The sequence below is a fragment of the Lolium perenne genome, chromosome 6 (genome assembly GCF_019359855.2).
Source record: "Lolium perenne isolate Kyuss_39 chromosome 6, Kyuss_2.0, whole genome shotgun sequence".
In the NCBI taxonomy this organism is placed as follows: Eukaryota; Viridiplantae; Streptophyta; class Magnoliopsida; order Poales; family Poaceae; genus Lolium; species Lolium perenne.
Window position 1 is genome coordinate 6,152,330 of NC_067249.2, and position 72,089 is coordinate 6,224,418.

General features: G+C 47.5%; 1 protein-coding gene and 1 long non-coding RNA gene across 2 annotated transcripts; one reads left to right on the top strand and one right to left on the bottom strand.

Moving 5' to 3' along the window:
• Positions 1–27,064: 27,064 nt before the first annotated feature.
• On the bottom strand, positions 27,065–29,655 carry LOC127309009 (uncharacterized). Its single transcript, XM_051339982.2, has 3 exons — positions 29,525–29,655; positions 28,527–29,424; positions 27,065–28,401 (listed from the first exon to the last, which is right to left on the bottom strand). Exons 1-3 carry the CDS (start codon positions 29,574–29,576, stop codon positions 27,225–27,227), a joined length of 2,127 nt encoding a protein of 708 aa, XP_051195942.1. The 5' UTR covers positions 29,577–29,655; the 3' UTR covers positions 27,065–27,224.
• A 13,618-nt stretch (positions 29,656–43,273) lies between these two features.
• On the top strand, positions 43,274–43,872 carry LOC139832853 (uncharacterized). Its single transcript, XR_011747463.1, has 2 exons — positions 43,274–43,325; positions 43,443–43,872. It is a non-coding gene; the product is annotated as an uncharacterized lncRNA (long non-coding RNA).
• Positions 43,873–72,089: the final 28,217 nt, after the last annotated feature.

Sequence of the window (72,089 nt, forward strand, 5' to 3'; positions counted from 1 at the left end):
AAAACATACTTGTAATCTTACGGGATGAGTTAGAAACCTTCCCGGACTCTGTAATGTGTGTACTACGAATCCCTCGACTCCACCTCCTATATAAGGGGGAGTCGAGGGACAAAGAAAGGATCGATTCATTGTCTCACGCAACCCTAGTTTTTACATCGTCGAGTACTTTTCGGCTGAAACCTTCGAGATCTACTTGCCCTCCACTTCCGCTAAAACCCTAGTCTACAATCCGTAGGCATTGATAAGTTAATCCCTTGTCAATTGGCGCCGTCTGTGGGAATTAGAGGTGTCAAGGATCTGATCTCGATGGCACATTCAAGATCGTTGACTTCGTCAACTGCAAGCAACGCGATGGACAGAGGTAAACAGATCGAAACTGGTCTAATTGATTTTGTACCTCACCCGCCCTCCCGTTTGGATGCATATGCGTATCTGGAGGAGCCCATGAAGATGACGTTCGGAAAGTTCCACTTCCGCGTCGAGAAAGGAGCGTATCGTCTCGAAATTCCGATCTCATCGGGATTATCAGCGGTCGATCCCGATTTTTTGAGTTCTGCATCGTCAATCGAGTCAGGCGACGAGGAGACTTCGTCGCCACGCTTCATCAGTACGGCGGCAAGCGAAAAACTCGCCAAGATCTTCAGCGACATGTCTTTTGAGTCATCGGCGGACTCCGATATAAGCGATGACCCGAGCAACATAGACAGCTTCAACTTCATCGATAGATCCAATGTTGTGGGGAAGGTCTTCACCACTCTCTATGATGGTGTCACCAAACCTGACAAAGTTCAGAATCCAAAATATCATCAGATCTATGCCATTGGAGAAACAAGTCGCCCACAGGAGGAGACGTCAGAGAACTTCGACGATGCGGGAAATCCGTATGTCGACCCTGCAGACCTCACTCGAGGTTTAGGAACAAAATATGTTGGGCCTGGAGTGCGGCAGATGATACAATTTCCGCAGGCAGTATGGGATAGAGTTGCGAGAGCCATTGATGGCACAGAACCAATGATCAGAATAAATGACACACGAGGAGTTGCAAGCATATCAATATAGACTTGCACGTATCAGGCGGGAGCTCGAGAAACAAAAAAACGAGTTGGATAGGAGGCAGGAAGCGGCTTCCGCGTCAAGCAGGTGAAGGGCGGAGTTGAGTCGACAATCCGGCACTTCGGGAGATAGTCACAGAGCAGCTCGAAATAGGGCAAGATCGCGGCTGCAAAATATACCTGAGGCAGATAGGGAGAATTTGGTTCAAAACCTCGACATGTCCTTTATGTCGATAGACACGAGGGGGAATATTATCCCTAAGACACTAGAAGCTGGGTACATGGCGACGCAGGCTTTCATCCTCGCATCCAAGCCACCTCCCGGAGATCCAAGAGAGGCATTATACAATATGGCCATGGCAGGAGTTGGAGCCATGGGAACAGCGTTCATAAATTCGCCTCCCGAAGGATCAGCAAGGCAAAATAGTCCACGACCTACTGCAGCAGCGCTAGTTCCCGAGAGAACAAGTGGGCCAAGAGATACAGCAGCCCAAGCACGGGTAGACAGAGCACGACAAAATAGAAGGGAACATTGGCATTCCCCAGAGATAGATGACGAGGATATGTGTGGGCTACCGTGCTTTACAAGGAGGGTCCGGAAAACTCGGGTTCCTTCAGGGTTTAAGTTACCCGATAATTTCAAAAAATTCGATGGCCTGCAAGATCCCGAGGATTGGCTAGTCGATTACCTTGAGACGGTGAAGCTGATAGGTGGAACCAGAGCAACAGCCATGCAGAGTATTCAAGTACACCTGAGTGGAGCCGCAAGATCTTGGATAAAGAAGCTTCCTCCAGGTTCCATCGACAGCTGGGATAGTTTTGAAGATGTATTCGTCAAGAATTTCCGATCCACCTGCAAAAAACCCGCATCATTAGAAGAGTTGAGATCTTGTCAACAGAAACATGATGAATCAATGAGAAAGTACATCCAGAGGTGGAACATCATTAAAAACTCGGCAGAGAACATATCTGACGAGAGAGTAATAGATGCGTTCGTAGCAGGAATTCGACGAGGAGATTTTGTCTAAGACTTGGGGAGAACTAACCCAAGGACAGTGTCAGCATTGATGGAGATAGCAAACAGGTGGGCAGATGGAGAAGACGCTGTCCACAATAAGCGACACAGGTCACCGGAGGAGGACCGTGGTCGAAACTTTCAAAACAGGCGACGATTCCCTCGACAATTCTCGAGTTATGATGCTCCTGATCAAATATCGGCTGGCTTTCGGGGAAGCACTGGAGGAAACAATAGAGATGAATATCAAAGGAGTAACGAGCAGCGAGGCGACAATAGAGATGACTCTCGGAATAACAGACAAAATAGTGGACCAAGGTTTCAGAGACCTTTTGTATCCCCTGAGGATATGATGAACGGGCCATGTCAGATGCACTTCTATGTCGACAATAATGGGAAGAGGCAGTCAGGACATCTACAGAAGGATTGTCGAAATTTTCAAGCAATGTTGAGGTTTGCAGGGCAAGCCAATGCTCAGGCAACAAATAGAAACCCCCAGGGGCCCAGGAGTGAGATCCGCCTACCATCCCCTCCCGCAATTACGGACGAAAATAGACACCAGCTCAAAATAGCGGCAGCACCACACCCACCTCCATATATCGACCCCAATTCCAACGGCGCGGTTTCGATGATTCAGAAAGCTAGGCCGTCCAACAGGGCCCAGAAAGTAATCTCGCGACAAGTGTTCATGGCAGAGAAGATGCCTCCACCAACGACTGAGTACCTAAATTGGTCGGGACAGGACATTGGCTTCACAATAGCGGATCACCCGCAGCAAGTTCCTCAACCAGGGTAGTCAGCACTTATCTTACCAGCAGTAATCGCAGGATTCGACGTATCCCGAATATTCATAGATGGAGGCAGCAGTCTAAACCTTATGTACGCAGACACACTAAGGAAGATGAACATATCCCTAGCAAATCTGAAACCAACTGATACACGTTTTCATGGTATCACGCCAGAGAAGCCAAGTTATCCGTTGGGGAAGATCAGTCTCGACGTTCAGTTTGGGACCCGAGAAAACTACAGGATAGAAAAGCTAGAGTTTGAAGTTGTGGATTTCCCGTCGCAATATCACGCCCTGTTGGGACGACCAGCATATGCCAGGTTTATGGCGGTACCACACTACACGTACCTGTTGTGGAGGCTACCTGGACCCAATGGACCAATTATAGTCAAAGGAAGTTTCGCGTTAGCTGATAAATGCGACAAGGATTTTCATCGACTATCAGAAACTTTCGGGATGCAAGCAGAATATATGGCGTCAAGGCTCACAACTGATTATGATGTGTTGCCAGATGTAGGAAGGCCTCTCAGGGAGCCAACCTTTAATACCATGAAAGACTCCAAGGAGGTGCAGATTCACCCGACAGATCCAAAGAAAACGACGTCCATTGCAACAAACATGGACCTCGCATAGGAAAGCGCGCTCGTCGAGTTCCTCCGTGAGCACTGGAAAATCTTCGCATGGTGTCCAGCCGACATGCCAGGAGTACCCAGGGAACTTGCCGAGCACCACCTAAATTTGGATCCAATAGCGAGACCAATTAAACAACATTTGCGGCATTTTTCGGAACCAAACCGTAAAGCTATGCTGTCAGAAATTAATCGACTCAGAGAAGCTGCTTTTATCAAGGAACTACATACAGAGGCCACGTGGGTAGCTAACCCAGTGCTGGTCCCGAAGAAAAACACGAAAGTCCTTCGCATGTGCGTCGACTTTACGTGTCTCAACAAACATTGTCCAAAGGATCACTTTCCCCTCCCAAGGATTGATCAAATCATCAACTCCACGGTAGGATGTGAACGTCTTTCCTTCTTGGACGCATATTCTGGTTATAACCAGATTAGATTAAAAGAAGAAGATGAGGTCAAGACAGCGTTCATTACACCTTATGGCGTGTTTTGCTACAAAACAATGCCTTTTGGTCTGAAAAACGCGGGAGCAACATATCAGCGAATGATGCAAAAATGCTTAGCAACACAGATTGGAAAAAACGTACAAGTATACATTGATGATGTCGTTATAACATCAAGAAAGGGGTCAACATTGATCGAGGATTTAAAGGAAACCTTCGACAATCTTGATAAGTTTTGCCTCAAGCTAAACCCGACGAAGTGTTCTTTCGGCGTCCCTGCGGGAGAACTTCTCGTGTTCCTAGTCTCAGCAAGAGGGATTGAAGCCAATCCAGAGAAAATTCAAGCTATCGTAACAATGAGGAAGCCAACAAAGTTAAAAGAAGTACAACAATGGATCAAGCGAGTCGCAGCTTTAAGCAGATTCGTCGCCAGACTAGGAGAAAAAGCGTTACCGTTCTATGCTCTAATCAAGCAAGGAGAGAAATTCCAGTGGGACGAAGAGGCCGACCGAGCTTTCGAGGATCTCAAACGCACAATCTCGACACCACCAATCTTGGTGGCGCCCAAGAAGAAGGAACCCCTCTTGCTATACATTGCAGCCACGCCTCAGGTGGTCAGCACAGTACTTGTAGTTGAGCGAGAGGAAGAAGGAAAACTCCATGGAGTACAGAGGCCAGTATACTTCATTAGTGAAGTTTTATCCCCCTCAAAACAGCGGTATCCGCAGTACCAAAAGCTAGCATATGGAGTGTTTACAACCGCAAGAAAATTGCGGCACTATTTTTCGGCACACCCGATAATAGTGGTCAATGAGGCGCCTTTATCCAATATACTAAATAATCCAGAAGCTACGGGTCGTGTCTCCCTTTGGGGAATAGAGCTTTCCCCTCGGGACATCACGTATGGAAAAAGAAAAGCAATAAAGTTGCAAATTCTACCAGACTTCATCGCAGAGTGGATGGAGTTACAAAATACGGGACCCCCGGATTTATCGAGAACCTGGACTATGAATTTCGACGGGTCTAAGAGATTAGAGGGAGCTAGAGCAGGCGTGATACTAATATCACCTGAAGGCGACAAATTGAAGTATGTCTTACGAATGACGTTTCCAAATGCATCTAATAATGAGGCAGAGTACGAAGCCCTCATACACGGGATGAAGATGGCGAAGGCCTGTGGTGCAACTCGATTAAAAATCTTTGGCGACTCACAGTTGGTGGCTCAGCAAGTTATGAATCAATGTGATGCAGTCAACGATAGTATGATAGCATACAAGGAAGTTTACAACGAGCTGGAGAAGCTGTTTGATGGGTGCGAGGTAAAACACATCAGCAGACTAAGCAATGATGAAGCCGACGTTCTGGCAAACATTGGGTCGCAGTGTTTCGCGATCCCACCTGGCGTATTCTGGGAAGAGATAGCCGAGAGATATACAAAGTCGAAGAAACCAAAAAAGAAGGAGAAGGATGAGAAACCCTCGGGGGCTATAAAAGCAACACTGGAAGAAGAGGAGGAACAGGACCTAGTTATGATGGTACAAATTCCATGGATGCAAGTATACATATCATACATCCTAAGGAAACAAATACCCGACGATCCAGTTGAAGCAAGGCGAGTTATTAGGCGGTCCAAAGCCTTTACTGTGGTCAAAGGGGAGTTGTACAAGCGAAGTATCTCGGGAGTGTTACAAAGGTGCGTTACACCCGAAGAAGGAAGAATAATTCTGAAGGACATACACGAAGGAATATGCGGTCATCACGCAAGCAGTCGAGCTATAGCAGCCAAAGTTTTCAGAGCAGGATTTTACTGGTTGACAGCAATAGAGGACGCGAAAGAAATAGTTCGTACTTGCGACGCGTGTCAGAGATTTGCCGCAAAACCTCATTCTCCGGCAGCAGAGTTGATGCCAATACCGTTGTCTTGGCCCTTTGCTCAGTGGGGTCTCGATATGGTGGGAAAGTTACACAAAGCTTCACCAGGAGGATACGAGTATATGCTCGTCGCTGTCGACAAATTCACTAAGTGGATAGAAGCAAAGCCGATAAATTCACCAGACGGAGCGTCGGCAATCAAGTTTGTAAAAAGTATCGTTTTTCGGTTTGGAGTACCTCATAGCATCGTCACAGACAATGGTAGTAACTTCACATCAAAGGAATTCAAGGCATATTGTGCAGAGGTAGGTATCAAACTACACTTTGCATCAGTTGCGCACCCGCAAACCAATGGTCAAGTCGAAAAAGCCAATGGAATTATCTGCAATGGTATAAAGAAGCGTTTACTAGCACCATTGGAAAAAGCTTGACATACCTGGCCTCAAGAGTTGCCCAGTGTGTTATGGAGTATTCGAACAACACCAAATACAGCGACACAGGAAACTCCGTTTTTCCTGGTCCATGGAGCTGAGGCAGTATTGCCGATAGAAATAGAGCACGATTCTCCAAGAGTAACGGAATATGATGAAGAAGCTTCAAGACAAGCACTGGAGGATGATGTCGATGCACTTGATGAAGCTCGAGATGAAGTACTATCACGGGTCACCAAGTATCAGCAAGACCTGAAAAACTACCACAGTCGACGTTTGCGACCAAGATCCTTTCAGGTGGGCGACTTAGTTCTTCGGCTCACACAAAAAAGCCATGAAAAACTCGAGTCGCCATGGCTTGGCCCTTACATCATCACAGAAGTAATCGAAGGAGGAGCATACAGGATAAAGGACAAGAAGACAGGGGTTGCAGAGCCAAATCCCTGGAACGTGGCGCAACTCAGGCGGTTCTACGCGTAGAGTCGAAATATTTTCCTCCTTTGTAAGAATACAATGTACCGAAACGCCTGCGAGCTTTCAGACGCACTCCTTTCCTTTTCAGGGCACCGAGTGGGGCTGGAAAGGTTTTTAATGAGGTGGGCTCGCGGTGCTGCAATATAGAAAAGATATTGGTGATATACATCTTCTTTATCGACACGCTCGGGGGCTTGCACCCAGCAGCTACCATATATAAACTACCGACAAAATAGAACTTGCAAAACAATAAATTTCGCTTTGGTGTAACACACCTCGCAAAACAATATAGAGACACAGGAAGAACCAATAAAAAGCTCGGGTGCTCGTTGAAACAAAAATAGCTCGAGATATTTGACAACATATATGTTATTTACAATATACAGGCGTTCTTCGACAGAGAAAAAACAACAAAGAAATTCTTCAATCAGCGTTCAATATAGCGTCTATATTGATCCCCTCATTATCTGCATCACCAGTCCTATGTTCAGCATATCTACCCTTCACGAAGAATTCTGCGTCCATCCGAAGCAGTTCGTCCATCATCTTTTCTGCTACAGGACGCACAATGTCGTCAATCTTGTCAACGTTCCTTCTCCGCTTCGCTTGCTTGGCCAGACACTTGGCGACAATTTGAGTCATATCAAACTTCGGATAGCAGATTTCTATCATAATCATGGCGAATCTTGCCCCAGCTGCTAGTTGAGCTCGCACAAATTGATGAATACGAGGAGCATCTCGAAATTTCTCCATCAAAGCAGGAAGGGTGTCTGGGATTTCGTTGCGAGGAAACATGGTACTGTAGACTAAAGACAAAGTTTTAGTACAGAAGTCGAGAAAATCGCGGACCTGACTCGCGCGATCTTGAAATCTGACTATTTGGCGAGTTCGCTCAGGAGTGACCCAAAAATTGGCACCGTGCTCACGAGCAAGCCTGACAAGCACGTTGGTTCGGGCTTCAACACGCTGGTCTTCGGCAGCAGTATCCAAGAAAGAACCTGTTTCACCGGAAACTTCAGCAAGGAGTAAAAAATAGTAAGGTTAAGCTAACATATGACCAAGTTTTGCGGAGCATACCCGCCATATCCAGGCTAGCATCATTCATCAGCTCAAGCATATGATTCTCTCGGCGCGTAGCTTCGGCAGCCTCAGCAACTGTAGTTTCCTTCAACGCCATGGCTTCTTGAGCTTGTTGAACAGCTCGTTTCTCATTCTCAGATGATCTTCGAGACTGTTCCATGATCACGAGAATTTGTTTTTTCTTCGACTGTAGTTCTTGACGGAGTTCGTCCAAGTCCTCATTTTGTGCAGCACTCGATAAACCTCCAATATATTCGACAGCGGAGGACCTTTTAGAGCAAGGCGCCGCAGGCAGGGCAGCCGAGGAATGAGGCCCAGTGGTATAGTTGTCAAAAATCAACTGGAGAGAAAATAATTCGACATCAATACCTCGGCAACATAGCTTTTTCATTAATAAGGACAGGTATTTACATGGCTATTACAAAGAAAGGTTCCTACTGAACTAATGGGGTAGTTGTCGCCAGAGCTACTATGGCGACAGCATCAAAAGAAAAGCACAGCGAAAAAAGAAAGACAAGGTGGTCTACTTGACCTCCGGCTTCGACAAACTAGGAGCCGGAGTTGGCTTGAATCCAAGGAAAGAAAGGATTTTCTTCGAGTTTGGCTTGGCGGCCTTGATCAAAGATTGCCATCTCTTCGTCTCCATCTTCTGCACATCGCCAACTTTGGCCCAGTCAACGTCTTGTCGACTGTCAGCAACCAAGGCAATGGTACCTTCAACACCAATCTTCAAACCTTCTTGTCGAAGACCGTGCCCAAGATCCTCTTGAGAATTGAAGAACTTGGCCAGAGTAGCAAAAGTCGTGGGTTCTTCTTTCTTCGAGAAGAAGTATGGAAAAAGCCGCGACAGGCCCGATTCAGCATCAGCAATGCCTTGGCGTGCCTCATCTCCATGAATCTCGAGGAGGGAGAGCGCGTCGAGAAGGCGGTCACCTTCAGGATTGTCGAGCTCATAATCTTGATGCGTCCTCCCTGATACCGCAACATACAGCTTGTCAAAAAGCACGTCAAGAAAAGCATGGGTATTCGAAGAACAAGCAATGGTTAGAGCACTTACTGACAAAACGTCGGCTCTGTGACTCTAAACGAGAGATAATCCCTTCCTCGCGGGTAGTTTGCTGAGTGATGTTTTCACTCAAAGAGTTTTCCACGTTGTGAAGTCTTTTTAGAAGATCTTCAATAACAGTGGCATTTGATTCAGCCTTCTTGCGAGCTTTTTCGCTTTGCTCCAATTTAAGAGCAAGAGCATCAGCGCGTTTATTGGCTTCCGCAAGATTGGCTGGAAAAACAACCGGCAGCAACAACTGTTATGACAAAAAAATATGATAGAAAGTATTCAACCAAAGAAAGCAGCAACAATAGTACCTTCAAGTTTGTTCGCATGATCACGGTACCCGACAAATTGGGTACCGAGACGGATAAATTCCTTCATCAAAGGCTGAAGAAAGAAAAATCAATATAGTGCGTGAAAGTTCGACAGCGACAAGCGAAAAAGATGCAAAACACAAAAGAGTTCCAAAAAATATCGGAAGGAAAAAAGAGAAGGGAAACTTACATCATCCAGTGAAGGAGTTGTGGAACTACCAATTTGCAAGGTAGGTTCTTTGGCCGGTTCGACCCTAGCCCTCTTGGGTGAAGGGGCACGGGGGCTTGCAATTGGAGTTAGATGCTCAATGTCCTGCTGAGGAGGCGAAGTTTCCTCTCCATCAGGCTGAGCTTCGGAGACAACTAAAGTATGCGACGTACTCGTTCGAGCAGTCGCGTCAACGGGTGGATTTTCATCCTCGTCGCCACTACAATAAAAGGCGACAAAGTAAGAAACAACATAGACAAAATATCGCGAGCAAACAACAAAGAGCAACAAAGAACTTACGAGCTGACAAGGGCATCCTCGTAAGGGTTGAAAGTTGTCCTTTCTTCAGTAGGAACAACTTCTTCGGCAGGAGGTGCGCCGGCTTTGGAGGTACCAGAATCGGCAACTTCGTCCCTTTTTCTCTTGTTCCCTGGAGAAACAGCGGAGGGGAGGGAGTGTGTCGATGCGGTAGCCTCAGAATCTTCTCTTTCAGAAGAAGCCGCGGATTTCTGAGAACCCGCGATTTCACTCTCAGGGCGAGAAGTACCCTGGTTGTCGTCAGTGACAACCACCTGTTCTTCGACTTCTCCATCTTCAGGAAGAGGAGGAAGAGAAGCTAGAACTGGATGATTCTACAAACACAAAGAATATCGACAAGAAGTTACGCAGGGGATGTCATCAAAATAGTAGTCGACAAATAGTAAAACATTCGAGAAGAAAATACCTTGGGAAGAGGGTTGGAGACACTATATGGCTCCACACGGCAAGAAGATGGAATAGGATCTTTCTTGCTGAGTGATGAAATTCTTCGGATAAGTTTCTCCAAGTCCTTTACAGAAAGGTCCTTGGAGAGCCTGTTAGCATCTTTTTCGCCAGCATACGTCCAAAGGGGATTTTTGTGAGCCTGCAGGGGCTGCACCCTAATCCTAAGGAAGTAAGCTGTGATTTGGATACCCGACAGTTCTTTGCCGCGGGTATTCTGAAGCTCATGAATACGAGCCATTAGCGCCTCTGTCGCTGTTTTCTCTTCTTCGGTAGCTTCAGCGTCCCAGGAACGGCGGCGAAGAATCTTGGCCCTCCCATTAAAAGGAGCTATGTTGTACTCCACCGAGTTAGCGCTTTCTTCGTGCACATAGAGCCATCTTTTGCGCCACCCTTGGACGGAGTCGGGGAATTTGATGTCAGAGTACTCGACGTCAGGGCGAACGCAAATAACAACACCGCCTATGTTGTGGGCGATATTGTGGGAGCCATTACGGCGGAGATAGAAGATACGCTTCCACAGAGCCCAGTTAGGAGGGACTCCAAGGAAGCATTCACAAAGAGTAATGAAAATTGCGACATGGAGGATGGAGTTGGGAGTCAGCTGATGTAGCTGCACCCCATAAACAAAGAGAAGACCACGGAGGAAATCGTGAATGGGGGTAGAAAGGCCGCGAATGAGGTGGTCGACGAAACTAACCCGATACTCGATTGGCGGCGAGGGATAGCTTTTGTCGCTGGGGAAGCGCAGCGCGTCCTTCGTCTTCATGAGCCCGAGCTTCTTCATCAAATTCAGGTCTTGGTGGGAGATTTTGGATCTCTCCCACTCCAGATCTTCCGCCGCCATCTTCGATTCGGGAGTGGTGTGGCGAGTGAGCCGCGCGCGTGGTGGCATCAACAATGGCGAAAGCGCAGCGTACGAGTGTGGTTGAGCTCTGGGCGCAATGGAGATTTTTTTGCAGAGGAGAAGCAGAGGTGCGGCGCAGGCGAGAGTGTAAAAGGAGGAAGAAGACGACCTTATATAGGGAATTGGCGAATCGACGCACCGTTGGATGGAATAATTTTGAGATGGATACTATACACGTGGCTAAGGGGTAAAAGTGTATTTTGACTGAGAAGGAACGGAACAGGCGTTACAGTGCGTGCGCCAGGAAAAGTGGAGGACGTGGGTCCCCCACTTACACAACGTGTGAACTTGGTGAGGATTCTGGGCCCGCAAGACAGAGAAAGAGCATTACTCGCGTTTTTTTCCGAAACAGTGGTCGTGGCTATCATCAGTAGTGACGTCACCTTGTCAAGAGAAAACCTCGGCTGTGAAGACTAAAAGAAATTGGCGGCAGGGAAAAATTATCGATTATTTCAAGAGCCTTTGATCAAATACAAGTTTTTGCCCAAATGCTCGGGGGCTACTTCGGAAAAAAGAAAAGTTCGAGTATGACAAAATAGAAATGGCGAGAGCCTATGATCAAACGCAAGCATTTGTTCATAGCCTCGGGGGCTACTCCCATCGGGAGCGCTGGTCGCGCACCCGATAGACATAAAAAGCTCGAGAGAGATTGACAATATAGCGGCATAAGATGTTGAGCCTACAACCAAGCACTAGTCCTTGGCTGTAGCCTCGGGGGCTACTCCCATCGGGAATGCTGTTCGCGTGCCCGATGAAATTATAAAAATATAGAGAGAAAGAAGAAGTGAGCATATTTCGAGTTATATAAACAACTCGAAACATACTCCCATCGGGAAAGACAATATAAGTCATCCGTTGACTCAATAAAATGTGCTATTCCAACAGCCAAAAAAGCACTCGACAATATATTCTCAGAGCGCCAAAGTTGCGAATAATCTCTGAATGCCGCAAAACTCTGCGAAGGTAAGACCCCAGATCCGTTCTGAGCGGCGTGGCACCGTCTCTGACGTCGGTTTGCTACTTTTTTCCGTATCAACAGATACGAAGAAAAATCCTAACGGACGCGTTAGGTACCTGATAAAACATGACTGGGACTCGACAGAATGGTAAGACCTTAAGCGGCACATGTCGAAGTTTGCACCAGTATCCCGAGATCATGTCCAGGGACGTGATCTTGAAGTAGGTTTTTGCGGATTGCCACCAGAGCAGTTAACTAGTACCTGATCCGTCAGATGAACTAGCCCAAATTACCATTATCCCTGTACAATATATAATTGCGTATCCAAAAGATATGTGATAAATTTGATAGTTATTGAATGATTAAAGGTGGAGATTTTCCCTGATTCTTCGATTCAAGCAAAATCTCGGGGGCTACTGACATAGGCATCCCCAATGGGCCTGCCGAAGATGGTACCCGGGGTTTACTGAAGGCCCACGACTCGATGAATATGAAGGTTCGGAAGACCAAGTTAGTATTAAGGAAAGCTAGAAAAACATACTTGTAATCTTACGGGATGAGTTAGAAACCTTCCCGGACTCTGTAATGTGTGTACTATGAATCCCTCGACTCCACCTCCTATATAAGGGGGAGTCGAGGGACAAAGAAAGGATCGATTCATTGTCTCACGCAACCCTAGTTTTTACATCGTCGAGTACTTTTCGGCTGAAACCTTCGAGATCTACTTGCCCTCTACTTCCGCTAAAACCCTAGTCTACAATCCGTAGGCATTGATAAGTTAATCCCTTGTCAGGAGGTGGCTATACGTTCAGGAGGAGTACAACAACTCTCAAGAGTATAACATTGCTCCTTTTGATGGTGCCGCAAAAATCCTCAGGCGCCGATCATGGGACGCCGAGGCTACTAATGAAGAGAAAACAGCTACGGATGCTCTAATGAAGCGCATCCACGAGCTGCAGAACACCCGCGGTCAAGAACTGTCGGGTGTCCAAATTACTGCTTACTTCCTTAAGATCAGGGTGCAGCCGCTGCAGGCTCGCAAAAACCCACTTTGGATGTATGCTGGCGAGAAGGATGTTGACCGCCTATCCAAGGATCTTTCTGTGAAGGACTTGGAAAAACTCATTCGATGTTTCTCCTCGTTAAGCAAGAAAAATAATGTTCCAACCTCTTGCCGCGTGGTGCCGTATAGCGGCAACCACGCCCTTCCCGAAGTAAGTAACTTTTTCCTTCGAGTTGTACTTTTATTTGTCGACTACTTTCTCATTTATTTTGTATGCTTTACCTTGACCTTGCTTTATCTTCTTGCAGAACCACCAAATTCTATCTTGTCTTCCTCCCCTTCCCGAAGGTGGAGAGGTGGAGAGGTGGATGAGTGAGCTATTGTCACTGACGACTCGCAAGACCCCTCTCGTCCTGAGAGTGAAGTCGCAGGATCTCACAAATCCGCGGCTTCTTCCGAAAAATCTGAATCGGAGCCTTCTGAATCGGGTCACTCTCCTCCTTCCGCTGTGTCTCCAAGGAGCAAGAGGAAGAGGGATGAAGTCGAAGATTCTAGCACCTCCAAGCCTACGGAGCCTATTGCTGAAGAAGCGTCACCCGAGGAAGAGGGTGCCTTTAACCCTTACGATGACGCAGGCTCCGTTAGCTCGTAAACTTCTAGTGTCATTACTTGTTCCACTTCTTCTTTTTTTGCATACTCATTTGTCTGTGTTGATAGTGGCGACGAAGAAGAAGAAAAAGAAGAAACCGGGGCTCATGGTGCGGCTCTCACGACAAGACATGGAAACCTCGCCTCCTACAGCCAGCACCCGAGCCGACTCGCTGAAGAGAGCAAGGATTGGGGCTGGCGATAGTCATGCGATTGTCGCGGGGGGTTCCTCGACTTCTGCTATGGACGATGTAAGTCTTCTTTTTCTTGATTTACTAGTTTGCTTTGCTAGTCTATCTTTGATCATTTGTCGAGTTTTCTCACGTTCTGAATTTATTTTTTGATGCTCTTTGTAGCCTGTGATGAAGCACCTCATCAAGCTTGGGACCCAATTTATTGGGTACCGTGATGCGGCCGAAGACATGAGAGGTAACACCTTCTTTGTTCTGTATGGCCCACTTTCCTCGGCAAACCTCCTTATGTTTTTGACAACAAATTTTCACCTTTGGACCTTCTTTTTTAGAAAACCTCGACCGAGCCGAGAAACACGCTGAAGAGCTCGCTGCAAAGCTTGAGCGAAGCGAAAAGGCTCGCGAGAAAGCTGAACAGGAAGCCGCTACTGTTGAAGATCTTCGCCAGAGGCTTCACAAAGATGAAAATGCTCTGAGTGACAAGGTCTCTCAACAGATAGCGTGCGAAAACACCATCATAGCTCGTTTGGAAACTCAGAACCGATAGTTTGTTAGTAAGTTTTTACTCTTATCTTCCAAGCTTCTTGTGGGATTGGTTCTCTGCGTATTTTGATGAACTTGAATTTTGTTTCAGGAGGAAAAATGGGTGAAGATTTCACCTTGCATGAAGCTGAGGAGGATCGTCTTCTCGACACCCTCTCAATCCTCGAGCTGCACGGGGATCTGGCGCGCACCAATATTTCTGATGCGCGGGCTGCGTTCACGCGCCTCTTCCCCCATTTCTTCCCCAAGCAGACGCAGCCGCAAATTTTCTCCGAGCTTGTCAGACGCTTCCTTCCTCAGGAAGACCTTGCGTTGGCTTATCGACAGGAGAATTTGAAGGTCGGAGTCGAAGGAACCATTGCTCTGGTTGCCGACAGCCGCCAAGATGTCGACTGGGCAAAGGTTGGCGACCCCAAGGGAATGAACAAGGACAAATGGAAGACTCTAGTGAAGGCTGCAAAGCCTCACTCGAAGAAGATCCTTGCCTTCCTGGGGCATAAACCCTCTACATCTGCTAGCACTGCCAAACCGGAGGTCAAGTAGACCAACCTACCCCTTTGTATTTTCTTTGTCCTTTTGTAGTTGTCGCTATCCTTATGATTTGCGACTATCCTAGAAGCCAGCCTTTGTAATGGACCCAATTTATGTAAATATCTCAACTATCAATGAAAAAAGGGAATTCTTGCTGAATGATTGATGTCGACATTTCCTTCTTCCAGTTCGTATTCGATAACTATTCTGAGGCTGGTGGACCATCCTCTGCTTCTCCTGCCGCATTTCGCCCTCAACGGATTCCTGGCGATGTTTTATTGCACGATTCTTCGTGCGCTGACTCAACTCAACAAGGACTAGCTGAACTTCGACAACAACTTCAAGCCATGAAAAAACAAGCCATCACTGTCATGGACCAATCCCGCAAATCCTCCAAACGTGAAAAAATTGCTCTTTGCCAAGCTCACGAAGCTCTGGAACTGAAAGAAACTGTAGTTGCCGAAGCTTTGCAGGCTGCCGCCCGAGAAAATTACATGCTTGAGCTGTTGACTGACGCAAGTCTAGATATGGCTGGTATGTTGTGCTTCATTACTCCTTTTACTATCCATATGTGCCTTTTTCATACCTCATTGTTCCCTTTAACGTGGTTAGGCTCCTTTTTGGACGCTGCTGCCGAAGATCAGCGTGTTGATGCAAGATCCGAGGTTCTTGTTCAACTTGCTCTGCACAACAATGCTAGCTTTTGGTCTAGCCCAGAGCGCACCCGACGAATTGTACGATTTCAAGACCGCGCGGCTCAGGTTCGGGAGTATCTTGAATTATGCACGAAGACACTGGCCATGGTTTACAATGCCATGATTCCTCGGAATCTTCAGCCTAAAACTCTCCCTGACTTGATGGACAAATTCAAGAGTGTTCGTCGAATCCATGGATTTGTGAAGGCCCAATTAATGGCTGGTGCTAGATTTTCTTTGACCATATTGCAAATCTGCTACCCGAAGTCGGATATGTCCAACGTTGTTGACCTCTGCCACGCCAAACTGAGAAAAAGAAGAAGGAACGTCGACAAGATCAATGACGCGGTGACACCCGTAGCTGAGAAAATGATTGAGGATCTTCTTCGGATAGACGATGCTGTCTTCAAGGAATACCATTATGCTGATACCATGGGTGCTTCTGCGGAGGATGAAAGAATAAATATAGATGACTTGATATGAGCCCTGTCTCCTTTTTTATGCTGTCGAGTTTTATCTGTATATTGCGAGAACCATGTATAGTCAAAGCAAGTTTGTTTTTTCTTTTTCTCTAGTCCCCGAGTGTTTCGGTGGGTGTATGTATGTTTATTATTCGCGAGGTGTTTGAACCAAGGCGAATAGTTTTTTGAGTTATATATTGTAAGGATCAAGTATATATTGTTAAATCTGTGGGTTTTAAGCCCCCGAGTCTTGACGAAGAAGATATATATCACCAGTATTTTTACTATATTGCAGCATCGCGAGCCCGCCTCATTAAAAACCTTTCAGCCCCACTCGGTGCCCTGAAAGGAAAAGAGTGCGTCTGAAAACTCGCGAGCTTTTCAGTACATTGTATGCTTACATATGTAACTCTATTTTGGCTTCTATGCGTAAAAACGCCGAAGCTGTGCCACGTTCCAGGGGTTTGGTTCTGCGACCCCTGTCTTCTTGTCCTTCAATCTGTATGCTCCTCCTGCGATCACCTCGGTGACAATATATGGTCCTACCCAAGGAGACTCGAATTTTTCATGGTTGTCCTGTGTGAGCCGAAGAACCAAGTCGCCAACTTGAAAAGACCTCGGTCGCAAGCGTCGACTATGGTAATTTTTCAGATTCTGTTGGTACGTGGTGACTCTCGACAGTACCTCCTCTCTGGCTTCGTCGAGTGCGTCGACATCATCCTCCAGCGCCTTTCTCGAGGTTTCTTCATCATATTCTGCCACTCTCGGAGAATTATGTTCTATTTCAATCGGAAGTACCGCCTCAGCTCCATGGACTAAGAAAAATGGAGTTTCTTGTGTCGTTGTGTTGTGTTGTTCGTATGCTCCATAGCACGCTAGGCAATTCATCTGGCCAAGTGTGTCGAGCTTTCTCCAATGGTGTTATCAGCCGTTTCTTGATGCCGTTGCAGATAATACCGTTTGCTTTTTCGACTTGACCATTGGTTTGCGGGTGCGCCACCGACGCGAAGTGAAATTTGATTCCTACCTCTGCACAGTATGCCTTGAATTCTTTGGAGGTAAAATTGCTGCCGTTGTCTGTGACTATGCTGTTAGGGACACCGAATCGAAAGACTATACCCTTGATGAAGCTCACCACCGATGCTGCATCTGCCCAAGTTACTGGTACTACTTCGATCCACTTGGTGAACTTATCGACAGCTACGAGCAAATATACGTATCCTCCCGGCCAAGCTTTGTGCAGCTTCCCCACCATGTCGAGACCCCATTGTGCAAAGGGCCAAGCCAATGGTATTGGCATCAGCTCTACTGCCGGAGAATGAGGTTTAACCGCAAATCTTTGACACGCATCGCAGGTACGCACTATGTCTTTTGCATCTTCTACTGTTGTTAACCAGTAAAAACCTGCCCTGAAGACTTTGGCTGCTATTGCTCGACTGCTTGCGTGGTGGCCGCATACTCCTTCATGTACATCCTTCAGTATAACTCTTCCTTCCTCGGGTGTGACGCACCTTTGCAACACTCCTGATATACTTCGCTTGTACAGCTCTCCCTTGACCACGGTAAAGGCTTTAGATCGTCAGACGACTCATCTTGCCTCCACCGGATCTTCGGGTATCTCTTTCCTTGTGATATATGCCACATAAATCTGCATCCAAGGAACTTGTATCATCATAACTTCTTGCGGTTCCTCCTCATCTTCCGATGCGTTTGTTTCTAGAGCCCCCGAGTCTTTCTCAGACTTCTCTTTTTTCTTCGCCTGCTTCGGTGTTTTCTTCGCCTTAGTTGATCTCTCGCTTATCTCTTCCCAAAACACACCAGGTGGTATTGGTAAGCACTGTGACCCGATATTTGCTAGAACGTCGGCTTCGTCGTTGCTGAGTCTGCTGATATGGTTTTCTTCGCATCCATCGAAGAGTTTCTCGAGTTCATTGTATACCTCCTTGTATGCTATCATGATGTCGTTGACTGCATCACACTTGTTCATCACCTGTTGAGGTACCAATTGGGAGTCGCCGAAGATTTTTAACCGAGTCGCGCCGCACGCTTTTGCCATCTTCATCCCATGTATAAGTGCTTCATATTCTCCCTAGTTATTTGATGCATTGGGTAATGTCATCTGCAATATATATTTCATTTTATCGCCTTGGGGTGACACCAGTATCACGCCTGCTCCAGCTCCTTCTACTCTCTTGGACCCGTCGAAGTTCATATGCCAGGTACTCGACAAATCAGGGGGTCCCGTGTTTTGCAACTCCATCCACTCCGCGACGAAATCTGGTAGGATTTGCGACTTTATTGCTTTTCATTTTTCATACGTGATGTCCCGAGGGGAAAGCTCTATTCCCCAAAGGGAGACACGGCCTGTAGCTTCTGGATTGTTTAGGATGTTTGATAGAGGCGCCTCGTTGACCACTATTATCGGATGTGCCGAGAAATAGTGTCGCAACTTTCGTGCTGTCGTAAACACTCCATATGCTAACTTCTGATAATGCGGGTAGCATTGTTTTGAAGGCGATAAAACTTCACTGATGAAGTATACCAGCCTTTGAGCTCCATGAATTTTTCCTTCTTCTTCCCTTTCTACCACAAGGACTATGCTGACCACCTGAGGTGTAGCCGCGATGTACAACAAGAGAGGTTCTTTCTCCTTTGGAGCCACCAGTATTGGGGGTGTCGAGATTGTGCGCTTGAGGTGCTCGAAAGCTCTGTCTGCTTCTTCGTTCCACTCAAACTTTTCTCCTTGCTTGATGAGCGCGTAGAAGGGCAGCGCTTTTTCTCCTAGCCTGGCGACAAACCTGCTCAAAGCTGCGACACGTCCTGTTAACTGATGTATTTCCTTGAGCTTCGTGGGCTTCCTCATTGTCACGATGGCTTGTATTTTCTCAGGGTTTGCCTCAATTCCTCTTGCCGATACTTAATATCCGAGGAGTTCTCCCGCAGGGACACCGAAGGAACATTTCATTGGATTTAGCTTGAGGCGGAACTTGTCACGGTTGTCGAAGGTTTCTCGAAGATCATCAATCAAAGATAATCCCTGTTTTGTTGTTATGATGATGTCATCAATGTACACTTGAATGTTCTTGCCGATCTGTGTGGCTAGACACTTTTGCATCATCCTCTGATAGGTGGCTCCCGCGTTTTTCAACCCGAAGGGCATTATTCAGTAGCAGAACACGCCATAAGGGGTTATAAAAGCTGTTTTGACCTCATCTTCTTCTTTTAGGCGGATCTGGTTGTAACTAGAATACGCGTCCAGGAAGGAAAGACGTTCGCATCCCGCTGTAGAGTCGATAATTTGATCGATCCTTGGGAGGGGAAAGTGATCCTTCGAACAATGTTTATTGAGACACGTGAAGTCGACGCACATGCGAAGGACACCAGTGTTTTTCTTCGGGACCAGAACTGGGTTAGCGACCCATGTGGCCTCTGTGTACAGCTCCTTGATGAAATTTGCTTCTCGAAGTCGATTAATTTTCTGATAGCATAACTTTGCGGTTTGGTTCCGAAAAACGCCGCAAAGGTTGTCGAATTGGCCAAGCCCTAGGATCCAGATTAAGGGGGTGCTCGGCAAGTTCCGCGGGTACTCCTGGCATGTCAGCTGGACACCATGCGAAGATTTCCCAGCGCTCACGGAGGAACTTGACGAGCGCGCTTTCCTATGCGCTATCCATGTTTGTTGCGATAGCTGTCGTCTTCTTAGGATCCGTCGGGTGAATCTGCACTTCCTTTGAGTTCTTGGAGGTGTCGAAAGTTTGCTCCTTAAGCGGCCTTCCTCCATCAGGCAACACATCATAATCAGTTGTTAACCTTGACGCCATGTATTCTGCCTGCATCCCGAAAGTTTCTGACATCCTGTGGAAATCCTTGTCGCACTTATCTGCCAGAGCAAAACTTCCCTTTACCGTAATTGGGCCCTTGGGTCCAGGGAGCCTCAATAACAAGTATATATAGTGTGGTACTGCCATAAATCTGGCATAAGCGGGTCGTCCCAGTAGGGCATGATACTGTGATGGAAAATCCATGACTTCGAACTCTAGCTTCTCTCTTCTGTAGTTCTCTCGAGTTCCAAACTGAACGTCGAGATTGATTTTTCCCAATGGATAACTTGGTTTTTTGGGTGTGATGCCGTGGAAGCGCGTGTCGGTTGGTGTTAAATTTGCCAGAGATATGTTCATCTTCCTCAATGTATCTGCGTACATAAGGTTTAAGCTGCTCCCTCCATCTATGAACATGCGTGATACGTCGAATCCTGCGATCACCCTGGCAAAATCAAAGCCGATTGCCCTGGTCGAGGAACTTGAGGTGGGTGATCCGCTCGGGTGAACCCGATGTCCTGTGCTGACCAATTCAAGTACTCGGTCGTTGGTGGAGGCATCTTCTCCGCCATGTAAACTTGTCACGAAATCACCTTTTGGGCCCTATTCGAAGGTCTACCCTTTTGAATCATCGATACTGCCCCCGTTGTGTCAATATAGGGGCCGTTGTTGGCTGGGGTTGCCGCCAATTGCAACTGATGTCAATTTTCATCGGTAATTGCGGGTGGAGGTGGAAGGTGAATCTCACTCCTTGGCCCCTGGGGGTTCCTGCTTGCTGCCTGTGCATTGGCATGTCCTGCGTATCTATGCAATGCTAGGAAAGTTCGGCAGTCCTTCTGAAGATGACCCGACTATCTTTTCCCAGTGTTATCGAGAAAGAAGTGCATCTGGCATGGTCCATTCAAAAGATCATCGGGTGATACATATGGCCTTTGGAACCTTGGTCCACTATTTTGCCTGTTAGAGCGGGGAGCATCCCTGTAGTCACTACGCTGCTCATTACTCCTCTGATAGTCATCTCGATGATTTTCTCCACTATTTCCTCGAAAACCAGCCGCTACTTGGCCGGGGCCATCGTAGTCTGATAACTGTCAAGAAAAACGTCGTCTATTTTGATTGTTTCTGTTGCGGTCGTCGTCGGGTGACCTGTGTCGTTTATTTTGAACAGCATCTTCTCCATCTGCCCAGCGATTCGCTATTTCCATGAGCGCCGCTATTGTTTTCGGGTTAGACCTTCCCAAGTCCTCGATTAGGTCCTTTCTTTGGATCCCCGCAACAAACGTATCTATTGCTCTTTCGTCAGATATGTTCTCTGCCAAATTTTTGATAATATTCCACCTCTGGATGTACGTCCTCATTGGCTCATCAAACTTCTGCCTGCAGGCCCTCAGCTGCTCTATTGATGCGGGTTTCTTGCATGTGGATAGAAAAAATTTCATAAACATATCCTCGAAAGTTTCCCAGCTGTCGATGGATCCTGCTGGTAACTTTTTTATCCATGATCTTGCGGCTCCGCTTAGGTGGACATGGATGCTCTGCATGGCAGTTGCTTTGGTTCCACCTGTCAACTTTACTGTCTCCAGGTAGTCGACTAACCAGTCCTCAGGATCTTGCAAACCATCGAATTTTTTGTAGTTGTCGGGTAATTTAAACCTAGACGGAACCCGAGTTTTGCGAACTCGTCGAGTAAAACAGGGGAGCCCACACATATCTTCCTCGTCTACTTCTGGTGAATGCCGACGTTCTCTCCTTTCTTGTCGTGCTCTATCGACTCGTGCTTGCGTCGTTGTATCTCTCGCGTCGCCTGTCCTTGGAGGATCTTGCGTTACTACAGCGGGTCGAGGACTATTTCGCCTTGGGGCACCTTCAGGTGGTGCGCTTGTACTTGCGAACACTGTTCCCATGGCTCCAACTCCTGCCATAGCCATGTTGTATAACGCTTCTCTTGGATCTCCAGGAGGTGGTCTGGATGCCAATATATAAGCCTGAGTCGCCATATATCCGACTTCCGGTGTTTTGGGGATGATATTTCCTCTTGTATCTATCGACATGAAGGACATATCGAGGTTTTGGATCTGATGCTCCCACTCGCCTTCGGGTATATGAGCCAATCGAGACCTTCCTCTATCGCGAGCTGCTCTATGGTTATCTCCCGAAGTTCCTGACTGTCGACTCTGCTCAGCTCTTCGCCTGCTCGACGCGGAGGCTGCAGCTTTCCTTTGCTCGAGTATCACCCTTTGTTTTTCCAATTCTCGGTTAGCACGCGCGAGTCTATATTGATATGCTTGCAGCTCTTCCACCGTGGCCGTGGTAGTCATCGGCTCTGTGCCATTCATGGCTCTTGTCGCCCTGTCCCAAGCTGCTTGCGGAAGTTGTAACCTCTGGCGAGGTGTAGGACCGATATACTTGCTTCCCAATCCTCGCGTGAGATCAGCGGGATCGATGTATGGATTTCCCATATCATCGAAAGCCTCTGATGCTTCATCATCTGGACGACTTGAGTCGCCGATTGCACAGACTTGATGGTATGTTGGCATTGTATGTTTATCTTCGGGGTCGGTGACACCGTCGTAATGATCGGCGAAGACCTCCTGAATAGAAGTAGATATGTCGATGAAGTTGAAGCTGTCGATGCTTTCCGAGTCGCTGTCTAGATCCGAGTTCGTGAACAACCCGAAAGACATCCCACCGAACAGATTGATGAGATCTCCGCCGGCGGCGGGCTTGACGTATCTTGCCGACGAAATTTCCTCGTCGCTTGACTTGATTGACGATGATGATCCCGAGAAATCGGAACAAACCGCTAACGGTCCCGAACAAATCGGTGCCGCTAGGCGATGTGATCCTTCTCTCCCGACGCAGAAGTGGAAACTTCCGAACGTCATCTCCATTGGCTCCTCCAGATAGGCATATGCATCCACACGGGCGGGAGGGTGAGGAACAAAATCAACGAGACCAGTTTTGATCTGTTTACCTCCGTCCATCGCGTTGCTTGCCACCGAAGATGTCGACGATGTTGAACGTGCCATCGAGATCAGATCCTTGTCGCCTCTAATTCCCACAGACGGCGCCAATTGACAAGGTATCGACTTGTCAATGCCTACAAGTTGTAGACTAGGGTTTCGTGGAAAGTAGAGGGCAAGTAGATCTCGAAGGTTTCAGCCGAAAAGGTGCTCGACTGCTAAAAACTAGGGTTGTGTTGACCATGAATCGATCCTCTCTTTCTCCCTCGACTCCCCCTTATATAGGAGGCGGAGCCGAGGGTTTCGTGATGTACAAGTTACAAACAGCGGGAGACTCTTTTAGTTCGTCCCGTATAATTACAAGTCTATTCCATACATATCTCTAACTTCTATATCGATGCTTTATTGTGCTTCCGGGCTTCATAATCTTCGGGTCGTGGGCCTTCAGTAAACCCCGAGTACCTTCTTCGGTAGGCCCATTGGGGATGCCTATGTCAGGAGGTTCAGCTAAGAAAAAGGGCATTCAAGAAGCGGTGTCATCTTTCTTCAAAAGCAAGAAGAAGAAGGATGGGGAACCTTCATGCGCTTCTTTGAGGCCCCTGCCAGGACGATTGGGGAGGGCTGAGCGCCTCTAGAGGCATGCACGATGACTTCCTAGTCCTCCCCCACAGGTTGAGGAGGAGGAGGAGGAGGACCAACCTTTTTCTCACCACTTTTTACGGCAGGACCGACACGATAGGGATGAGGATGAGGATGAGGTAGAGGAGGAGGGCGGAGGGAGGAGGACCAGGTTGACGCTGAGGAGGAGGTGGAGGTGGAGGTGGAGTACGAGCCAGGAGGGGTGGAGCGGGACGAGGAGGCGGATGGGTATGTGGAGGGTGAGCTTACCGAGGAGCTTTGGACAGGGGAGGGGCCACCTGTCTTGCCGCCGCCACTGCCAGAGGGTAGGAAGGTGTACTTGCGTGGGAATGCAAAACTCCCCGCTCGACCATATGCGCAGAAGCATATCTATCTCATGCCCAAGGGACCAAAGTAAGTGGCTCTCTCTTGGCTTTTCAATGTGCAACATATTGATCTTGGCTTTCCATTTGTACAACATATTGATCTTGTCTTTCCATTTTGGTAGGTGCTTAGTACACGTTGGTCCTGTGCGGCCCTCACGTCTTCCAAGTGGCATCCTTGGATGTCTTATTAGGGAGTACTGCCCTAGGCTAGTCAAGTTGCCTGATGGTACATGTGATCCCGCTTGGACCTTCTACGATTACAAACGCGCCAATGATAATTCCAAGTTCGTACGCATCGCTGATCGAGTGTTGAATGAGTTTTGGGTAAGTTTCTTTGACAATTTATTAGTCAATACTTTCAATCTAGCACTACTAATTGCCTACTAATGACTTTATCCTTTTAATGCAACTTTGTAGGATTTTTTTACTCCAGCCAAAGGCAAAGAGAATGAATGTTGCCGCGTCGTGGGTAAGCTTTCACACAAGCTTATCCCGGAAATGTACTACGAGTTGTGCGTGAGATGTGTGATTAACTGGTACGTGCAAGAGAAGAGGATTTTGCTTCCGAAGTCCAATGCCCGGCTCAGGCTTATGACATGTGAGCAGTACAATTTGGTAAGTATATTTGCTTCTTATTGACTTCATGCTCGCAAGTTAGTATCAATTTCATATATTGTGTATCATGTGTACACAGGTGCCTCCTCAGTGGTGCGCCTCCAAGAAAGCGTGCAATACCCAGATAGTGGACAATTGGGTATGTCCGATGTACGTGGGAAGTCACCTTGATGCACAAACAAGGCATCGCCTCTTGATAGGTGGAGTACACTGTCAGGGCCCCCTCGCCTTTGGTGCCTACGTGGAAAAAAAAAGGTGAGCAAATGCATTACCTATTTCTTCTCCCACTGTTATTCTCTATGCGCGAGCATTGCCTTGATTGTTCTTAATGTTTTCTCTTGCAGAGACAGGAGACGGGCGAAGATCTCAATGAATTTGAGGTTTTATGTCAGACCCGGATGAAGAAGGTTGTGAAGGAGGGGGAGTCGAAGTGGCTCAACAACAGCTTCGACCTGAAACAGAAAGCATACTGCGAGAATTTCAAGGAAGTGAAGGGTACGGACTCTGACCCATACAAGTAGCCCATCGACGCTGGGGTTTATGCTCGCGGGACAAGGCATGAAGAATGGCCGATTATATATTGGCGACGGTTCCGTCGACACGAGTAGCACGCCTTCTTTGTCCCAGCTCCATGCTACCAGGACGAGCGGAAAGCCTGGTATAGAGACCCACTAAATGCCTTCGGTAGTCATGTTCAACAAGATGCATGTATGTTCTTTACGGGTCCCTTCACAAATTGCTTAAATGTTTTGTATTCTAACGATGATGATGACATTACGACATAGGCTAAGTGGGATGAAGATCGCCGTCATGCCGAGGAGGTCGAGAGAGAACTTGCCGAAGTGAAGGCGACGCTGCAAAGCCACGACGCGAGGTTTGCTTCTTATGACCAGCTATTCGTGGCCAGTTCTTGCCTACAACACCTCTAATACCAACGCCTTCTTTTTTAGCTTGTGAACCCTACCTTCTTAAGTTGGATTTCCAGATGTTGTGTGCAGCTGGTGCACCTGGAATGGCCGACGCACCTCCTCTTCCTCCTCTCCCTCCTCTGCCTCCTCCTTCTGGGCCATTGGAAAGTTCTCTTGCATCCTTTCTGTTAGTTTATCTTACTTGTTTCGTGCTTACCGTCTCATGCATGCATATTCGTTTACCATGCTTGCAGGGGATCCCATCGGCTGGTTCCTACAACCAGTCGCACCACGCGGATACAAACCCTGTGACCCCAGCTGGTAGTACGCGCATGCCACCGCCGGCAAATCCTGACCTTCACAGCCTAAGGAGGCAACTCTGTGAGTTCTCATGCTCTTCTCCATCTCGTGCTTGTATAAATCACGCCGAGCACTATCTTTAACCATATTGCCACATAGATACCCAAAACTACTCCCTTTTGTGCTTATTACCTCAACTTGTAAATTTTTTGCCTTGTCAGAATCATGTGTCAATTGTGCTTGTCAAAATAATCTACTATTTTTTAGTGGTAAACCTTATGCTTATATGCTTTCAAATTTGTAGGATTTACCTAGTTGATGTCGACTTGCATCGAGGATGCCCTAGTTGATGTGGGCTTGCATATGTTATGGCGGAGGCATGCTTGTACTTGATGGCGGAGTCGTGTTGCACATCCGTTCATGGGAGAGAACTTGTAGTGTCTTTGCGAACTATCCATTTGTGAACTTGTAATCATTTCTTTCCGAACTTCGGGATGTTTGTAACGTATGTGGATTGATATATCTAGTTCTTTGTGATTTGTTGGTTTATATGTGTGCATTGTTATATGTATCAGTGTTAGGTTCATACAAGGGGGGCTTTGCCATGTATCCCAGGAAAAGGCACACGGCGAAGAGCTCTTTGTTGTGTATCCCAGGATCAGGCACACGGCGAAGAGAGTGGGTGACGTGGCCTTTTTTATTTTTTGCCATGTACCCCAGCGTCAGGCACTCGGCGAAGAGAGTGGGTGACGTGGCCTTTTTTATTCTTTGCTGTGTACCCCAGCAAAAGGCACTCGGCAAAGAAAGAACGGTGACGTGGCCTTTTTTATTCTTTGCCTTGTGCTGCATGATTAGGCACTCGGCGAAGAAAGAACGGTGACGTGGCCTTTTTTATTCTTTGCCGTGTGCCGCAGGATTAGGCACTCGGCGAAGAGGAGAACGGTGATGTGGCCGAATTATGCCGAGTGTCAGTGTACCGTGGTACTCGGCGAAGAAAAGGAGATATTAGTTGGGAGGGAAACGGAGCTGCCCTTTTCTTTGCTGTGTACCAGCGCTTGACACACGGCAAAGAGGCTTTGCCGAGTACCCGAAGGAAAGCACATGGCAAAGATTCTTCGCCGAGGGAATCTTCGCCGGGTGTCGGCTTTGCCGAGTGCTGTACACAGCACAGGCTTCGCCGAGTGTTTTGAGCTGTTCGCCGTGTATTTTCGGTACACGGCACAAATGTGGTTTCCTGTAGTGTTACCTCCCTTTTCCAGAATTATTTCCTCTACGACTGCAAACTGTGTTGTAGTTTTGGTGCTGTAATATTATTAAGAGTTACTATATTAGCACTAATAGACCTAGATACGTGTTTATATAGTTTAAACTTTATGAGCTAATTTCATTTGCAAATAAGCATGATTTTTCATAGACTTCAAGCTTTTGTATACCTGCCAGCGGCAACCCGCGCGGGGAATCAACTAGTTATATGTACAAGCACGGCATATGTATTTGTTTTATACAACCAAGGAACGATGGCAGAATATAATCGGGACGAGCAGAGGAGGAGCACTGACTGCTACGTCAACCTGGAGCGGCATCTGTCGCGGTCGGTGGGCATGACGGTGCCGTTGCCGGGGAAGAAGAAGCGGAGGCGGCACGAGATGCGCGTCCAAAACTGGCGCTTTTGGAAGATGCCCACCCTCCACCGCGTGCGCGTCTTTCCGGAGAGGTCGAGCGGCACTAGGCCAGCGTCGAGCGACTCGTCCATATCCCGCATCCCGGCAGGGTCCAGTGCCACCACGTTGAAGTGCAGTGGCAGAGAGCTCTGTCGCGGCACCACGAAGGGCTCTGACCGCAGCAGCGCCACCTCGGCACCGTGGAACCCCATGGCGAGTTCGAAGCTTGAGAAAGTGGCGTCCGCCTTGGATTTGAGGTTGTTGGCCAGGATGGTGATGGACACCTGCAGGTACTGGCCGCCCTGGAACTGCCCCAGCTGCGCGTCGGAGACCTCCAGGTACGGCGTGTTGGGCTTGTAGATGAGGTAAACGGAGAGCACCGCCGCGATGGTCACCACCACGAGGATGGCCAGCACCGTGCACAGGATCACCATCACCCACGCCCGCCTGGAGGTGGTCCTGTGTTGGGGTGAATATTCCCCCCACCAGGTCCTCGGCACCCGGGGCTGATTCGCCACCAGCGTCTCCGTCACTCTCTCCTCGTCCTCCGGCGGCAGCGGCAGCGGCATGGGAGGGGGTTCCTCCTCATCCCTGACGTCGTCATCCAGCGACGGCAGCGGCATGTTGGGATCCTCCTGAAACTTTTTGGCCTGCTCCAGGTACTTGTCCATGAGCGGCGTGGCGAAGGGTCTGACGTCCTGGACGTCGCCCCTGGACGCCATGCGCTGGAGATCATGCGACGTCTTGGACGACCTCGCGTAGGGGCGGCCCTGCGTCTCGTAGAGTCTCGGCGGCTCCGTCAGCTTTCGGAGCTGCTCCGACTCGGTCTTGAGGATGCCGACCATGGGGTTGGACTCATCAAGGTTGTCAAGGGCTTTTCTCTCCCCCTCCAGCTTGTCACGGGCGCCGGCAGGATCCATTGTGCTCACCTCCCCTAGCAGGTCCGCGTGATCCCGACGGGCCAGCTCGGTCTTCACCTCTGTTGGCTGCTTTATGGCGTTCGGGCCGGCGGCGGCTGTACGGGTGCGCCGTATAGAGCACCTCAAGGGAGGGGTGAGGAAGGGTTTTCCTTGGACACTGAAGCATGCATGCATGTTCCCATGCATGTATTAGGATCAGCTGGTGCTACGTACGTCTAAGTCGACCGACTTAGAATTAACAAAAAAAAATTAATTACAGTAATAGACGACGACGTTAATTACCTATAGGAGCATTTGGCGATGATGACAGTCGCGACGTACTCCCTGTCGACGGCAGGGAGGAGGAGGTCAACCATAACCTTGCGTACTTCTCTGCTGTAGAGATCGCCGAAGCTGACGGTGACCGAGCCGGTGGCGGCGTCCTGCGTCTGCGGGTAGCTCCCGGGGTCCACCTTCTCTATCTTGGAATCGCCTGGCTGCTGCCTCACGGTGAGCTTGAGGTCCCGGACCACGACGCTGAGGAGGCCACCCAGGATCTGCGAGAAGGGCCCGCTCAGGGCCACCCCGTCCTTGACGTAATTGTACGTTCCTCCTCGGCTATTCTTGGCGACCATGTCCAGTACCCTCGGCTTGTGGTCGTCACCGAAACCAAACGTGTAGACCGCCACATTCCCGACATCAACATTCTCAGGAAGAACGCTGCCCACGTTGTGCTCCCCATCGGACATGAGAATGATGCTGGCGACGCGGCCGCCACTGAGGCGGCGGCCGTCGAGGACTTGGCGGCCAGTCAGGAGGCCGTCGCTGATGTTGGTGAGGCTGTCATCTTCCAGCTCGTTGACCAGACGCTCCAGCTCTACCTGACGATCCTCCGTCATGAAGTGCAGCCGGCACACCCTCTTGGCGGTGGTGGAGAAGGAGACGATGGAGAGGCGGTCGATGGGGCTCAGCTTCTTGATGATGAACTGCATGGCGACCTTCGTATCGTGGAGCTTCTTCCCCGCCATGCTGCCGCTGACGTCCAGGACAGCCACGAGGTCTAGCCCCGAGCGGTAGCCGGTGGAAGATGCATCGGTGAGCTCCAGCATCACCTGCTGCCTGTTCACCTCCAGTGGCGCCTTCTTGTTGCTGTACGCCACCAGCCGCACTAGTTTTTCGCCATTGCCCAGCGGCTTTCGCCCTGCAGCTTCATCGTCATTCATTTTTCAGGGATCAATCAATATGATTAATGAAATTCTACTGTTTTAATTCTTAAACAATAAATTGGATGAAATGGTGACCTCCTGATGAATCTGCAGAAGGAACGTCCTGCTCATCATCACTGAAGGGCATTGCGATCGATCGATCAAACGAATAGGCGGGCACTTGCTAGCTAGCTGATATATGTGCGTACTAGGTTAGTACACACACACACACACACACAAATAATATCGGGTCAATTAATATAGGAGGAATGGCGTGGCATCAAGGGAGATCAATTTGGTGGGACAAGAGGGTTTCGTATCTTCATTGCTCTCCCTCGCAGCTTCCCTTATCAGAGCTTTTGCTTGTTGCGCATCAGATTTCAGTGAATCATCCATTAGGTGGGAAAAAGGGTTTGGTATCTTCGTTGCTTTCCCTCACAGCTTCCCTTATCAGAGCTTGTGCTTGTTCTGTTAGACAATTCTCGGCGGATTTCAGTGACACCGACGAAATAATTACATACAGATATACTATATGCGGTGTGTGATTCGCGCTCGACTATTTTGCAAAAGGAACCCTGCACTTTTTCGGAATCAGGAAGTAGTCCAAAGAGATTTGTGTATAAAATCCCCAAATCGGGTAGAAACCCTAAAAAAAAAATCCCCACATCGAGTTGTCGACCGCCTCTTTGCTCCAGCGACGTAGCCGCCGCCTCAATGCCCTCGTCCAGCGAGAGAGCCGCCTCCTCGTCGCCGTACTTCACGCCGCCACCTCGCGCCAACCGGCACCCACGCCGCCTCGCGTCCTCCACCGCTGGTCACACAATGCGTGGGATGTGACGAAGATCAGTATAGAACCAAATCTATTTAAATTATCTAGTCCAGGTGATTATTTCAGCTGGGTACGCAATGCCAGTTTGATCCTCGAGGCACATGGTCTGGAGAAATTTCTGAAAGAAGATGAGAGAAATGAGGAGAAGTCTCACGGGATCAATGGGACCAAAATCGGAAGAAAATCATGTTGTGGTTGCTCAGTTCAATGGAGAAGACTGTGAGGGAACAAGTTGAAAGGTTTCATTCCGCAACTGAGGTGTTGACAAGTATTGAGAAACAATTCTTACGGAAATCGAACAAGATGCAGGTTAGTTGGATTTTCCATGGACTGAGGCATATCAAGCAAGAGAAGAAGACGGTAACTAAATATGCATGAGAAATCATGGAACTAGATAGATACTTGGAATATTTTTGACCATTTAAAGAACATGATCATATGGAAAATCCGATCACAACTCCACAAGAAAGTATTGAAAAGCGGGCTGCACTATTTTGAGGCAATCAAATTCAGCCAAGAAATGTGCTCTCAGACTTGACTATTCGAAGAGGACTCAGGTTGTGTATTATAATTGCAATAAACTAGGTCATGTGACGTTAAAATGTTTTGATTTTAGTAGATGTAGATGCTTGTAATTAAAGATTTTTTAATATGGTGAATAACCAGTTTGGCGTAAATTTGAAAATAATCTTATAATGGAGTGAATATATCAATAGTGAATTTAATAACTTCTTGTCCATATGGTATTATACATCAAACCATCACGTGTGAATGCATCAAAAAAAAATGGGGTGGTAGAGAGAAAGAATGGACATTTTCCTTTGGGGAGAAGTAGTCAACCTGCTGCAGATCTAATAAATCGTATGCCTTTTAGAGTTTTGGGGCATAAGACTCCAAATGAACTCTTGCATGGGTCTAACTCATTTATTGTGTATGTGTTGATCAAACAAATGTTTTTGCTTTTGGTGGATAATTTCTCCAAGTCCTCACTTGTGATGGAGGGCCAACGAGGTGGTGATATTTTTCTAATTGACCTCAATTTGAATTAAACAAAACCATTAAAGAAGTAGATAGACCAAAAAAAGTGAGGGTGATGTAGAGAACATAGCATGAAATTTTTATCTAGAGAAGAAAAGGGTTTTGATCACCTCCTTTGAGTAGATCCAATTTTTGAAGAAACTCATTCAAAATAGCTTTTTGATGTTTTGAGAAAAACAAGGTGAAATTTTAGGCTAAAATAATTCTACTTTAATACAAACGAATGGTAAATTTTCGTATATTTAAAAGACACGAAAATGCAGGTAATGGCATAAGTACCATAAACACGCATTTGATATAAAGAAAATATTTTTATGGAAATTATTTTTGGGTGGAAATTAGATGATAAAAACTAGAAACAATTTTCTAGTTAGAATAGAGAAGAAAAAAATAGGGTTTAGGGTTTTAGGTAATTTGGAGGGAACTCCAAATTTGAACGAGTGTGGATATTATGGTATTGGAATAATTTCATAGATTTAGTTACATGAGATTCCTGAGGTTCCTAAAGAGTCCTCTTGCACACAAGTAATATGGGGCACAAGCATCACACAAGTAACTAAAGAAATCGCTCTCATACCACAAGTCAAACTGAGTCACACAAAGTTAACTCATCACAAACAGCCAAGCAAGGTCAATACGAACAACTAGCAGACATGGCAAGAAGAAATTGTTGAAGAACAAGCGCTCAGTGATGATCATGTCATGGTAGGGTTCAAGTAGGTTTTTAAATAAAGGAGCAAAGCTTTGGTAAGATTTTCCAGAAAATAGGGCACACATAAACATCTCCCCTTTCTAAAGCTTTTAAAGGGTGTTTGAAATCCATTTGTAAAATACTTATAAAACAATGGTTTGCAAAGTGGTGGGATCATACTAACTTATAGATCCCTATAGTTTTATTAATACTTATTTTGGAAAACCATTGTGTCAAAATAAATCTTGGCTCTTTGTATTAGAAAAGTTAAATTACTTGTAAAGAATTTTCCAAAATAATGCTTTTCTCAAATAGATATTAGTATTTTGAAAGACATAATCACTAAGGCACAAGGAATGTGTTGTTTCACAAACTTGTTCAACAATCAGCTGAAGAGACAAGCATAACACATTAAATAAGAAAATCATGAAATGGACATTGTGTCAACATGTTAACATAAAATGTTTTTGTTGGCCCTCATTTTTACACTAGTGAACTCTATTTAAACAAGGTCTCTAAAATTGGGTTGTTACAGAAGCACACAGCCTCGCCAAGAGTGTTGTGATAGATGATTTTGCCCTCCTTGTGTGGCTGGTGGAACCGCCGGAGCGATTTTGTATATCTGTTGTTTTTTAATAAAGGCGGACCCCCTAAAAAAGAACTCTTGTGAGCCTTTAGATGGATGGAAATGAAGGGATGGTATTCGTTTGAGGGTACAGCAAAACCCCTCTTTATTGCCATCGGGGAATGTGCCCCCCCCCCCCCCACCCCCTCCTTTTTCACATTTATTATCAAATCACTTATCACTCTATAGAATTTAAGAATTTCATAGAAAATAGGATGGCATGCACGCTAAAGTATAATATGAATAACTAATTTAATTAACCTCCCCATGTATCGTAACCACTGGTAGAAAAACAGGCTTCCGGTGAGCCCCATAAGTCGCGAATCTGTAGGAGCCGCGACTAATGGGACCTTTAGTCGCGGTTCGGGAGGCGAACCGCGACCAAAGGCCTGGGCCCAGGGCGCTCGGTGGCCAGCCGGTGCACGTGGGGGGCTTTAGTCGCGGTTGGCCAGGCCAACCGCGACTAAAGGTGCCCGAAGGCCTTTAGTCGCGGTTGGCCAGGCCAACCGGGACTAAAGCCCCCCCCCCCCTATATATACCCATCCAGCAGCCAACACTTAGCCATTTGGAGCCATTCTCTTCACAAACTTCACAAGTGGGTGTTGGGTTTGCTTTTGGTTCCTCTTATGCACATAAGGTGTTTGATGAAATACCCCAAGAGCATGAAACAAACATGATATGAAGTGTTGGAGCCACACTTGAGCTTTCTCATTTATTTTTTCCTCCTCGATCGCGGTTAGCAACTTGAACCTTTGATGTGTCGTTGATAAAATATGCATGTGTGTGTAGTTCATTGTTTAATTTATATTGTTTGTAGCTTGTTAGTTTAACAAATGCATGATGGTTAATTATATATTTTATATTATAATAATGCAGATGAATCGACAATGGATGTACGGTAACCGACTCTCCGGCGAGTTCAGTACGGGTTTGAAAGATTTCCTCGTAGTGGCTAATGCGAACAATCAAGGGGGTTTTGTTATCTGTCCATGTGTTAACCGTAAGAATCGAAGGGTTACTCTTCCTCAAGAGATGTTCACATGCACCTGCTTCGGCACGGTTTCATGCCAAGCTATAATTGTTGGACCAAGCATGGAGAAAGAGGGGTTATAATGGAAGAAGATGAAGAAGGGGATGATTTCATCGATGAAAGCTATCTTGCTCATTTCGGTGATACTTTCATGGAGGATGCTGAAGGTGAAGGGGAAAGTGAGGGGGAAGGTGAAGAAGAGGCACGTGATGATCCCGTTGATGATCTTGGTCGGACCATTGCTGATGCACGGAGACGCTGGCGAACCGAAAAAGAGAGGGAGAATTTGGATCGCATGTTAGAGGATCACAGAAGGCGCTCGTACTCGGATGCGATGATGGTCTGAAAAAGCTGGGCTGCACACTGGATTTGCTGAAATGGAAGGCACAGGCAGGGTGTAGCTGACTCGGCATTTGAAAACTTGCTGAAAATGTTGAAGAATATGTTTCCAAAGAATAACGAGTTGCCCGCCACTACGTACGAAGCAAAGAAGGTTGTCTGCCCTCTAGGTTTAGAGGTTCTGAAGATACATGCATGCATCAACGACTGCATCCTCTACCGCGGTGAATACGAGAATTTGAACGAATGCCCGGTATGCACTGCATTGCGTTATAGGATCAGAGGCGATGACCCTGGTGACGATGTTGAGGGCCAGAAACCCAGGAAGAGGGTTCCCGCCAAGGTGATGTGGTATGCTCCTATAATACCACGATTGAAACGTCTGTTCAGGAACAAAGAGCATGCCAAGTTGTTGCGATGGCACAAAGAGGACCGTAAGTCGGACGGGGAGTTGAGACACCCCGCAGATGGAACGCAATGGAGAAAGATCGACAGAGAGTTCAAAGATTTTGCAGCTGACGCAAGGAACATAAGATTTGGTCTAAGTACGGATGGCATGAATCCTTTTGGCGAGCAGAGCTCCAGCCATAGTACCTGGCCCGTGACTCTATGCATCTACAACCTTCCTCCTTGGTTGTGCATGAAGCGGAAGTTCATTATGATGCCAGTGCTCATCCAAGGTCCGAAGCAACCCGGCAACGACATGGATGTGTACCTAAGGCCATTAGTTGATGAACTTTTACAGCTATGGGGCAGACCTGGTGTCCGTGTGTGGGATGAGCACAAAGAAGAGGAATTTGACCTATGAGCGTTGCTTTTCGTAACCATCAACGATTGGCCTGCTCTTAGTAACCTTTCGGGACTGTCAAATAAGGGATACAATGCATGCACGCACTGCTTACATGAGACTGAAAGTGTACATTTGCCAAATTGTAAGAAGAACGTGTACCTTGGGCATCGTCGATTTCTTCCGAAAGGTCATCCAGTAAGAAAGAAAGGCAAGCATTACAACGGCAAGGCAGATCACCGGCCGAAGCCTGCGGAACACACTGGTGCTGAGGTATTTGATATGGTCAAGGATTTGAAAGTCATCTTTGGAAAGGGTCCTGGCGGACAATCAGTTCCGAAGGGAGCTGACGGGCACGTAGCCATGTGGAAGAAGAAATCTATATTCTGGGAGCTAGAATATTGGAAAGTCCTAGAAGTCCGCTCTGCAATCGACGTGATGCACGTTATGAAGAATATTTGCGTGAACATCCTAAGCTTCTTGGGCGTGTATGGGAAGTCAAATGATACAAAGGAAGCACTAAGGACCAGCAAAGTTTGAAAGACCCCGATGACCGGCATCCGGAACGGTTTCAAGGTCGTGCCGGCCTACGCTACGACCAAAGAAGAGAAGGTCATCTTTTTTGAATGCCTGAGCAAGATGAAGGTCCCGTCGGGATTCTCGTCCAATATAAAGGGAATAATAAACATGGCGGAGAAAAAGTTCCAAAACCTGAAGTCTCCACGACTGCCACGTGATTATGACGCAATTGCTTCCGATTGCTTTGAGGGGCTCCTTAGGAAAATGTTCGAGTAGCCATTGTGAAGCTATGTGCATTCCTCAATGCAATCTCTCAGAAGGTAATCAATCCAGAAGTTCTACCACGGTTACAGAACGATGTGATCCAATGTCTTGTCAGTTTCGAGTTGGTGTTCCCGCCATCCTTCTTCAATATTATGACGCACCTCCTGGTTCACCTAGTCGATGAGATTTCCATTCTCGGTCCTGTATTTCTACACAATATGTTCCCCTTCGAGAGGTTCATGGAAATATTAAAGAAATATGTTCGTAACCGTGCTAGGCCAGAAGGAAGCATCGCCAAGGGCTATGGAAATGAGGAGGTAATTGAGTTTTGTGTTGACTTTGTTCCTGACCTTAAGCCGATTGGTCTTCCTCAATCGCGGCACGAGGGGAGACTAAGTGGAAAAGGCACGATCGGAAGGAAATCAACGATATGTATGGATGGCCATTCTCTGACTGAAGCACACCACACAGTTCTGACCAATTCCAGCTTGGTGGCTCCGTACTTTGAGAAACACAAGAATATTTTACGCTCGGACAACCCTGAGAAGCCTGAATCCTGGATTAGGAAGGCCCACATGGAGACTTTCGGCAGTTAGTTGAGAAAACATTTAATGAGTGACGATCATGTTGTAGATCAGCTGTACATGTTGGCCAAGACACCATCTTCGACTATAACGACTTTCCAAGGGTATGAGATAAATGGAAATACATTTTACACGATCGCCCAAGATAAAAAGAGCACCAACCAAAACAGTGGTGTCCGCTTTGATGCAAGAATCGAGAATGGGCAAAAGGTCACATATTATGGTTACATAGAGGAGATATGGGAACTTGACTATGGACCCTCCTTTAGGGTCCCTTTGTTCCGGTGCAAATGGTTCAAGCTAACAGGAGGTGGGGTAAAGGTGGACCAGCAATACGGAATGACAATGGTGGATTTCAACAATCTTGGTTACCTTGACGAACCATTCGTCCTAGCGAAAGATGTCGCTCAGGTTTTCTATGTGAAGGACATGAGTAGCAAACCGAGGAAACGGAAAGATAAGAAAACGATCAGTACATCATGCGATGATCCAAAGCGCCACATTGTTCTTTCAGGGAAAAGAAACATCGTGGGAGTGGAGGACAAGACAGACATGTCAGAAGATTATAATATGTTTGCTGAAATTCCGCCCTTCAAAGTGAACACCGACCCAAGCATTAAGTTAAATGATGAGGATGCTCCATGGATACGGCACAATCGTAAACAAGCAGGGACACAAGGGAAGAAATGATGTGTAATAATTTATTGTACCAAACTTTGTTGAATGAATCATGTGAATTATATTACCCGTGATGTGTTTGGTGTCCATTTTCGAATGATTCAATTGACTCGAGATAGCACTGATGATACATGAAATTTGGAGTGACTAAGTCGACATACTCCTGCATACATGAAATTTGGAGTGACTAAGTCATACTCCTGCATACAGGAAATTTGGAGTGACTAAGTCATACTCCTGCATACATGAAATTTGGAGTGATTTAGTCATACTCCTGCCTAGGCGTATAATATGCATACTCGTAGTCTTCATAGCCGCCGCCGTTGTACTGGTAGTCGTCGCCTTCTAAGTTGCCGGCGTCGTCGTCCGCTGTCGTCGCTATCGTCGAGGCGGCGCTCGTGGCTCGAATCGAGGGTAGCGCGGGCGGGGGATATCGCCGGCCGTGATGTAGTCCATGACGCTCTGCGAGTCCGGCCGTACCACCATAGGCCGACGGCCGGCCTCGTGGAAGTTTCCGGGAGGCGCACCGTCCTCCTCATACCTGGCGAGTGCCCTCTCACGCCGATTGATGAAGAAGGCGTCCCAAGTATGCTGGTTATCGGGATGCCAGCGGGGATTCATCCGCTGCTCCGGCGTGAGGTCGAGGTAGTAGTGGTTCGTGATGGCCGCCCAGCGCGCAGTACCCTGAGGGACTGGAGGGACCGGCACGCCGCCGGCGCTTAGGCTCCAGCCGGCAGGGACGTGGTAGCCCGGAGGGCAAGGGTAGTTCGAGGCGCAAAGCTCCTCCACCTGCTGGTAGGTTAGAGTGGGTGCGGTGGAAGCCATGAGAGAGTGATGAGAGATTGTAGAGATGTGATAATGCTGGCCAAGCCGGGCTACCTATATGTAGTGACAAATGGCGGGAAAAATGGGAGCGGGAAGACAGGAGGCGGGAAGAAAGAGGCGGGAAGAAAGTGGCGGGAAGAAAGAGGCGGGAAGAAAGTGGCGGGAAGAAAGAATTTTTTGATATATTATTTTTCTGATTTTTTTGATATATTATTTGTATTTTTAAGAATTTGAATTGAATTAGTTTTATTTTTTTGATTTTTTTGATATATTATTTGTATTTTTAAGATTTAGAAATGAATTAGTTTTATTTTCCTGAATTTTTTCATACATTATTTGTATTTTTAACATTTAGAAATGAATTAGTTTTAATTTTCTGAATTTTTTGATATAATATTTGTATTTTTAAGATTTTGAATTGAATTAGTTTTATTTTTCTGAATTTATTGATATATTATATGTATTTTTCAGATTTTGAAATGAATTAGTTTTATTTTTCTTTACTTTTTGATATATTATTTGTAATTTGAAAAAGAAAAGTAATTTGAAAAAGAAAAGTAATTTGAAAAAGAAAAGTAATTTGAAAAAGAAAAGTAATTTGAAAAAATACCTTTAGTCGCGGTGGGCCGCGCCACCCGCGACTAAAGGGTATTTTTCCGCGGGAAACGAAAACCCGGCGAAAATACCCTTTAGTCGCGGTTGGTGTGCCCAACCGCCACTAAAGGTACCCCTTTCGTCGCGTTGGGGGTCACCAACCGCGACTAAAGGGGGGGTCCCTATTTAAACGCGCGCGCGCGAGGGGGCGGTTCACTTCTTCGTTCTCTTCGTCTCCGCCAGTTCGTCTCCGCCGCGCCGTCTCCGCCTGCCTGCGCCTCGTCGTCGCCTCGCCGTCGACGTCGCCGCCTGCCCCGCCTCGTCGTCGTCGCCCGTCGTCGCCCCGTCGTCGCCGCCGCCCACCGTGCGTCGCCGGCCCCTTGCCTCGTAACGTCGCCGGCCCGGCCCTCTCGCCCATATGGCGCCGCCGCCGCCCTCGCCCACCGCGCGCGCGCCGCCTTGCTCGCCCGCCAACGCCGCCCGCGTGGAACCGAGGCCGGCCGGCTCGAACCGCCGCCGCCCACCGCCGCGGGAGAGAGAGGGCGGGGCGCGCCAGTACACACGCGCGGCGCCCCTGCATCCATCTCTCTCTTTTTTTTTGTTTTTTTTTGTTTTTGTTAATTAAAATTGTAAACTAAAATTTGACTTAAAAAAGATTATGTAAAAAAAATTAAAATTTGACTTAAACGAATTAACTTGTTGTTAATTAAAATTGTAAACTAAAATTTTGACTTAACAAAATTTAGCAAATATGTAATATATAGTATAATGTATATAATTTTGTACTCCCCTCGAAATTTTGACATAACAAAAATTTACTTAACAAAAATGTGTTAGGTTAACAAAAATTCACACATGTAATAGTAACTAAAATTTTACTTAACAAAATTTAGACTTAATGTAACTAAAATTTTACTTAACAAAATTTAGACTTAATGATCAAAATTTTACTTAACAAAATTTAGACTTAATGATCAAAATTTTAACTTAAGAAAAATTTTACTTAACAAAATTTAGACTTAATGATCAAAATTTTAACTTAACAAAATTTTATTTGGGATCGAGAGGGGGCGGCGAGGGTTATGTGTCCTCGGCACCGCCACCGCCCTCTCGGTCACCGCCACAGACGACCAAAAATGTGTTAGGTTAACAAAAATTCACACATGTAATAGTAACTAAAATTTTACTTAACAAAATTTAGACTTAATGTAACTAAAATTTTACTTAACAAAATTTAGACTTAATGATCAAAATTTTACTGAACAAAATTTAGACTTAATGATCAAAATTTTAACTTAAGAAAAATTTTACTTAACAAAATTTAGACTTAATGATCAAAATTTTAACTTAACAAAATTTTATTTGGGATCGAGAGGGGGCGGCGAGGGTTATGTGTCCTCGGCACCGCCACCGCCCTCTCGGTCACCGCCACACCGGTCTCTCGGTCACCGCCACCGGTCTCTCGGTCACCGCCACACCGGTCTCTCGGTCACGCGGTCACCGCGTCCCCCTTTCGCCACCGCCACCGGTCTCTCGGTCACGCGGTCACTGCGTCCCCCCTTTCGCCACCACCACCGTTCTCTCGGTCACGCGATCACTGCGTCCCCCCTCTCGCCTCCCTCGTCGCCCTCTCTCTTTATATGTAGAAGAGATGTGATAATGCTGGCATATACACAATTAATTTGTTTTTACTACATGTTTTCAGGACTGACATATGGCGGACGATAGAGCTGACCCGATTCTGGACAACTATGATCAGGACCTTGAAGAACATATGTTCGGCATCATAAAAGGCGATATTCTATATGTGCCGACCGGACAAGAAGAAGATGATATCTCTTCTTATCTGAACCTTGAGGGTGAAGATGAAGGGCGCCGTCAGCAAGATGATGCCGAAGAAACGTCGATAAACGACGATCTTCAATTGGAAGTAGCAACCACCTCCGACGCCGAGGTATATATATATACATATTGAGCGTCTGGTGATACAAACTAACTGATTTGAATAAATGTGTGTGTACTAACGCGCGCGACTCTCTTTCTTATTTTAGCCCTCGGCCGGATCGTCGAAAAAATCGAGTACGTCATCAAAGCATGGCGCAACCAAGACGATGAAACCAAACGAAACATGCACCATCGAGGTTGTCGATGAAGAAACCGGCAGGCCGCTGGAGCCCAGCAAGAACGCCACCAAGTTTATCAGCCAATGCGGAGCCGTTGTTAGAGACAACGTCTCGATCACCGTCCAGGAGTGGAATGAGCCAAAGAAGGCACGTCTTGGTTTCACTTTTGTCGATAAGAGAACAAAAAAGATTGCTTCAACAAGCTTATGGAACATTTCGTTCTACCTCCGGAATACCGCAAATACGATGAGGCGGGTAACAAGATTCAGGAAAACAAGGAGAGGTGCAAGCTAGTCAAACAGTTCGCTCTTTCTAAGATGGCCAACGCATTCCGGAAATACAAGCAAAATCTAGCCCATGACTTTGTCAAGCAGGGCAAGACTCCGGATTTCAAAGGACAATATGAGAAACTGCAACATGATTGGCCAGAATTTGTGAAGCAAAAGAAATCGGAGCAGTTCCTTGAAATATCGAAAAAATAAGGAGAATGCGGCCAAGAAGGAGTACAATCATATTATGGGGCCAGGAGGGTATCGCTTTTGGCAGCCTAAGTGGGAGAAGATGGAGAACGAGCTGAGGGCGCGAGGAATCCGTCCAGTCGGAGGGATGGGACCCAAGGGCCAAAAGGCTGGTGGTACGGGCATGGGGGATCGCTGAACCGGAGACAGGGAGTGTGTTTATCGGGGCAAAATAATTAAACCCACCCAAAAGCTTATTGAGGCAATGAGGGATGCTCAAGAGGGAGGATCAAGTTCAACGAGAGAACGACGCCCTGACAAAAGCCCTCGGGAATCCTGAACACGGAGGACGTGTACGAGGCATGGGGCCCATTCCGTGGAAAGTAGGGTTCCCCCAGAACGATGACCCGTACGGTTACAGAAGCCGTAAGAGAAAGATGGATCGGGATGCAGATGTTGTGGCGAAGTTGGTAACGGAAATGGATGTGATGAAGAAAACTGTGAGTGTACTAGTAGCCGAAAGAGATGCAGCTCGGGCGCAGCATGAAGATCATCCAATGGATCTCGGAAGCCGACAGCGGAGAAGAAGCAGCGTGGCTTCCACGGAGGCCTCACCGGCTGGTGCACCGACGATCGAAATTACTGCACCGGAGCCTGCGGTGGTCGAAATTACTGCACCGGAGCCTCCTCGCTACCCCGTGGACGATATAAAGGAGATGAAAGCATGTCATCTGTATTATCCTATCGGGAACATGTCCATGAAGGTAGCCATCGGCAGTGCTTTACCACCTGGAGCACTCCACCACAACAACCCCATTCAAGATGGCTATGCTCGTGTCACGGTGGAGGAGATAGTCCAAGGGTTTGAGGACACGGACATTGACATTGCTACACCTGAAGGGGTGAAAAGACTTGGAGATGTCAAGTGCCGTTCATTCTATGGCGTAAGAAATTTATCAAGTTTCCAGGCGAGGCGCCAACAAGTCCACCCCCCTACGGTGGTGGTGGTGGCGGTGGCGGTGGCGGTGGCGGTGACGGTGGCGGTGGCGGTGGTGGTGGTGGTGCTTCACCTACACCTCCTTCACGTCAGCCGACGCCGCCCCCCAATTCACCTCCGGCGGGTAGCGACGCCGCCCCCGATCCTCGTCGGCGGGTGATCGGACACCGCCCCAATCCACCTCCGGCGAAGAAGCGAAGCAGTCCTGGGTTATTAACCCGGACCCTTATGTACCTAGAACCACAAAGATACCAGAGCCATCACTGAAGCCACTCCCCACAAGGCCTTGGGAACGTAGTGCCGAGGAAGTCGACGCACACGCGGCTGCTGAATATGAGAAATGGAAGGCGGACTGCAAGAAGAAAAGAGAGCCCGAGCCCAAGCAAGTATTTTCTGACAAGGAAAAGAGCTGGGCTAAGTCATTTTTGAACACACCGTCCCAAGCCGCGAAGAATCTGCCTGACGACTATTTACGTGAACTTCGTAGGCAAGCACTCGCGTTCAAGAGGAACCAAGAGTTGGCAGAGAAGAAAGCCTTGGAGGAGGCCGAGAAAAATTTAGAAAGGGGGAAAGAAGTTGCCCAGCTCGGGGAACAAAGTAAACAATCGATCGCCCCGCTCATAGTGCAAGCCGCCGGTCCGGATGCCCCCGATATCATAGCAGCTGCGGCAGCACATGGATTGACTGTAACGAGTGCCAGAGAACAAGCGGACGACTTAGGTATCACTCTTCGTGCACTGTTAGGCCTTGATGAGGCGCCAATGAAGGACGTAGTATTTACATATGTGAAGAATGGCCCTCTCGTCGAGCCTGCGCAGGAAGAGGATCTACCTCGACAAATGAAAGGTCTGCTAAATTGGTACAAGGGTTACATAAAACATAAAAACGCCAAAGACTATATCTATGCGGAAGTTAGATATGAGCATCACTTCAAACATTACTATGTACAAATTCATCTGAGTGAATTGTTCCAGCTGTTCAATCTGCGCGACCTCGACAAATCTATCATCAGTTGCTACGTTCTGTAAGTGATTTATTAATTTCTACCCCATCTAGCTCGTTCATTGCCTGCACTATATATATATATATATATATTGTCCTAACTATCTTGTTGTGTACGCTATTATGCAGAATGAAGAAGCGGGAAATGCGAATAAGGAACATCCATGATGTTGGGTTCATTGACCCACAAATCGTTAATTCATATGTGTTAGAACACCACCCCGCCGACGTGGAGGATGACCTGTGGCGGTTTATTAGAAAACAGAAACTCAAAAGTGATATTCTATTTCCTTACCATTTTGGGTGAGTGTTTCTGTCTTGAGCACATTCTCTTTTGTTTACTCCATGCATGGTATGTGGCTAATCGATGAGTTATGCATGATCGTGCATGTATCGTGTCCGCAGGTTCCACTGGATTCTTATGGTAATTCAAGTTCGGACCTCCTCGGTTCTCGTCCACGACTCTGAATATGGATCCGGCGCTTTGGGCCGACATGAGAAAAATGATGCAAAAGTAATTATTTTCATTCATTTGCGCTCTATATCGATCGGCCTATTTCGTTCATCATTTCCTAATATCAAGTAACTAATTAATAACTCTCTTGTTCATTTAATTTTCTTTGCCTCGTAGGGTTTGGAGACGGTTCGTAGATACCAAGGTCGGTGAATTCAAAAAAGAGCTACATTTTAAAATGGCAGTGCGGACGACTGGGGATATTCAGCCACCGGGGACCAATCTATGTGGATACTATGTTTGTGAGAGGATCCGGAGATACTGCAATGAGCGGGACCAGAAGTGTGAGAACAACATCTTGAGGAATAACCTCCGGAAGACGCTTAGTCCAGAAGCTCGCTTCCGACCACTTCAAGAGGAACTAGCTGGATGGTTGGCGAGGGAAGTCATCGATCCTAGAGGAGAACACCATTACGATGACGTAGAACTTTATATGCACTAAATTATGGATGGAAACTTGTTCAAAATTGTATATGGTCATCCGATATTGAATATATATTGTATATGGTCATCCGATATTGAATATATATTGTATATTCCTCTTGAATTCTTTTTGGTTCTAATTTCAAATTTGTTTGAAATTGTACATTCATATGCATGTATGTACTACCGTAGAATATGTGAAACTCCTTCAAAATTAAAACCCAAAAGAAATAAAACAATATAAATTAAAAAGAAACCAGATTTAGGGGGAGGGGGGCTAAACCCTAAACCCTGCGGAGGCCTTTAGTCGCGGTTGGCCAGAAGAACCGCGACTAAAGGTCCTCCGCCCTGGCGCTCGCCTGCGGCCCACGTGGACGCTACTTTGGTCGCGGTTGCGCAACCGCGACTAATGGCAGTTGCGAACCGCGACCAAAGCCCCTTTTTCCACCAGTGAACTTGTTCACCATATTTCCTTTTCCGTGCAACGTTGCGAAAGTAATTTACTACATTGCACGGAAAAGGAACTGCTTTTCCGTGACATTAATATAGTAAATTACTTGGATCTATGCAAGGCATATTTTCATAAAATGATTTGTCTAAAGAATTCGGATATTGCTCATCATATTGTTTAGACAAACTTGAGCATATTTTCATAAAAGGATTTATCAAAAGAAGTCGGATATTGCTTCTCATATTGTTCAGACAAACTTGAAATACCTATTCGATAATGCGCTGGGCCACCATTTATATTCACCAGCAGAAGTAAGTGGTGCAAATTTTTGAAGACCCAAATAATATTGTTTTAATCCTTCAAGTATTGTAATATCGGTGAGATGAATTTTTTTCTGTAGTTAACTGTGTTGGCATGCCTATTGTCTACACACTTAGTTTATGAAGTAGATGAAAATGCCGAACGTGACCTAATCCTGGAAAGTCGGCATATAATAACCCGGTTTCGAAATCAATTCGCAAACTACCGATTTGCATTGCTACTCACCTCATTAAGCCATGCTCTATAGCATGAAGCCGTGGCTGAAGCCATCATGCTTTACAACTGGTTCCCTTGCTCAAGGAGTCATGGTCAAGACGCCTAAAGCATGGAGCGATGATGTAGAGCATGGCTCGACCCATGGCCCATTGTTCACCGTGGCCCATTCCCACACTTAATTTCTCACACCATCGGGATTTCAGGCTTACGCTGGCTGCTATGCATATACAATGGTGGAGATGAGACTGAGCGGATCGATATGGAGGGTGAGGAACAAGTTGTGGTTTATGGACTGATGGTTAGTGGACACAGAGCATTAAAACTGCAGCTCACCAAATGTTGCGTGGGCCGGCGTAATCGATCATGCGGTGCACGGGCCTTGCCATGCGATTGCAACTCCTGGATGTGCACTACTGTACTACTCCCCTACCATGCTGATTGATGGACCACGCCATGCGATTGCAATACAATACGTGCACATTCCTAGCAGTTCATTACTAGTTGATGGCACTACTGATGCATAGTGATAATAGCACTGTGCTGAGTGTCTGCATGTGTCGTGTAATCCTAGCGTTGAGCTGCAGCAGTTGTGGCGTGTCCGATCTAGATAGAGATAGATAGGCCCCGGCAGCGTCGGGTTTTGTTTCTGGCGGCGTCGTGATCTTCTTCTATCTTCTGCCGCACAGCGGCACAGGACATATGTCCCTGCGCTTGCTACAACCTGAAATATCGGATCCAAGTAATAGTCTTCTAATACTAATCGATCCATCCTCATCTAATTTTCGATTGCTAGATAACAGAACCTATATAAATAAAAAAAATATTAAAATTCAAAGAAAATTTCAGCACGATGTTTGCTAAAACTGGGACATATTGAGTGCCAAAATTTGACGAAATGGAAATGAATCAACATTGCGCCAAAAAATTAGCACTCATCCCTGCAAAATGAAACATAACCCGCGAGATGGTTTGCGGGCAACCACACAAGTCGACTCGGCTACGATCGCCGTCACCACACATGACACACATCAATCACAATTCACCAATCCATCATAAATACGTCTACTGCAAGCAACATTGTGGCGGTGCAAGCAACTTTTTGTTCGCTGGAGCCACGCCTGCGACGTATCCGACCGACTAGAATCCACACGAGGGGGTGGCGCGGGGGTCAGGCGATGTGGTGGCGCGGCGCGATACTGGCTGAGAGATGTAAGCAACATACATTTGTTAGTCTGCGAAGCCGATACTCTATGTACCGGACACACGCCGTGGTGTAACACGCGGTTAATAAAGTTGTGTATTATATTCCTTATAACATAAATCATATTTTACACAAGATGGATTATTTAAAACATTCTATTGTACATGCATGCATATATAAACACAAAATGTGACACACAAATTCATAATTAATGTCAATACATAATAAATTTGACACGTAAGAGGTCCGATCCCCCCCCCCCCCCCCCCACACACACACATACACATATGATCTCAAAAAATAGTGTCTTGCATACATGCTACTCCATCCGTTCCAAAAAAAAATCTCAACTTTTTCAGATACGGATGTATCTATAGCTACAACATGTATATTTTTTCGATAAAGAGAATATATTAATATCAAAAGATACCAATTACACCTAGCCTCTGCAACAACGCAACACCCTAATAGCAGTACGGATGTACACAGCAAAAAAAGAGAATAGAAAACTAAGAAACTAAAGTCCCGCTACAGCATCCCAGACCTACCAACAGCAATACATCCACCACCAAGACAACACCTGAAATACAGACTCTCCAAAAGCAACGCCTCTAAGAAGGGAATGGTGCACCAGCGCCGTCGTCGCCCGACCAAAGATCTTAAGTTTTCACCCTGAAGATAGTCCCCGCTCTCAAAACAATGCCTCCAACAAGGTCATTGCCAGGCACAACCAGTTAAGGCCAGACCTTGGGTTTTCACCCTGAAAGGTAGGACTCTGAACATCACCTGTGCTGCGGAGCCCGGAACGCCAAGCAAGTCTCTCAACATCTCGGGGACTTGAACCTCCCTTAGCTAGTCCTCCAATCCGGCCTTCGTGATATTCCTTCTTCTGACTTCACCATGGACCAAAAAGTCACTTGATGTCAACATAGAATAGATCTTCGTGCCGCTCCCTCCAGAACCAAACGGTCGGAATAAAAGCATGAGTGCGCGCGACCGAATACCAGCCGATCCGGAAAACTCCAGGCAAAAGATGCACTGTTCTATTCGCCGGTGGAGCTTTCCGGAACTCATCACTCCAGCCAGATCAAGGCAGACTGGCCTCCGGCAGATCTTCATCTTCACATGAGAGAAACCCGAGGACCGCCACCATCAAAGCTAGACCAGCAACCCCCATGCCGCCAGTCACTCCTGCCGGATCACCAGAGAAGAAAAAGGCGGCACGGAGCACCGACGATGGCTTGGCCGAAGCCATGAATCCTGCGTCAATTTGTACGTAGTAAAGTGGTGCTCGATCGTGACTTGATCGCTACTCTTTTTTACGGAGTATTTCAAACAATAGTAGGCACCGATGCACTATCAGACAGTGTGGCCCCAGGCTGCCCAAATGACAGAGCAAGGTCGATTCCGTTGCATCAAGGGCGTGGCATGTGGATGAAATAAATGGGCCTGACAGCAACGGCTCCGGCGCTCGCTGTCCGTGGGCCTGCATCCAAGGCCACCCGGCCTTCACCATTCGTATTTCACGTCTCATGCACCTTACACACACACTCTCTATATATATGAAGGAAACACAAAAGAAAAACATCCGTACCATTGTCATCACTGATAGTCCGGATACGTACTACTATCTCACTAGTGGCCTCTAGACTTGTACGGCATCTAGCTCCTTGACTGCAATCATGAACTAGTCGATCGATCAATAATACTTAATTAGGCCCTTTTTTTTTTGAACAACATTCGGCCTCAAGAGGCCTAGAAACATCTATTAAAAGCGGCAGGTACATAATTGCAAGGAGGCCCTCTGGCTTCTATTGTCTTATAAAACCTAATATTTGAAGATAAGGCCTCCAAAATTACAAAAAGAACCCTAGCACAAAGAAACTGTAAGCAATCAGGTGCCTGGGTATCTTCTCCGCCGCTCGCCGGCGACCTCAAGGCGCAAGGAACGCCGAGGTCCGAGAGGAAGTTGCTCGTGGTTCTCTCCTTGCCGACGCAGATCCAAGCTCGCCGGCCATCTCCACACCTCCGGGGACAAACCACTTGGAGATTTGGCGATGGCGAGGTCCAGCGAATGTCAGGAAAGAAAAGCCTCCAGATGGAGGTTGATTTCCTGGAAAAGAGCCGCCCTTCGGCCATGGGATGCAAGGGCAAGGCAGCGATGCCAGCATCAGTCCCCTGGTGGTGAGCTTTCCAGAGAGCGCAAGAAGCCTGCTCACTAGTAGGGAAATGCTTATAGGCGGAGCTTAGTTCTGTGGCGCACCAAAATAAATGCGCCACAGAAAGATTTTTTGTGGCGCACGAGGAAGAATGCGCCACAAAAATAAGCTATTTTTGTGGCGCACTACCGCGCCGTGCGCCACAGAAATTATGTGGGGCCCACATCCTGCCACCACCAACAATTAGTGTAGGTATTTCTGTGGCGCACATGGCTTGCTGCGCCACAGAAATAAGTGTTTCTGTGGCGCACTTGCTCTGGTGCGCCACAGAAGTAGTTGATTCTGTGGCGCACTTGTGCTGGTGCGCCACAGAAATAGCGCCTTCTATAACCACCCGTACCCCCTCCCCCCCGCCCGTACTTCTTCCTCCTCCACCCCTCTTCCTCTCCCTCGCGCGCCGCCGCCCGTACTTCTTCCTCCTCCACCCCTCTTCCTCTCCCTCGCGCGCCGCCGCCCGTACTTCTTCCTCGTCCACCCCTCTTCCTCTCCCTCGCGCCGCTGCCTTCCATGGTGAGCGTGGGCATCGTCGTCGCCGCCGCCGCCTCCTTCCTCCGCGAGGGCCGCATGCCGCCACGCTCCACCCATCCCCGCCATCGCGGCACAAGCCGCTGCGGCGTGGAGGAGGAGGCGGCCGCCGCATGGAGGAGGAGGGCCGGCTCCGCGTCAAGGAGGAGGAGCCGCCGCCCTGCCATCATCGTCGACCTCCTCCTCCACCCCTACCCGGCCCCTCCCTCTTCCTCTACCCGGCCGCTCCTCCAACAAAGATCGTCGGTGAGCTCCACCTCTCCCCTCCCTCCCTCTTCCTCTCCCGTGCGGGCACAAAGTGCTCGACGAAATTACTTTGTCGGATTGAGTGATATGGCTACTGCTTGTTTGCTCTCCGTGCGGGCACAATGTTTTGCATGCTCTGTTAGGGCCCGATGATCATATGATCTTCGGTGCTTGGTGAATTTCTCGTGTCCTATGACTTGTGTTCCAATCGATGCTCTTTCTTGGCCTGTGTGGTATTCAAGTCCGTGGCCGGTGCATGCTCTTGCTTACCCCAGCAACTATTGTTGCTTGCGTGATCCTCCTGGATCATTTGCAATAGTCTGGTGCACTGTTAATTATGCATTTCATTTATCTGGTTAGTTTAACTTGATTGATTAGATAAATGAGATGAACTGCTGAGCAGTAATGATCTCATGGATGGACTGGATGTAGCTAGAGGGTTGCCAATCATTGATTGGGTACCCTAGCTCATGCTGAGCCCTATTGGGTTATGATGCAGTGGCTTAGTGAATGTTCCTATGGGTTTGAGGTAGCCCTGACAGCCTTTATGTTGTCCAAGGGTGGCTCCCCTTTACTGTGGCTGTTGTTGTGACTCTCTCATGCTATCTGGTTGATCCATGACTAGATTACCAGTAGCTTTTGCTGTTGAAAACAAAATAGACATTTAAATGTCTATATTCTCGATGGTATAACTAGTGTGTGGTGCTAGGTGAGTTTGGATGGCTAGTTAGGGATTAATCCATGTTGGATTTCTCTCGGTAGTGTCACCATACCGACATACCAATGTTCCCTTGGTGATTTCCTTCTGGCTGATCTTCAGTTTGCTTCCACCAAATGGCTTAGTAGCCAGATGATGATACAAACTGGGTATTCTACCCATTTTGGCCTGGCAAGCATGTGGTGACTCACTGGCCTGTGTGTGCTGTTGGGCATGCACACTGCCTGGTGAGCTTTTTGGCTGTGTGTGTGCTGTTGGGCATGATCCAAATTACTGTATTATTGGATTGAGTGATATGGCTACTGCTTGTTTGCTCTCCAAATTACCAAGTGATGAATATATAATCCCTTTGGAGCATCTGCCCCATGCTATATATGTGTATTTGACCATGCTTATGATGGATTTCTTTTAAGGACTCTAGCTAGATTAGAGGGGAAAAAGTTGCTGCTTTGTTGCCTATGATAATGGATCATAAAATGTTTCCCTTTGTCCCCTGGTTGCCTCCTTAATTGATGCCTTATGATCCAAATTACTATATTATTGGATTGAGTGATATGGCTACTGCTTGTTTGCTCTCCAAATTACCAAGTGATGAATATATAATCCCTTTGGAGCATCTGCCCCATGCTATATATGTGTATTTGACCATGCTTATGATGGATTTCTTTTAAGGACTCTAGCTAGATTAGAGGGGAAAAAGTTGTCGCTTTGTTGCCTATGATAATGGATCATAAAATGTTTCCCTTTGTCCCCTGGTTGCCTCCTTAATTGATGCCTTATGATCCAAATTACTATATTAGCGGTGTGAGTGATATGGCTCCGTCTTGTTTGCTCTCCAAATTACCAAGTGATGAATATATAATCCCTTTGGAGCATCTGCCCCATGCTATATATGTGTATTTGACCATGCTTATGATGGATTTCTTTTAAGGACTCTAGCTAGATTAGAGGGGAAAAAGTTGCTGCTTTGTTGCCTATGATAATGGATCATAAAATGTTTCCCTTTGTCCCCTGGTTGCCTCCTTAATTGATGCCTTATGATCCAAATTACTATATTATTGGATTGAGTGATATGGCTACCGCTTGTTTGCTCTCCAAATTACCAAGTGATGAATATATAATCCCTTTGGAGCATCTCGCCCCATGCTATATATGTGTATTTGACCATGCTTATGATGGATTTCTTTTAAGGACTCTAGCTAGATTAGAGGGGAAAAAGTTGCTGCTTTGTTGCCTATGATAATGGATCATAAAATGTTTCCCTTTGTCCCCTGGTTGCCTCCTTAATTGATGCCTTATGATCCAAATTACTATATTATTGGATTGAGTGATATGGCTACTGCTTGTTTGCTCTCCAAATTACCAAGTGATGAATATATAATCCCTTTGGAGCATCTGCCCCATGCTATATATGTGTATTTGACCATGCTTATGATGGATTTCTTTTAAGGACTCTAGCTAGATTAGAGGGGAAAAAGTTGCTGCTTTGTTGCCTATGATAATGGATCATCAAATGTTTCCCTTTGTCCCTGGTTGCCTCCTTAATTGATGCCTTATGATCCAAATGACCCAAGTCCCTTGCATGATCCCATTTGTCCCTAATGTTGCTTAAGATGAATAAATTCCCTCTAATCACCATTTGGAGATCAAGACTAGTTCTTGATTTCCATTAGCTAGACTCCAATATTAAAAATGTCTCCCAAATATGGAGACAAACATTTTAACATTACCCCAAGTGATTTACTTGTCGATGATTAGATGGTTGGTCGATCACTCGTACACTCGGGGGTGGAGCAAGTGAGGCTTGGTGTGATGGCACAAATATCAATATCTTGTGCATCCTACCTGGCCTCACTTACTCCATCCCTGGATGTTAATATTTGTGTTGACCAACAAAGTATGAGGCATTCCATTTAGTTCATACTAGCTACTTCTTAATTGCATTGGCATTTCTTCCATTTTAGTGCCGATGATTAAATTGTTTGGTCACTTGTACACTCTGGGGTGGGGCCAGTGAGCCTGGTGCGATGGCACAAATATCAATCTCTTGTGCATCCTACCTGGCCTCACTGACCCCATCCCGGAATGTTAATATTTCTTTCGACCAACAAAGTATGAGGCATATGATATCTAGTTGAGATACCGCTTGGCTCTTTCTTCCATTTTAGTGCCGATGATTAGAATGTTTGGTCACCTATACGCCGCAATATACTTTGTAGACGAGCTCCCCTTTCCCTAGCCGCCGTTCCGTGAACGAGTCCTTGACGAGACAACAACGCCGACATGCCTCTCCGGCGCAGCACCACTTTTCTTCTCTCGCCGTCCAGTACGTGAACGAGTCCTTAATGCGAAGACGGTGCCAGCCTCCCTAGCATCATGCCGACCCCTATTGTCGCGCTTCAGGCCGTGTCGATCACTGGACACACGGTTTGAAGCGCGGCAACACGGCCCGGCATAATGCTGGGCAGGCCGGCACGGTCTTTGCATCAAGGACTCGTTCACTGGACAGCGAGGGACTGGCGTGGTTCTGCGCCGGAGATGCAGATCGGCGTTGTTGTGTCGTCAAGCACCCGTTGACGAACGCCGACCGGGAAAGGGGGCCCTTCGCATAGTCTACGGCGGTGTAGACTGCAACTATGGTTACTGACCATAGTATTTGTGTTGACCAACAATGTATGAGGCACATATTCTATTTTGTCATTCCATTTGCTTTGAGATTTTCAAAATGCCGATGATTAAAATGTTTGGTCACCGTACACTCGGGGGTGGCGTAAGTGAGCCTGGTAAGATAGCACAAATATCAATCTCTTGTGCATCCTACCTGGCCTCGCTTACACCATCCCTAAATGTTAATATTTGTGTTGACCAACAATGTATGAGGCACTTATTCCATTTTGCCATTCCATTTGCTTTGAGATTTTCAAAATGCCGATGATTAAAATGTTTGGTCACCGTACACTTGGGGTGGCGTAAGTGAGCCTGGTAAGATAGCACAAATATCAATCTCTTGTGCATCGGACTTGGTCTCACTTACGCCATCCCTAAATGTTAATATTTGTGTTGACCAACAATGTATGAGGCACTTATTCCATTTTGTCATTCCATTTGCTTTGAGATTTTCAAAATGCCGATGATTAAAATGTTTGGTCACCGTACACTCGGGGGCGGCGTAAGTGAGCCTGGTAAGATAGCACAAATATCAATCTCTTGTGCATCGGACTTGGTCTCACTTACACCGTCCCTGAATGTTAATATTTGTGTTGACCAACAATGTATGAGGCATTTATTCCATTTCTCTTGTGCATCGGACTTGTTGGTCTCACTTTCTTCCATTTTCATCATAGTAGGAACTGGATGAAGGACCCCGATGCAAGCGAGCCTGGTGGGTAGAGATGACGGAGCAAAGGAGGAACCGGATGAAGACTACTTTGTATCTTGAAATTGTGAATTTTGTATGAATTAAGAGTTGTATGCAAAACATTTGACACTTGCCACTATATATGTATCTCGATCGGGTTCTAAGTAATGTGATGATGATGTCTATGTTATATCTGTGCAATGTACATGATATTTATATTATATCTGAATGTTGCTGTATATAACCTGTGTATATAACCTGTGTATCTGTATTGCTGTCTATAAACTGCATGTGTATAGCAGGCAGAACAAAATCGTGTATAATACAAGCAAATTCTGTGGCGCACTAAAAACCAATTCTGTGGCGCACGCTTTTCTGTGGCGCACCTAAGAACAAGTGCGCCACAGAAACCTTAATTCTGTGGCGCACGGGCAGGTGCGCCACAGAAACCTTATTTTTGTGGCGACGTTTCTGTGGCGCAGCTCCCATGCGCCACAGAATCCATTTTTGGTGCGCCACTGATGAGGCTTTTCCTACTAGTGGCTCGAGCAGCACATGAATCCTCCATCCTCCGTGGAAGAAGAACGACACAGAACTCCACCTCCTCCCCTCGCCGCCACAGCCGGCTGGAGGAAACAGAGAAGCAGATCGAAACCTTACCAAGAGGAAGGCAGAAACCTTGATCTTATTGAAGGGAATGACAGCCCTCTTCTTCACTCTGGGCCCCAACCTCTGAAGCAGAAGAGAAAGAAGGACAAGCCCTACACAGCCCCAGATCTGGCCAACGAAATCGCTCCACTCTACTGGCATCACGCCAATCTCTGGTATCAAGCCAACAAAGGGCAACCAGCCCAGACTACTACTACTCTGTTCAAGCCAAGCCACTCTACCATCTCTCCTCCAAGCGGCAGCGCCGCCGAATTCGAGGGAGAAGAGGGCTCGGGGAAGAAAACCGACTCTCAAGGGTACTGTCGCTGGGTGAGAGAAGGGAAGGGGAAAGTGACTCCGAGTAATTAGGCCCCGTTTGGAAAACCGTTTTCTTTCCCCCGGTGTAATTATCAGCTCTGTAATTATAGTGTGCATAACAAAACTAGAGTATATTTTCCGGACATCCCATGGTCCGTGCAATTTACCTGCGTCTTTTGGCTGGAAATAGTGTGGGAACTGTAAATCATACGACCAGCCAAGCGTTGAGTTTGGAATCCGTCCGGACATTTCTTGGAACCGAGAACTACACCCGATTTGGCCACGAAAACAATCAACCAAGCGGGGCCTTAGCGTTTGCATGCATACATGATTACTCCATCCAATGTAATGTATGTGTGTTGCTGGGAGGCAGGCAGGTCGATCATGGATGTGTAATTCTATTTTTTTGCGAAAAAAGACCTTGGCATTAAGAGAAACATCGAACAGTACAAAGCACCTTAACAAAAAGGTAAATTACAACCAAATCCTTGAGATGTCCTTCGTCTTCAATCTCCAGACCGTGTCGACGACGCGCCGCCACTGCCGCTCCTCCCTGAGTCGGCTTGACGTTGTTTGATGCGGATGGGAAGCCGCGGGAAGTCGCCGAACGGGTCAAGAAGACCACATCTGTCCCAGAGATGAGAAAGAAGGAATAACCGTCGATGAAGCTCCATGAATGAATGAAACCATGTGAAGTTGATGTGCTAATAATTGGTGTTTCGTATGAATGAAGCTCCGTATGTTTTTGTAATTTCAAAAAAATTATTGGTGTTACTGAATATGGTTTTTTTTTCATTTTAGTTCCCATATTTTCTGGATGAATGAAACCATGTGAAGTTGATGTGCTAATGGCACTCTCTTTTTTTGCTATTAAATTTTCCTTTTTTACTTTGAGAATGTAATGTAAAAAAAAATCGAACTGAGGGATTCCACGCAATGTGAAAACTAGGAATACATTAATTGACACAGATTGATCCTTGTCCACGCACCCCCTCAAGATCTGGAATCTTATACTACCTCCGATTCAAGGAATAAGGCGTCCTCGTTTTACGTGCTTTTCATTTGACTAAGAATTACTTCAAATATATAAAGATTGTTTGTATGAAATTAATATCATTAGAAAGTGTTTTCAATACGAATCCAACGATACTAATTACATATAATATAATCAAGATTTTGTTGCTCAATTTGTATGGTCAAAGTTCGCTTTGGAATACGTGTGGGCCTTATTTCTTGGGACGGAGGTAGTACGTGGGTGTGACCAAAGTGTAGCAGCTGGAGCGTGCGGATGCATCCGGGGACCAGTTAAGGAACTTAAGATAAGCTTAGACTGCTCATAGTGGAAGTAACTTAGGTAGTAACATCACACATTTCAATGTGTTTTGGTGACATGGCATAGCAATAAATGAAGAATGAGAGGGAGGTGGTAACTAGCTATGTTACCATAACATCACACACCCCAAGATAAAATGAGAGTACAAACCAATAAATGAGACTTTGCATGATACCTTCTCTAAGTTACTTTCCACTATGAAAGTAGTAACATGGACTAGTAACTTATGCATGACACCACCTTATGTTACTCCCCACTATGACCAGCCTTAGATTGATACGGGTGCAGAGTAGTTTAGGGCATCATATATAATAGTCTGTACTAATACGTGCGTGATCACATTACGGAATCACGCATGATGCATGCACCACACCACCACCTGACAGCATTTGTTTACTCCCACCTGCACAAGTTTTCAAGAGGAATATATCGATCCGGATAAACAAATCGACTGTACACGTACGTCAAATGGTTTGATACTAGCATACGTATGCAGGAATTGTCTTGAGTATTGAATTCGTCAAATTGACTGTACTTGTGCAGGTAGTATAATGCATGAAATCCCTCCGGTGTTTGCCAGGCAGAGGTGAATAATGAATTCAGTTGCAAACTTACTCCAATTTCGTACAGTGTGAATTTATTTTTTTGAGATTTCGTACTGTGTGAATTAACATTGCGGACTGGTACATGTACGCCGGTGCATTTGAGACGAGTTTTCAGACACGTGCCTGACGAAACTGAATTTACTTGATCCCATGTCAGCCCAAATCTATGCATACAGTGACCCAGTCATGCATACCTAGCGTCGGTCTACTTGAATCATTCACAAAAAAAACCATGTATATTATATATTCATAATTTGTACCAAGCTCATCAAGCTACATCTATAGCTGCTACATGTACGTATGCGTGTACATATGTACAACCACGTATATGTACACACGTCTGACACTATTTTCAAACAGTTCGTATGTACCTCAAATTTCCTGTCCTCCCTGCTCGGACCACTTCATAAGTACTGTTCCGCCTTCGACGTGTCGTGGCTGTCCAAAAGTTATCATGTCTGCCTAGCAAGCTGGGTCCAAAAGGCTAGCGTACAGTGTGAAATTTATCTGCAATACATCCTCGAACTTTTTTTTATCTGCAATACATGCTGAGAAATGCACTAGCTAGAAACTGAATAAACCGAATGGTTTTATGGCCTCTTTTGGTTCAAACGATTTCCAAAAGTATTTCATATAAACTACCATATAAGTTTTTAAGGGTTCTACTATTTGTACACAAAAAACTGAGTGGTTCATTTGATTTGTATGATTAGAGACACTAGAGTTTGTATTATATGGTCTACCTTCGACGATGATGGATTTTCTATCCGTTAATACGCTGACACACTGGCGGAGCTTAGTTGGGGCCAAACTGGGCCATGGCCCGCCCAGGTTTTCTGCTATATATAATTTTACTTCTATGCATCCAAGGCCCAAGGCCTAACCATCAGCACTCTGCCAGTTACATTGTCTGTCGGTTGCTCGACTCTCCGAGTCTCGTGATCTCGTCCTCTCGAGAGAATCCACAGCCATGGGGACGGGAGGAGCCTGGCTATCGCTATGTCTAGTAATTTGGATAGAGAAACAAGAGGAGATAGGGAAAATTGGTGCAGCAGGAGCATCACACGAGGCAGCAGCGCTGCGCCGCCTCCCGCGGCTAGGGGGATGGCCACGGCCACCAGCTGAATGTCCAGCAGCTAGCAACTGAGGCTGCGACCTAATCACGCCTTCTTCTCTAATTTCCCTGTCCATAATATATTTTCATTTCTTCCCCTAATTCTTGGTTCAGTAATATGCTACATCTAGGAACATGGTTTGCAAAAAAATCTTATCGTTGCACAGCTAGCAAGGCCGAAAACAATATGTGTTCTGCTTTTTAAGCAAGCTCAACCAATGAACCAACCGACACACAACACGCCTGTCGGTAGAATTTCGTAGCATTACCCATCGTAAGCCCAGCTTTATTATTGTTGGTTAGCAATTTGATAGCACGGAGAATTTTTACCAAAATTGCTCTTCATTTTTACAAATTGCGGCAGCCATGGGAAAAAAGGCTGAGTAATAGCTATGTTCAGAACTTTTTGCTGTGCTTTCTATTAGTCTGGCCCGCCCAAGGATTTACTTCAAGCTCCGCCACTGCGCTGACAATGCAATTCTCTTTATGGAGCATGATATTAGAAAAACGAAAAATATAAAATCAATATTATCAGTTTTCGAGAAACTTTGAAGACTTAAAATATTTCTTTTATGAAATTAAAGTGTTTTGTTTCGGCTACGAGGCCGCTTTGCACACTGAATTTTTTCGCAAGGTCAGTTTCCCATCAACTATCCAGGTATCCTAATACATTATTGGAGATCCATAAATGTTTAATGAAAACACGTCGAGCATAGGCTACAGAGGTGATTAAGTGGCTGGAAAGTATAGCTCATATCCCTTGGCGGACATAAAAATTCTTATTAACTCGGTACTAATTTTTTTTTTTTTTGAAATAGGGTAGCCTAGCATCTGCATCAATCGATGCATACGGCTTTTATTGCATTTTATTGAATCATACTACAAAGAAACAGATAAAGAACATACATCACATAACCCGAAACAACTACTCAACACCTACAAACCAAAAACAGGACTGGGAACAATCGCGTACCCCGAAACGCACTCTAGACGAAACAGGAGCGTACATCCGGATAAGTAGACTCTTTAGCGAGGACGTCTTATGCACGCCATAGAGGCCACCGCCGCCATCGAACCTCAGAGCAATCTTCAAGGTTAAGATCCATATAAACTTCATCGAACTTGCCGATCAACACGCGGTCCTCGCCGAGACCCTGTTGCTCCACGCTGCCAAGACTCGTCGACATCGATGCGAAAAATGCAATCCCACTCAGCCGCCACTGAAAACATCCATTGGCCTCTCTGACCATGCACAACTCCATGAATGATGCCCTCATGAGGGAAACGACGTGGTAGCGCCGCCATTATCCGATCCACGGATCTAGGGTTTCCCCTGGAGCGGCACGAGTGGGCAAACACGGAATGCAATGGCGATGCCTTCAACAAAGTAACGGCGCGTGAACGCCGCCATCGCCCGCCGTGACCGGGGTCGGGGCTCGGTTTTCGCCGGCATCCGCGCTTTCCCAACTCGCCTTCGAGCCCAACCGGCCAACCACTTCCGGTGGAGGAGGAGGCCACCACCACCATGCCCAGGGCAACCGCCTATGGCGTCCTCGTGCCGCGGAACAAGCCCAGAAACATCCACGAAGCCGTCATCGTTGTCGACGCAGCAGCAAGGCATGGCCGTAGCCCTCCCGAGCCCATCAGGGCCCAGATCGGACCCGAACCACCACCGCCGCCCACAAATGATGGAGATCATCGATGATCTCTGGCCGCCGCCGCTCCATGGCACCACCATCGACTAGGCCGATGCGGAATGCCGCCGCCGGCATCGCGAAACCGCGCCCCCATGCTTGTCTCGGTAGAGGAAGTCCGCCGCCGCAGCCACACCTCCGGGGCTTTGCCCGGCGACGCCTCAGGTGGCGGCGGCGGGAGGGAGGCGCCCGAGAGAGGGGGAGGAGGGGAATCGCTGGGGGCTGCCCGGCGCGGCGCGGCACCGCCGCGTAGGTGCGGGAGGTGCGGGAGTGTACACGTTTTTTTTTTTCACCTAGACGAGTCTTGCAGCGATTAGACTATTTCCGATCGAGATTATTTTGGCAAGATAGAAAGAAAGAAATATATATTGACCAAATGAAATATTGTTTGCCTCGACTTAATATTTATAACCTTATAACGTTAAGAATAGAGCTCTCCTTGGTTGCACAACCTCATCGACAGCACTACTAATCTTTAGGCTACATTCAATCAACAATCGGTCTTTAATATCAAATTGTTGTTGTTATTGTTCTGTCCATTTAACAAAATGACCTAACCTTGTCCTAAAATCTAAAAGATTGAAAAATATTTTTTTTCGAGGATACACTATGGAAGGTGTATCAATCATATACAAAATCAAATACAGCAGGTACAACGACACTGAACATGGCCACCACGATACAAACACACACCCCGCTTACAACACAACCCAAAAGCAAACATCGAAATCTCGCCTTGCACCGTCGCCATCAAAGAATAGTGGGGAGGCGATACACCAAGCTCCCGAACCGTGTCACTCTAGATGAAGGAAACTTCTGGAAGGCTGACCCCGACTGCAAGTTGGCGTCGATCGACTCTCCACCCTCCCTTGACCGCCTAAGAGATGGCGAGTGGACGGCGGGGCTGGAACTAAACAGGAGGAGACTTCGACCAAGAAGGCTCACCAACGACGTACATTGCGCCCAAAAACCTCACGCTCTAAGTGGTGGCCAAACATAAACTCCATCAGACGCACCAAAGACTCCGAACAACCAAAGCAACGCCTCCAAGGAGGAAACGACACAGTTGCGTTGCCGCCCGATCCGAAGACGGATCTAGGGTTTCCCCGGAGCTCGAGGTGGGGGAGCACGAGAAGGGCCATGATGACGCCTCAAAGAAGGTGACAGCGTGCCCATGGGCGTCGCTGTCGTCAGCAACACGCGGGGATTTCGCCAAGGCCAGCTGTCGCTCCAAATCTATCAGACGAGCGTAGAAAGGAGCCTCCTTTTAGCATGTTGCCAGCGAGAGGCACACCAGATCGACAGTTGGTGGAGTAGGAGGCTCTGACCGCCGGTCCACCACCACAACCGGACGGGATTGGACGGTCGAGGTCTAGTCTGCCGCCACCAAGACGACCGCCAGCACCACCACGGTGCCAAGAGCCGGCAGCCAATCCACGACAGCCGCCACCAAGCCAACACTACTAGAAAAAGGCCAAGCCGTAGAATGCTAGCTGTGACGCACCACTTTACTGGTGCGCCACTGAGTGGCGCACCTGGAGAGTAATGTGCCACCACTAAGGATCTGCCAAAGCCACCTCCTCCCCCACACTTACTAGTGGCGCACCCCTTCTTGGCGCGCCACTGCTATCTCACATAGCAGTGGCGCACCAAGAAGGGATGCGCCACTGGTAAGTGTAGGGCTGTGGATATAGATAGGTTTAGGGTTACCAGTGGCGCACCACATATAGGTGCGCCACTGCTACCTAAAATAGCAGTGGCGCACCTATATGTGGTGCGCCACTGGTAACTTATGCCCAAAATTGCCCACCCCACCCCCCCACCCCCGCCCCGTGGATCGCCTTTTTGGTTCTTAAAGAAATAAAAAAATAGATAGAAATTTCGAGATGTCCATGTGTTATGTCATCAAGTTGCAAGATAAATTAACAAACATGAATTTCAACTTGTTTTTGCAAAATTGCGTCATGTATCAGTAAAACGGGATTTCTGGTTGCATACGACCTCCGATGAAAATATTTTTTATATGAAATGTATCTACGCGAAATTTTACATCCGATTTCAACACCCTCCAGGCGTTTAGACAATTTTTAGATTCCCAAAAATCAAAAAGGAAACATGACTTTTTTCAGGTTTTAGATTTTGGGCAGAAATTTAAAAAAAAATAAATAGCAGTGGCGCACCAAGCCATGGGATGCGCCACTGCTAACTTCCCGCCCACAAAATTTGAAATGCCTTGGCCGGCCACTTACCCTTATCTCCACCCTCTTCCCTCCTCCACACATTTCCTCCATCCTCTCCTCTTTCTCTCCTTCTCCTCTACTACTCCTCCACTCCATCCTCGTCCTCCTCCACTCCTTTTCCAACACAGGCCACCTCCTCCTCCTCCACTCCCCCCTCCACTCTGGCCTCCTCCTCCTCCAAATCTGGCATCCTCCTCCACTCCGGCCTCCTCTTCCACTCCCTCCTGCTCCAACTTCGGCCCCCTCCTCCTCCACTCCTTGTCCAACTCCGGCCACCTCCTCCTCATCCACTCCTCCTCCTCTCCTCCTTCTCCTCATTATCTCCTTCCTTCCTCTTCTTCAGCTGCAAGTGGAGCTTCACATCACAGAGAACGTAACAAGATGCATTCTAGAACTAAAATAAATAAATAAAACGCAAAAAAAATCGAAAAAATCTTGATCTAGATCCAGATCCAAATTTCAAATTTTTACCAGTGGCGCCCCTCTTTTTTCCATAGTGGCGCACCTCGACCATATGGCAGTGGCGCACCTGTACGTTAGCAGTGGCGCACTAGGTGGTGCGCCACTGCCATTTGGATTACCAATGGCGCACCACTGGTGCGCCACTGCTAACAGTTAGCAGTGGCGTGATAGCAGTGATGCACCCATGTGCGCCACTGATAGCAAAACCGATGCGCCACTAATAAGGCTTTTTCTAGTAGTGCAGCTCCATAGGCTAGCCCTTGGCCCGATGACCGTGGGGAACCAAAAGCTCGACTCTGCAGCAGCAGGCACATCGCTGCTGGGGAGTGGCTCACCCACCTACGTCGTCGAAGCGCTGCCCTCGCCGCTAGATCCCGCAGTGTCGTGCTACCGAATCCGCGGGGCACCACACCGCTGCCACAAGGAGGAGAGACCCCGCTGCCATCGTCACTGCACTGGCTTTGCCCGGCGTGATCTCCGGCGATGGCAGAGCAGGGGGAGGATGGGAGGGGGAGGGCGAGTGGCGGCGCGGCCTTGGTCGCCTCCCGTGTCGCGTAGCCCTAGGCGACCTGTGCCTAGTAATAGAAGCCCGCATATTTCTACTTGAGGATGGGCTTTGCCGTTTATTCAAGTTTCAATGGCATCACCGTCAAGGACTCGCTCTCGCCATTAGTGAGTGTTGCAAGATGACGTTGTAGCTAGCTCGATCGGGACTTGCTCGCTAGACGAACAAACAAACAAGCAACGGAGACTTGAGGCATGCATGCATCCGGGGCCGCATGACAGAGACAGATCCATTTCGTTCGGCGTGGCGTGAGATTGTAACGGGCCATTGGTCCCTGTCAATGGACCTGTGTTCAAGCCTGTCGGGCCCTATACCATTCACTCTCACGTCCAGTAATCATGTCGCGTCTGTCCTCCCATCCACCTACAAAAAATATCCTCCTGTCCTGACGTTTCTTTCTCTGAGAAATCAAAAAATGTGTCTTCTCTTTCCGTCTTGTATTATTTTCCTCTCCTGCCTCCCAAGGTAGCTGTGTGCTTCTATAATGTTGTCCCACGTGGAGTTGTGTTGCCAACCTAGACTCAGCCCAGTACTTGCTCGGCTTATCTCAGAACTTGGTGAGCTTGTCACTTATGATTGCTTAATTTCAGCTATCTGTTTGGCTAGTTTGAGTGTTGGATCAGTGGAGTATCAGGTTTGAGAGCAGTTTTGTTCGTTTAAGAGCATCTCCACCTGCGCGCCCCATAGCGGCCCCGATAGCGTTTTGGGGACCGGCATCGAAAATGGGCTCACACTTGCGCTTTTTCGAGCCCAATAGAAAAGCCGGCAACCCCGTGCCGGCCCCTTCGCGAAGGGCGCGAATCGGGCGCGCCGGCGCCTCGCGAGACGAAATTTTTTGGGCGTGGGAGTCGCCTATCAGTCACACATCCCAAAAATATACATCATTCCCACCAAAACTCCGTCCCCTCCGCCGCTCATTTCTCCCACCAGCCGCTCCATCTCCCATCCAGGCCCCAACCCGAAAAACCCTCGCCGCCGCCATGCCACCGAAGAGAAAGGCTCCGACGAAGGCAGCAAAGGCGCCGAAGCTGCGCACCGTGGCGCCGAAGGAGAAGCCGGCGAACATGTCGCAGGAGGCGTGGGAGGACGAGAAACGCCGCTGCTCCTTTGCGACGGCCGACCGCAGAAGGCGCCGCCTCGCCGCTCTTGAAGCCGTGAAAGCGGCGTCTGCTGCTGAAGTGTGCCTCAGCTTGGGCAGCGGCCAGCCCGAAGGGAGCCAGTAGTCCGCCGGCCGTAACTTCTCGAACTCACCCTCGTCGCCGAGGTACTACGCGGAGGGGCCGTCGATCTCGCAGATGCGTCTGTTGCAGATGGACGGCCGCACCCGCTACTCCCCCGAGTACGCCGACAGCGACATGACCTTCGACCCCAACGCGCCGTTCTCGCCGGATTCGGCGCCGAGGGGCAGCAGCGCCTTTTGCTTGGGCGTGGACCTGAACTCGTCGTCTGACCTGCGCCGCCCGGGAAGCACCGACGGCCACGTGACAGACGGCACCGGCCTTCCCCGCCACCTCTTCGCCGACGAGAGCAGGAGCGCCCACCAGGTGTTCGGCAGCGCGTCCGGCGTGTCCATGGGCGACGACGAGGTGAGTTTCCTTTCTTTTTATGTGTTATGTGCATCGTAGACACCGCCGGCGACTGAAAGTAGGTAACTTGTTGCGTAGATTGCCGCCGGGGACGAGATCCTCACCGGCTTCATACGCAATGGCCACGCCTACGAACCCCCCGTCGACGAGTATGAAGAAGAGGCCGACGAGGACGAAGGTGAGGAGGAGGAGGTCCAGGAGGAGCTGATCGACGCCGACACCGGCGTGACCACGACGACAACGACGAACAGGCGGACCGGCGGCACTCGTGGTCCTAGGTGGAGGTCTTTGGAGGATGAATGTCTCATTGACGCGTGGAAGCAAGTGAGCTTTTGCCCCATCACCGGCGCCAATCAATCCTCTGGCAAGTACTACAAGCGCATCCTTGATTCATTCAACGAGAAGAAGAACTATGGTGAGTACGCCACCATCAACATGATCCGCAACGAGGGCGCCATCTCCCACCGTTGGAACATCATCAAGGCGGCGTGTAGCAAGTTCCATGGCTATTATGAGAAGATTAAGGGCCGGAAGGAGAGCGGCAAGACGATGGTGGATTGGGTATAATCTATGTCCATTTGGTGATGTCTATTTCATAATGCATCATAGTGTATCTATTTGATGATGTCCATCTTGTTCTATATCTTGTTATTGCATCATGTATTGTTAGATGCTCGACGCCCTCAAGATGTACAAGCACCAACACGAGGACAAGGATTTCCCCTTCATGCATTGCTTCAACAAGCTACAAGGTTGCAAGAAATGGGACGACATCCGCCACACTCTCAACAAGGATGGGGAAGATGGGCCGGTCGATCCAGCCGGCGCCTCCACCGGGTGCCCCATTGGCAACAAGAAGGCCAAGGCCGAGAGGAATGCGGCGCCGGCATTGGCCGCCATGGACGCCTCCCTCGAGAAGATGATATCCTCCTTCTCAATGGAGAACAAGGAAGCAGTGGATAGGGCCGCCGTCGTGTAGAAGACTATACTAGACAAGCAAGACATGAAGATCAAGTTGGAGAGGGAGAAGGTGGAGGTGGCGAAGATGGAAGCTAACGCCGCCGCCATGAATGCCACCAACTAAGCGACGCAGCTTTCGTTGGCCAAGATGTCTCAAGAATCCAAGATCTTGATGGTCGACATGGAGAAGATGGACCCGTTGGCGAGGGCGTGGCATGAGATGTACCGCGAGCGCATCGGCCAAGAGGTGTTGGTGGCGCGAGCTGCGTCGGTGTCTCCCCCAGCACCCTCGACGTTCATGTCTCCGCCGGCACCGTCGAAGTTCATGCCTCCCCCGGCGACCGTGGATCCTGTTGCAGCGATGGAGCTGCCGCCGGGGCTCGCCGACGATGAGGACGTCGTCGAGGTTGAGCCGCCCATGACCCCGTTTATCTGATCATTTGGCCTGGAAGCCGAAGTTGTTTTTTGCAGCCGGACTAGACATTCGGTGGCCGCATGTTGGTCCAAACTTCATATTCGAAAACCTATTCGAATTTGGTGGCCGTGTGTTGGCCCGAACTTTAAATTCAAAAACTTGTTCGAATTTCTATGCTTTTGTTTGAGTTTTTAATTCAAATCATCTATCGGGGCTGTCGTATGGGGGCGCCAGTGTGGGAGCAGCTCCCCCAGATGGAGGATGTTGCCGGCACTCCTCCATACGACAGTGTCGACGTCCCTGCCGGCGACTATTTAGGGCGCGCCGGTGGGATGCTCTAATACTACTATTCTTCTACTAGTTCTGGTAGAGAACAGTTTGGACAGCCAACGCCCAAGCCAATAGAGGAAATTGCGTAGACCAGTAACTCTTGGGGCAAACATTATGCAAACCAGTCACTTGAATTTATTTTTGCAGAGACCAGCTACTCGTGTAACTCATTGCAAAGAGCTGTAATGACCAAATTAAACATGTTAACAATATAGTAACTGGTAAAGGAGACCCACATGAGGTGGCTTGGCTGGCATGGTGGTATTAGAGCATCTCCAGCAAATAATGTACATACAAAAATAACTACCATATACAACATCTTAGTTTAAAAAATAAACAGCTCCAGCTGATGATGTAGATGTAAAAAAAGCCTCAAAAATATTACACCGCGATGCAAAGAGGTGATGTATCGTAAACCAATGGCCGCACTCGAGCTCAAACTGCCGTTTTGTCGTCACTCCCCACCCCCGCGAGCTGCCACACCGCGGCCGGCCAAATCCGGCCAGCTGCCGTTGGGAGAAAAGCCGTTGTCGCTCCCCGTCGCCCGTTGGCCCTCGCCCCGCCTCGCCGAACTCGCCAAGCAGCTAGAGATGGCCGATGCTGGCAGCGCCTTGGCCATCGCCACCGTCAAAGTTGTCAAGGGCGCCATCTTGGCAGCGGCTGGCTTCTTCGCACCGGGCATCCTCGACGCCGGCTTCTTCTGCGCCGGCAGCTTGTTGGCTGGCTTCTTCATCCGCTTGGTCGGAGCAGGAGGGGCAGCAGCAGCGGGAGGGGCGGCGATGACGTACTGCCCCAGCCGCTTCCGCTTGATGTTGGGGAGGATAGCTTGCATGGCGCCGTCGACCACGAGCGCCTCGGTGGCGGCTGCTGCGGCGACGCTAGATCCGGCAGCGGTGGGTGGGGTCGATCCGCGCGGCGCGGCCTGGTCCGCGAGCGGTGACGGGTTGGGGGCTTCCATCTTGGTGCGAGCACGCTGCTGCAGAGGCCAGAGAGTGTGGAGACGGCGGAATCGGCGGCGGGTGGTTGGCAGAAGCGGGAAAGGGGAGGAACTCAATGTTCCTTCGCGCCAACGCGGGGGAGGAAATGGGGTTCCGCAGCGCCAAACTGGATGGCCCAGATAAAGTGTTTGGTATGGGGGTCCGATGCGGTGTCTGGACTATCTCTTTTTCTCTCCAAACCCGCAAAACGGCGATTATTATGCCGATAGGGGTCGGATGTGGTGTCTGCTAGAGATGCTATTACACATGGGTGGTAGGCCCCTATGCCAGTGCCTGCCCCACTTGCAGCGCAACCATAGCAGGTGGTGTACTGGCCACAGGCGCCCGCGCCACCATTGCACTGGTCGCCGCCGGTGGTCTGCCGTCAACGTGTAGGCATAGGTGGCGCCGATGCTAACCCTAGTTTTAGCTAGGATTTTAGGATATCTATGTTTTTTTTTCTTTTTTGCCCCATGTAAATTATATATTTCATACATGAAATATCATTAATTAGGCTTGTACCTGCTTGAAGCCGCTGGATTCATCTCGATCCAAACGGACAAAAATAAACATATTTTATGTCCGAAATAGATCAGCCTAGAGATTCCCTTATACATAGTTTTTCTACTTTTTAGATCATTGTAGAAATGCCAAATTTGAAGCAAAGCAGCTGTCAACCATGGGGCTAGTGCACGCGCAGCACATACCAAGCCACGGCAGATGCCAAAGTATGGTGCTTGACGTTGTAATCTAATCATTACAGCGCCATGCAATGGATTATACGAGCGCCATGCAATGTATTATATGGAGTCGCTGGTTTGCGCAAAACCAATTTCGAGTCACTGGTTTACGCAACGTTTGCCCCAACACTTACTGGTATATGCAATTTCCTCAAGCCAATACCGTGGTGCGGCCGTGCATACTATTTTCCTTGCAGCCTCTCCATCCATCCAATGGTCTCTTGCATGCGGCGCCACACGTCTCTGTGACGCGTAGAGTTATTTTCCTGTCATGGTACTTCACCCCGTAACATATCGATCTTGGGCTGGCTGCACACGCTGCCATTGTGACTTTTGCTGGACGCAGCAGCAGCGGCACCTAGTTATCAGTACGTAGCTGATAGCTAGGCCGTAGGATATGTGTGCTATCTGATCCCAGTCATGGTTCACGTTGAGGACGACTAGCTAGGCGGCAACCCAGAGCTAGCACACACAGCTAATGAGTGAGTATGTGCAGCAAGGCAGCAAGCTACAAAGGGACGAGTCCATCGTGCATCGAAGCGGTGTGCTGGCGGGAGTACCATGCTCTGCAAGTTGAAGCTAAATGTATAGTCACCGCTGTCGAGCGTAGAGGGAACGATACCCCGGCTCATGGGTTCGGCTACGTGTTATATGAGATAGGAAAACCCCCTGTCGTGTGAATTACAGAGAGGAGTCCATATTAGGGTGGTATACTATAACATACCTATATGGATACAGATTACACATCTAACAACCGCATCTTCAGCAGCCAAGGTCCGATGCAAAAGGATTAATTAAGCGTGTTTGTTCTCTGATGCAAAGGGGTCGAAAATACTCATTTATATTCTGGCGGTCAGAAAATGGGTAAAATCCTAGCCCAGCGGCTGACGCAAACTGGCCGGTCTATCTGCATCGATGTATTCGCGACCTAAATTTAAGATCGAAATACGTCAGTGGAGACAACACGCGATTCCAATGTTGGCATGCGGTCAAGAACTCTCCAAAGTGGAAGCTAGGCTATGCGGACTACAAGATTAGCATCCACGGTGACAGAGCCGTTGTGGCGGTGGCCGTTGATGGCGAAGACGAAGTTTTGGGCCAAAATGCCTTTCCATCTAGGCCAAAGGGCCACAAGTCCTCCAAGGTCGATCTGAATTGTGATGCTGAGGCCCTTGCGTTGGCTGAGACACAAGAGGCCTTGTCCAAGATGGACGAAAAGCGGCGTCGGGAGAAGGAGGCCACCACTACCACCTTCATCGACATCACCAAACAGCCCATAGAGTTCCAAAGGATGGAGGCCGCAGCTAAGTTGCTTGCAGAGGAGAACCGGATCATGTTTACCGAGTTGAGAATCATGGATCCGGACCAAAGGGTTTGGTTTGAGAAGAAGCTAACCATCATCCGCGAACATGACGCGTGATCACCCACATCTATCCTACTTTACTTCATTTCATTCGAACGTGTGCCCCATTTGCAACTTGATTATGTACTATTTATGTTCACATTGTGATTGACTAAATTAGTCGTATTTTGAACCACTATTTTCGTTGTTTGTATGGCCAATTTTAACTCATGTGTTGACTTTTTTTTCGTGAATTTGGTTAAAAAAATAAATACGGTATGGGCGGATAAAATGTTCTGGGCTGCTAGTTATCCCGGCCCAAACAGTAGCCCAAATCCACCAGAGTTCAAACCCCAGGTTTGACATCTGTGTGTCTCATAAATGCGGAATATTCATTCAGTGAGAGGCGACGTTCCCGTCGACAGAGAGGCGCCTATGGTGACTTCGTCAATTTCAAGATCCAATCCGCCGGCCCAATCTTCCGGAGGTGCTCATAAGGGTAGGGTGTACGTGTGTGCGTTCATATAGGTGAGTGCAGTGGCGGAGCCACAGCTAATCAATTTTCTTGTTTAAAATGGGTAGGACGAGTTGAATATGCTCTTGGTAGAAGTACAGTACTACCTCTGTCCATAAATAGATGCCAAAAGTTTATCTAAATTTGAATGTATCTAGTCACAATTTAGTGTATAGATACATCCAAATGTGAATAAATCTTTAGTATCTATTTATGGACGGAGGGATACGCACATACTCCAGAAAAATGAATAATTAAGATGAATGATGCGACCAGTCCATGGATGCGACGTGGTTCAGAGTGTGGCAGGTACTACCCGTTGTACTTGTACGCAGGATCGAAGGGTCAAGAGGTACATGCATGCGCGCGCAGCATGGATCGAACAGCAAAACTATATAGTATAAAGTTCAATTGAAAACTGTAAATAAAGGCAGAGCTACATGCAACTTTTTATTTTCAAAAATTTAAAAATTATAAGTTTTAAAAAAATTGGAAAAAATCGTAGATGTAGCAAATGATGAAATCTACAAAAGTGCAAAATCCTAATGTAAAATCCTGTTTATTGTAGGCTAAATATAAATAAAAAAATCTGACAAGTTTTATAGTTTTGAAATATACACTATTCACTATACTCAGATCCATACATTTGTTATTTTTGTGTAGCTTAAAATACTAAGAATTTTACTTCAAGATTTTGCATTTTCGTAGATTTCATCATTGGAGACATCAAGGATTTTTCTCAAAAAAATTTAAAACTTAAAAGTATGATTTCTGACTTTTTAAAAATAAAGAGCTACATGTAACCTGGCCTTTATATATATCGATGCGAAAGTGCAAAAGAAACACGGTAGCTGATCAATGAAAATGGATTGCCTTGTTTGTGAAGTTGTGATACGCACTTCAATGGAACAACGGAGCGCGTGGACGACCGTGCTGGCGACAGAAACAGAAAATCGAAAAGGAAAATGGAACTCGGCTGCGGTCGCAGGTGCACGGGTCAGGGCCAGAAGGGAATCAACTAGCCCAGACGCACCAATCTGACAGGACCGACGACGGCCCGCTCCCATTTTCTCTCGTCATATAATTTGCTGGTTTGTCTCTCTCGCTGCGCAAACAAGAACCCTGCATTTGTAAGTACTCCCCACCCGATGGAAATCAACGCGGAAACAAACGACGCACGCACGCAGCTTTGGTTGGACACATTTTAACCCTCCCAGCCAAGTGGCACTTTCATCCTGCACATATGAGTGTGTGTGGCACAAACTGGCCTGGCATGCATTGGCAAACACAAGTCGAACTCAAATTCAAACCTTAAAGCATCTGCCCAGCAGCGTCCCAAAACACTCGAATTCAATAAAATTCAATCAAAAATTTAGTACTCATGCTTAATGGATGTGTGCATCCCTAGTTGGTGCAGAGGCCAGGAAGTGAAATTCTCCCCACTTTTAATAAATGATGACACTGGCCACTACTTCCAGACACGGAAAGGTTTACGCCAAGGCGATCCGTTATCGTCAATGTTGTTTAACATTGTGGCGGATATGCTTGCTATATTGATCGAGCGTGCTAATACTGATGGTCAGATTGAAGGAGTGATTCCACATCTGCACTACTAGGAAATATATTTTCTGTGGCGCACCTTTTTGGACTTCTGTGGCGCATATGCCTTGCGCCACAGTTGTCACGTGACAGATATTTGAATTCTGTGGCGCATATCTACATGCGTCACAGAAATTTCAAAACTTCTGTGGCACACCAGGTAAGCATGCGCCACAGAAATCTACTGTGGCGCACCCAGCAGTGGTGCGCCACAGAATTTTTTTTTTGAATTTTAAAAAAAATGGCGGCCAGATCTAGATCTAGATCTAAATCTGGAGCTGCCGGAATTTCGCCGTTTTTTTCTAAATTTCCCGGAGGTCGCTGAAGGTGGGTGGTTGGGTGGGTGGGTGGAGGAGGAGGCCGAGGAGGCCGGCCGGAGGAGGTGGTGGTGGAGGAGGAGGAGGTGGTGGTGGTGGTGGTGGAGGAGGAGGTGGTGGTGGTGGTGGTGGAGGAGGAGGTGGGGGTGGTGGTGTAGGAGGAGGAGGTGGAGGAGGAGGTGGTGGTGGTGGTGGTGGTGGTGGTCCCGGAGGAGAAGGAGGTGGTGGTGGTGGGTGGGTGGAGGAGGAGGAGGAGGAGGAGGTGGGGGTGGTGGTGGTCGCCGGAGGTGGTCGCCGAAGGAGGAGGAGGAGGAGGCCGGTGGTCGCCAGAGGAGGAAGCCGGAGGAGGAGGTCGACGAGTGGTGGAGGAGGTGGAGGAGGAGGGAGAAGAAGGGAGGGGAAGGAGGAGAAGGGAGAAGGAGGAGAAGTGGAGGAAAAGGGAGAAGGAGGAGAAGGGAGAAGGAAGAAGGAGGAGAAGGGAGGAGGAGAAGTGGAGGAGAGGAGGAGGAGGAGAAGGGCGCCGCCGAAATTCAAATTTCGGGCTAAGATTTCTGTGGCGCATGTGCAGATGGTGCGCCACAGAAAAAAATTCGATTTTTTTATTTTTTCAGGAAAAAATCTTGACTTTGCTGTAACTTTTTACTCTTTTCGAATTTGGCGATTCTAAAAATTCGCTAACCCGGTAAACCCCAGTGAATTCGGATGTAGAATTTTCTCCCGGTCATTTTGATATATTGTGCGTTTTTTCGAGTTCGTATGCAACCACAAATCCAGTTTGATGATTTTGCAACGCAATTTTGCAAAAAAAAGTCAAAATTCATGTTTGTTAATTCTCAGTGGTACTAGATAACATAATACATGGGCACCTCGAATGATTTTATTTTTTAAAATTTCTATCTATTTCTTTTCTATTTTACAGAGCTAAAAAAGGCGTTCCACGGGGGAGGGGGTGGATTTGCGTGGGGATGAAAAAAAAACCTACACATTATGTGACGCCACAGAATACATTCCTACCTACAATGGTTTTCCTAGTAGTGCTGGTAGATGGTGGTTTATCAATCCTTCAATACGCCTATGATATAATTATGTTTATGGATCATGATCTTGAAAAAGCTCGCAACCTCAAATTGATTTTGGCGGCGTTCGAGCAGCTCTCGGGTTTAAAGATTAATTTACATAAAAGTGAATTATTTTGTTTCGGTGATGCTCAATATGATGCAACTCTTTACACATAGTTGTTTGGTTGTGGGCAAGGCCAATTTCCTATTCTATATTTGGGTATTTCGATTCATTATCGGAGACTCGCAAATGTTGAATGGAAAATAGT

Excerpts from the sequence above, each read along its gene's own strand:
- LOC127309009 (XM_051339982.2), bottom strand. The coding sequence starts at position 29,576 with ATGCCCTTCAGTGATGATGAGCAGGACGTTCCTTCTGCAGATTCATCA. Across the intron at positions 29,425-29,524 it reads TTCTGCAGATTCATCAGGAG|GGCGAAAGCCGCTGGGCAAT; the intron begins GTCACCATTTCA and ends ATGAAGCTGCAG. Across the intron at positions 28,402-28,526 it reads ATCGCCAAATGCTCCTATAG|TGTCCAAGGAAAACCCTTCC; the intron begins GTAATTAACGTC and ends TGCATGCTTCAG.